The 72,089-nt window shown below is 47.8% G+C and overlaps 2 protein-coding genes across 3 annotated transcripts in view; both read left to right on the top strand.

The window, feature by feature from the left end:
• The first annotated feature begins 32,311 nt into the window (after positions 1-32,311).
• On the top strand, positions 32,312-67,203 carry klhdc3 (kelch domain containing 3). 2 transcript variants are annotated; one of them, XM_084451709.1, is made up of 11 exons: positions 32,312-32,362; positions 34,264-34,512; positions 36,370-36,546; positions 36,985-37,100; positions 37,304-37,375; positions 38,882-39,095; positions 40,733-40,819; positions 42,675-42,783; positions 61,626-61,699; positions 63,167-63,245; positions 64,483-67,203. In XM_084451709.1, exons 2-11 carry the CDS (start codon positions 34,359-34,361, stop codon positions 64,547-64,549), a joined length of 1,149 nt encoding a protein of 382 aa, XP_084307835.1. In that variant the 5' UTR covers positions 32,312-32,362; positions 34,264-34,358; the 3' UTR covers positions 64,550-67,203. The 2 variants fall into 2 exon arrangements, with proteins under 2 accessions (XP_084307835.1, XP_084307836.1); XM_084451710.1 differs by having other exon boundaries at positions 32,326-32,362; positions 34,177-34,512.
• Positions 67,204-71,108: 3,905 nt separating this feature from the next.
• The window catches only part of npas4l (neuronal PAS domain protein 4 like), a gene marked incomplete at both ends in the record, with an annotated part of 5,829 nt that continues 4,848 nt past the window's right edge, over positions 71,109-72,089 (top strand). The window contains one exon of the mRNA XM_084453209.1: positions 71,109-71,224. Coding sequence (XP_084309335.1) covers positions 71,109-71,224 — 116 coding nt within the window. The remainder of the gene's footprint in view (positions 71,225-72,089) is intronic.

The following is a 72,089-nucleotide window of genomic DNA, read 5'->3' as shown; positions in this document are numbered from 1 at the left end:
CTCTCCACCTCCTCCATGCGGGCGGGGAGGTGCTCGGCGTGCGGCTGCCCCTGGCCGCTGAGCCTCTCCGCCTCCCGCCGCAGCGTGCGGAGCTCCAGGCCGCGCGCCGCCACCTCCCTCTCCAGCAGGCAGCTCTCCCTCTCGACCGCGCTCATGGTCTCCGGGTCCCCCGACAGGGACGACTCCCTCACAGACAGCTCCACGGACTCCAGCCAGGCCTCCAGGCTGCCCAGAGCCTGCAGCACTTTGACCGCCTGGAGGGGGGGGGGGGTGGAGGAGAGTGAATATAAGCCTGGCAGAAGTACTATTTGATGATTTAGGGGTTTTCCCTGCTGCGAGTGATTTAGTGCACTCCTAAACAAAAACAAAAAAAGCACAGGAGATGATGTAGTGTAGAAAAGAAGCCAGCGATGGAACAAACTGGCGCGGCTGAACGCTGGCCCGCCGGAGGCTCTGGAGGTAGAGCAACGCTGACCCACGTCTTCTGTCATAAAACGTTGTGTTCGGTTCTGGTCGGTCACCACTGGCTATGTTCGCTTTCCATTTCACAATCGAATGTCATGGCAGTACATTTTTATTTTTACTCTTTGGATTAGCCTTTGTGAACGGCCGGATTGGGCGGATGCACCTCACAGACCTCGCCGCTTAATCTGGCGGAGGGAGCCGAACTCTCCGGTGACAACATGGAGGAGAACGAGACAGCTGGCTAGCTCTCTGGGGGAGAGGGGGGGTTCTTACTCTGAAGCCCAGCTCCTCGGAGGCCTGCAGGGCGGCGGCGTTCCTCTGGTGCCTCCTCCTCAGCTCGTCCCACAGCACCTCCAGCTGGCTCAGGAACTCCTGGATCCTGGCGCTGCCGGGGTGCTGGGCGCGCACCAGCCCGCGACCCTCCTGCAAGGTCGGCGGCGGCGGAGGTGAAGGGAACAGACAGGGGGGGTATTAGAGCCTCCGTGTGTCCAACTGTCATTTTGTGCTGCGTGTCACCGACGAGATGTCGGGTGTCTAGGAACATTAGTTTGGCTCCGCGAACACCCAATCTATTACAGTGCACTCTCACAAAATGGTACCAGCTGTCATGAGAAATGATGGCGGGCTAAACGGCGTTTCCCTCATGACGTAACCTGGCACACAGTTATAAGTATGGAGCCATTAATTCTGGAGTCTGGCCGGCCGTCTGTGTTTACCTTCTTGACCACCTCGATCCTGGCTCTGTTGGTGAGGATCTCCTGCTCCAGGATGTTCTGACACCTCCTGGCTGCCTCCAGGCCCTCCACACCCGTCATGGAGCACACCTGCGTCGCCATGGCTACGTTGTCCTTCAGCCAGGACAAGGTCTGTGGTGAGATGGGATGGGAAGATGTGTGGTTAGGGTTAAGATAGAGGCGTGGAGGTTGAGAGAGTAGAGCAGAATTGAAGCAGAAGAGAATAGACTTTACCTCTATCTCAGATTCTCTACCTCTATCTCAGATTCTCTACCTCTATCTCAGACTCTACCTCTATCTCAGACTCTCTACCCCTATCTCAGACTCTCTACCTCTATCTCAGATTCTCTACCTCTATCTCAGACTCTCTACCTCTATCTCAGACTCTACCTCTATCTCAGATTCTCTACCTCTATCTCAGACTCTCTACCTCTATCTCAGACTCTCTACCTCTATCTCAGACTCTCTACCTCTATCTCAGATTCTCTACCTCTATCTCAGACTCTCTACCTCTATCTCAGACTCTCTACCTCTATCTCAGACTCTCTACCTCTATCTCAGATTCTCTACCTCTATCTCAGACTCTCTACCTCTATCTCAGACTCTCTACCTCTATCTCAGACTCTCTACCTCTATCTCAGACTCTCTACCTCTATCTCAGACTCTCTACCTCTATCTCAGATTCTCTACCTCTATCTCAGACTCTCTACCTCTATCTCAGACTCTCTACCTCTATCTCAGACTCTCTACCTCTATCTCAGACTCTACCTCTATCTCAGACTCTCTACCTCTATCTCAGACTCTGTCTCTATCTCAGACTTTCTACCTCTATCTCAGATTCTATACCTCTATCTCAGACTCTATACCTCTATCTCAGACTCTCTACCTCTATCTCAGATTATATACCTCTATCTCAGATTCTGTACCTCTATCTCAGACTTTCTACCTCTATCTCAGATTCTATACCTCTATCTCAGACTCTATACCTCTATCTCAGACTCTATACCTCTAACTTAGACTGAATCTAGACTACATCTCTCCCAGGCCACTGGCAAGACACTCAGGACAATTCCTGGAAATCAGACAGTTAGGGAGTGTGAGCCAAATCTTCCAAGCACACACACGCATGCACGCACACACACAGACACACACACACACACACAAACTGCCAACAGGACAGTCAGATAATTTGTGTAATATGAGTGGTATGATAATAGTCACATAATTAATAGATTACAGAGCTGTTGCGTAATATTCAGGCAATACAGAAGTACTTGTGTTTGAGGAATAACAAGAATAGCTCTTAATTGGATGCTTTATTAACAGAGTAATAATAACTAAGTTATAACCTCCAATGGGAAAGGTGACTGGCTTTTATAACAATTGTGTGAAACTGCCTGTTAAAAATGAGAAAGCCTTGGCCAAGTTGGTGTAGATGATGTTTAGTCAGCCAGAGAGCTGGGGGTTCATGTGTGCCTTGCAGGGGTCGGAGGTCATGGAGGGTACCTTGTCTGCAGACACGGTGAACTTCTGGAGCTGCATGCTGAGCGGTGGGTGGCCTCGCGGCCCCGCTGCAGACCTGGGCTCCGCCCTCTGCTTCCTGCTGCAGAGTAAACGCAGACATGCGACTCCAATTAGCACTTACATAAGGAGAGAGAGGGAGACAGAGAGAAGGAGCAGCCAGGCCCCGGCCCAAATGTCACCTTTCCCCCTCCGACTGACGTCTGGCGCTGACATCACCGCCCTCGCAGGCCGGGCCGTCTCCATGGGGGGAGGAGGGGGCGTGGCTCGCCGAGCGCCGATCCTCCGCGCCTTGGCTGCTTGGAGTTTTCCTATCGCCGGCGGTCTCACGGTCTCCAGCGCTCTGCGGAGGTGAGGGAGAGAGGGAGGGAGGGAGAGAGGGAGAGAGGGAGGGAGAGAGGGAGAGAGGGAGGGAGGGAGGGAGAGAGGGAGAGAGGGAGGGAGAGAGGGAGGGAGGGAGGGAGGGAGAGAGGGAGGGAGAGACTCTTAAGACACCTTAAGCACGGCGAGAGGCTGAGAAACGGGCGGCCTTTCCCGACAGCGGGACGGCGGCCAATAGGAGCCGACCTGAAACATAAACATGTCATCGCGCCCGGGTAGGACGCGGTGAGAATCCGGACGACGCAACCCCTTCCACAACGCGGCGTTGCCATAGCCACCCCCCTCGAATGTCACAATGAGGCAGGAGACCGGACAGCATGGAGAGGCGCCCGAAGCGGAGCTCAGCTTTTCCTCTAAATTACACTAGAATCATCCCACCCACAGAGCCGTGCCAGACCCACTGACAGAGACTGGCGAAGACCACAACAGAGACGCAGGCTGCTGATCATTCTCTTGTTCAGCGGGAGAGAGCAATAACAACATGCACTGTAGTGTGAGCTGATCTAGAGCTGAAACGTGAGCCGCTAGAACACACTACAAACACATTACTCATTTTAATGTCACCACGTGCTATACCACTTTGAAGAGGAGTAATTACAGTTTTAATCTGTAGCTGTAAATCACTGAGCTCCCTCAACCCCCCCCCCAACCCCCCCAACCCCCCCGTCTCATTAAAGGGGTCTTACATCCCTTTCCACTCCCAGCATGCCTTGTTCTCTCTGGAGAGGGACTCGGAGGGTTGGGGTTCAGTGGTGTTGCTATAGACCCTGTCTGTGTCAAGAATATATTAAGAGTCGTCAACAGGCACTTCTAGGCTGTTTAACGACCACTCAGGTGCTGGCGGGGTTGGCCAAAGTCCCCCTGCTCCGCTGTTGCCGGTGTTCCAGTGCCTGTGGGGCGGAGGGGGAGGTCTGAGCTAAGAGGAGAGGGTCTGGCCAGGTCCAGGGGTCTGGGAGAGGGTCTGGGAGGAGGGCCTGAGGCTGGGAAGTCCGGGGGTCTGGGAGGAGGGCCTGAGGCTCGGAAGTCCAGGGGTCTGGGAGAGGGTCTGGGAGGAGGGCCTGAGGCTCGGAAGTCCAGGGGTCTGGGAGAGGGTCTGGGAGGAGGGCCTGAGGCTCGGAGGTCCAGGGGTCTGGGAGAGGGTCTGGGAGGAGGGCCTGAGGCTCGGAAGTCCAGGGGTCTGGGAGAGGGGCTGTAACGTCTGCCATCTGTCTCTGAGGGCGTCTCACACCTGGTACCAGAGACCAGAACTCCACCGCTCAAGACTGAACTACGTGAAAATATCAGAACCCAATAGATGTATAAATCTCTTTATATCTAAGTGTTGACATATGGGCACTAGCCGTGTAAGTGACATTAATATTGTATTGCGCTGTATAAACAGCATCCTGTACCAGTCGCCTTACACAACATAACTGCTTCCCCAGCTGGCAGTGGTAATGCCCTGGCAGAGGGGAGCTCTCAGGGACGACGAGGAAATGCCAGTCAGTGTTTTCAGATTCAAATATCAGGAACGCCGAAAATAATGCATCAGCCGACCAGCACAAAGCTGCTATTAATAATGATGTTTTATGGAGCTCTGTTAATTTACCCGTGGCGTTTTCTGACTGGGTTTGCAGAAGGAGTGAGTCACCAGACCTGGATATGAAGCACCGTCTCCAGAGTTCTCGCAGGAGAAAGGCAGTTAATCCAAGGGGTCCAGAATAATTTACAAACATGCCAGTCATTTAACAGGCCAGCCCGAATTACACAGAGGCACGTTATCAGCCTATTTGTATATTCAAACAGCTAAAATAACAAGCAGATCTAACTGGGTTGACGGGACTGATAACCATCGCTGACGTCCACTCCCCAGATATTTGCTTCTGTCCCTCATGTCTCCCTCTAGTGTAAACAACTCCAGCTGAAACGTTAAACCCAGTGCCCCTCTACAGCAAAGTATTATGTCACCGCGGGCAAAATATAGCCTCTTTTGGCTGTTCCCTTTGCCCTTTTTTTGTTGCATGTTCTCGAACAACCGTCCTTTTCTGGCTTGTTTTTCAGTCGCCCTCTCTCAGTCATCTCCTCTCACACCAGACTTCTAACTCCTTCCCTTCTTCCATGTCTTCTCTCTCCTGGTCCCTCTCTCCTTCCTCTCCTCCTCCTCTCCTATTCCCTCCTCTCCTCCTCTCCCCTCCTCTCCTCTCCTCATCTCCCCTCCTCCCCTCTCCTCTCCTCTCCCCTCCTCTCCTCCTCCTCTCCTCTCCCTTCCTCTCCTCTCCTCTCCTCTCCTCCCCTCTCCTCTCCTCTCCCCTCCTCTCCTCCTCTCCTCCTCTCCTCTGTCTCTGAGCAGTGTGCCGGGGAGTGATGTCAGCCAAGAAGTATCGCTTGTGAGCTCCGTGCCCATCTGGTGTGCAGCTCCAGCATCTGGGTGTGATCAGCCAGAGAAACAGACCCGGGCCGTGTTTACCTCTAGCAACCAAACAAGAGGGCAGGCTGCTGCTGACACAGCCGCGCCGCTCACATGATCACACACACACACACACACGCACACAGACAGACGCACATACACGCACACAGACACACATGCTCACAGACACACATGCATGTAGTAGACAAGACACACAATATCAGCACTGAAGTGCTAAAGTGTACTGTAGGTACTAGTGTGTGTGTGGTGTGTGTGTGTGTGTGTGTGTGTGTGCGTGTGTGTGTGTGTGTGTGAGTGTGAATGTGTGTGTGTGTGTGTGTGTGTGTGTGTGTGTGAGTGTGAATGTGTGTGTGTGCGCTTGAGTACGAGTACGAGTGTACGCATGTTAATGTGTGATTACCGGCCCACAAGTCCTTTTGCAGCTGCATCCGGCACATCCAATCCTTAATAAACTGTAATCAATTCAGCACTCCCCAGAGCGGGAGTAAAGTGTTGCGAAACTGTGAGACAAATTACTTTTACCGTTCGACTGGTGGCTGTACCTGGCAACGAAGCTCGGGTTACCAGGGTTACCTGGCACTGAGGCCCGGCCTTCGGGCCTGCCTGTTTCTGTTCTGAGCCTCTCATTAAACCTCCTATAAAGAGTAATGAGTGTGGCTCCCACAGATAGTGCTCCCGGGTAACCCCGGCTGCCAGACAAGCAGCCATTGTTGTGAGGAAGGAGGCGAGGGTCAGAGCGGCCCTGCCAGCCCAGCGGTGAGAGAAACACCTGAGCACAGGCTCCCTCCCTCCACAGGGCCCGGCCCGGCCCAGCCGCCACCCTGGTGTCACAGTTGGCAGGACGGTGGGACTGGTGAAAGCCAGGCAGCGCCGGGAGAGAGACCAGACCAGAGAAACAACAGAAAGCAGGAGTGGAAAGAGTGAGGCTATCGCCAGCAGACCAGACCGAACCAGACCAGACCAGACCGGACCGGACCAGACCAGACCAGACTGGACCGGACCGGACCGGACCAGACCGGACCGGACCAGACCAGACCGGACCGGACCGGACCGGACCGGACCGGACCGGACCGGAGCAGACCAGACCAGACCAGACCAGACCAGACCGGGGGGGGGGGGGGGAGGCCGGACGGAGGCCTCGCCAGAGTCTGGGGTCGATCGGAGGAGCACGGCATCCTGGGATAAAGCTGGAGGCCGGACACGCCCAGGCACCGTGCGCTAAAGAGCGAACACGCATGACTAAATATGAACATCAGGACTGGATTATGAAACACACTTTGGTCAAGTTCAGTTACTGAATCCCTGTATTCCATAAGACAGCAAACATTGCCCGCTGTAGGTTTACGGTTTATGGGGCGTGGGGCACCAGAGAGTCTTCAATAAAGTGTGGGATGAGGAATGTTGTACTTGACGAACACACATACTCTGCAGACTCCCGGCTCTCCCGGTACTAATGGCCAATAAACTAGTGTCTATTAATATTGTATTAATCCAATGCGGGCGTACTTTCGTTGCGCCGGTTAAAAGCCCACAGATGTTATTCTAACCGTAATGTCAAAGGATATGAAAACTATTAAGATTCAAGGATGGAGGGAGACTTATTTGCTCTGGATCACCATTTGGACGAGCGGCACAATCATGGCTTGACATTTCTCATGGAAACTTATGGATTTTCTTGCGCCAGAGTAAACAACACCTCTTAAAGTTCTTCCTGTGAGTATTTATAACGTAGACGGCCTGAGCCTCTTGTCGGGAGATAGCGAAGAGTGTAATAAAAGTGAGCTAAAGCAGGGCTGTGCAAAGTTACTGTATTCCGTTTCCTCTCCAGTTCTCAGGCCCTCCTGCCCCCCCCTCCCATCCCACCCCCCACAGCCCCTCTCAGTATGACGGTATTTGGACAACCTAGGTAAATAGTCAATCGGGAATTTCCCCAGACCAATGTACAATGTGCGTCACGGTCCACAGAGCCACAAGATACGGCCGTGCGAGGCTGATGTCTCTGGATAGGCCTGGGGCAGAGAAGTGAGAGCTGACTTCATGTACCACTGCGAGAGGCTGGCCCTCCCTAGAGAGATTTGGTCAGTCTGGTTGCGGCGCTGAATACCAAACTACTTACCCCACAGCCCTTCAGACGGTTCTGCTCCTCTTTCACCTCTTTTCCCATGATCCAGTGCGCTGGGATTCCCACAGAGCATTGTGGTTCTCTGGCCGGGGTCAGGGGGTCAGAGTCTTCCCTGGTGAAAGTGGAGGCAGCGGGTCCGGGGGGCAGCGGCACCCTCTCGCTCCTGGAGGGAGAGCAGCATGGTGATCCAAACCTGCCAGCGGGACCACAGAGCACACGCAGCCCACCAGGCAGAGCGCACGCAACCCGCCAGGCAGAGCCCACGCAGCCCGCCAGGCAGAACACACGCAGCCCGCCAGGCAGAGCGCACGCAGCCCGCCAGGCAGAGCCCACGCAGCCCGCCAGGCAGAGCACACGCAGCCCGCCAGGCAGAACACACGCAGCCCGCCAGGCAGAGCGCACGCAGCCAGCCAGGCAGAACACACGCAGCCCACCAGGCAGAACACACGCAGCCCGCCAGGCAGCGGCTCCCAGACCAATTACGGCCCCAAAATATTCTGACAGTGTTTGTTTATGTGGAGTCGAAATATCCATGAAAAACAGCGGAGAGGAGAGCGGAGGGATTTCTTGGTTATAAAGATATCCCACCAACAGGAGAGGATCGGACTGGGAGACATGTTTGGAGAAACATTGATTAGGGGATGAATAATATTTGAAATCTGTGGCTTACTGCTAGGTTGTATTTATGAATATGCGAAAAAAGATTTTTTTGTTTGTTAGTTAAATACTACTACTACTAAATGCTACTAATACTTAATACTACTACATCTAGTACAATACCCCCTCCCACCACTCCCTACTCCAGGAAAACGGACTGGCTAATATGCCTCCGCCATTACTGGACAACACTGTCACATGCATACACTTACACACACACACACATACACGCATGTACACGCAAATACACACACACACACACACACACACACACACACACACACACACACACACACACACACACACACAAGCACTATGCCCTGTATGCACTATTATTTACTTATCCTTAGCGTTATATTTTAATCTGTTAATGTAATGGAGAATAGATGTATCCTGTATTTTCTGTGTTATTTGTTATATCATGTGTTATATTATGTCTTCCACTCCACAAAAGAAGTTGCTCGCAGAAAATGATATGACGTATTTTTGAATTTGAATTTGAAAACAATACCAAATCACTGGAGGACGAAATAGTCCTAACTGTTTTACTGATGTTTTCTGCAGTCATTTTCTGAAGTCAATTGATTAACAATCAACAACCTACAGTAAGCATAGTTTGGCACGCCTAACCAAAAACATTCTGAACTTTAGCTTTGGAAACATAACTGCATGTAATATCTTGGCCAATAACTTTTTATTTCTTCTATAAAATGTTTCAAAGATTTAGGACATTATTCCAGTGACTAGGCACACTGGGCCTGTTTCTCATGCTGAATATTAGAAATATAGAGAACACAAAATAATCCAGATGTCATCTACAATTTCCTCTACTTCTGCCCACTTTTCCTGTCTAAACACTGTAAGTTTCCATCACAATTAAGCAAAAGTCAAAAAATCAGCCAAGTATATATTATCTTACCATTAGATTTGCCATGAAGTAAATGTCTTGATGCTTGTGGCAAGTCAACTTATAGATAGTTAGCTGAAGCAATAAATTTAGCTAATTTTTCTTGTAAACATGTTTCATCTTAAATTCGGCAGATGGTTTGAGGCCATGGCCAGGATTTAAGAGTAAGCACACTGTTTGCTAAACAAACCTAGCTTGATTCAGTCACTGGAAAGAGTGTTCTCATGGACTCAATAATCAAATTAAAGGTGAAGGTTTCAAGTGGAGCGGAAAACTAATTCAAAAACTAAAAAGAGAGTCTGTGCCATTAGCTTTCTGCTAAGAGCCTCCATTTTACTACAAATCACAGAGCTTTATTATTTTTCATTGAATTGAACCAAAACCAAACACAAAGCTAATCAGGGCAGAAAGAATCAGTAGTTGCACTTTATAGACAGCTAATTATTATTTGGAGACGGTCTCCTTGGTGTTGCCAGTGTGCTTGGTTTACGAAGGGTACAAACAATAACAGAAAAAGGGAACCCACTTCCAGCTCAGAGGAAACTTGTGGTGTTCACATTAAGGACTGGATGGCTTGTGTCCTAGCAGGGACACCGTAGGGGCCTGTAGTAACCCCGGTGGGGGTACTGTACCATACCATACATTAAAAACCCTATTTTTGTATCCCAGATGCCTCCTCATTTTTAACAGTGTGCGGGCCGCTCCTCATTTTGATTTTGCACCTCTGTACCGTACCTGACAGCCTTCTGGAGGACGGCCCAGCAGTCTTTCACCTCCCCCTGCTTGAGAGTGAGGCGGGCGGCCAGGGTGGGGTGGAGGTTCGACAGCTGGGAGACGGTCACGTCCAGCATCTGCCACCGAGCGGTTCAGGGGTTAGAGAACATGCAGGAGGGGAGGGGGCTATCATAATGTCTCAGGGTTGGTCAAAGTGTTGTGGATGCAGGACTACGGGGTTCAGTTCCTCACCATGATTTGGCTGGCTATATCCCGGATCTCTCTGTCTCCATTGCTCTCCATGTCTTTGGATAAAGATATACTTTTCCTCTGAATGAGCCAAACAGAGCAGAGAGAAAGAGACACGGCACATGAGGATGTTTTACATGTCAATACATACGGTCGTAACACATAGATCTCAAATTCTGTCAACATACCATGGTCTTAATGGAAAACAGTGTGTTTTCTGCCTGTTGATAAAAGGATGAAACCTCCAAGGCCAACTGGAGATTTTCATGATAGTCTTTCAGGTGAGACTGGACCTTAAGCCACCTGCACAAACAAAACACAAAGTTGAGGCTTCTACAAGAATGGGGTTTGCAGGGTTCTACAACCTAGGGGTCAACAGGTCAGCACACATACATCTTGTTGATGTGTTTCCTCCGGGTGGAGATGTTCTTGCCCTCCGTCTTGCCCTGTTTCTCCAGTTTCAGGGCCAGGTGGTTGATCTCCTCATGAAGGTTCCTGTACAGCTGCTCGTCCTGAGGGAGAGACAGTAGATATCGTCGGACTCCAGCGGCGTTTACCGTCCGCTCTCTGGGGGGCGCCATAGAGACTCGTCTGGCTGTCTCCAACGGACACGACTCTGCGAACGATCAAAGCATTTCCCCCCCCTTTTTATTTGATTTTATATTTTTCATGACAATGCTCACCTGTTTCAAATCTAAGATTCTCCTCGTCAGCTGCATCTTGTCGATGCTCTCTCCCAGGACCCCCGCCAGCGACTGCTCCTCTTCTTGCTGACACACAAAGAAGTCAATGCTTTACAGACCAACTGTTGGTTTAAAACCAAACCATCATTTCTTTTTCAGCGGCACTAAATGCTGTTCTACCACCGAGGAGAGAAGAACAAGACTGAGAGCTTCCAGCTGATGGACAGGAGCTTGATAGTGATCCATAGCGAAAAAGGAGGCTATTTGCTGTAAAGCAGAACTAGGCATGCTCCCCGGAGATGGATATAAAGTGGAATTGTAAATAAGCTCGTAGCACAATCCTCAGTTTAATACCCTACCGCTCTATAACCTGAGCTCAATCTCCTTGAGTTCAACACTTTTCATCTGGTTAGAGGTTTCTGCTCAGCGGTTCCGACACCCAAGAGAGGCTGATGTTAAATAAGCCATGAGAACATAAGTCTACCTGTTGGATGACGCTCAGGGAAGTGAAACGAGACAGAAACACAGGGCAGTAAACCCTATCTGGAAGATGTTTGTTTAGATTTTGAGCGGCAGAGAGGTAAATACAGGAGAACATAAAGCACACACAGGCGCTAAGGAGGAGAGGGAGGAAGGAGGAGAGGGAGAGGAAGGAGGAGAGGGAGAGGAAGGAGAGAGGGAGAGGAAGGAGAGAGGGAGAGGAAGGAGAGGGAGAGGAAGGAGGAGAGGGAAGATTAGATATCTTACGTCTTACATAATAAGCTACTCTCTGTTGGCCTGTCTGTCTGTCTGTCTGTCTGTCTGTCTGTCTGTCTGTCCGGACATTACTCGGACACCGTTGGCCTGACAGCGTTCATATTTGAGCGGTTGCACGGGTATCTACAGGGGTCCCAGGCAGACCATGATCGAAAAACTGATTTTTTCATATGAATGTACGTTTTGGCTAATTGTAATTAAATACTGATCCGAGCCCCCCAACAATAGAAACACTGCTCGGAATAGAACCCCGCCTCCAGCGTTCTAGCTGCCTAAAGTGGACTAAATGGCCAGTTACTGATTGGTCCAGCAGTTAGAGATGGAAGAGTGACAGTAAGATACAGCTGAGGGGGAAGCAGTATTTGTCACACGGTGGAATACCTTCTCTTTTATCCAGGTCTCCAGCTTGTCCACTTTCTTGTTGAACTCCTGCAGGTTCCTGGCCCCGCCTAAAGCCCTGGTTTGATTGGCTGCTGTCTGTTTGAGCGTCTGCCATTGGTCCCGGAGTTGGCCGAGTTGCTTCCTCACCAGGTCAGACGTGGGGTTCAGCTTGCAGATCAGCTGCTCGCCCATCTTTACAACAGAGGAACGTCAGAGCTGGAGTAGCATAGATGAACTACAGTATGTTGAACCAAACACTCGCGTGTGTGCGCACACACACACACACACACACACATATGAGGCGCAGAGACCTTCAGATTCATAGCTTATTGGTATGAGCAGGCTAGCTAGACACGTTTTGGATCACAGCCACTCATTTCAAATGTGCCTGGATCAAACCTCTCAGAAATCTCCCAGTTCCGGCATTAGCCCCCCCTCCCCTGAGCCCCCCCCCTAGGCCCCTGTGTGTCAGGGAAGGTTAATTATCAGCAATGTACCATTTCCAAACATTCTCTCCAGAGGGAGAAAGTATAAACTGAGCTGACAGTGGGCCATGAGAAAGTGCCTGCGTCTCTCTCCGGGTGAGTGAACATGGTTGTGGGACAGCTGTGTGATCCCAGAAAAAGCTGAACTTTTTTTATACAAAGCTACAGAGGGTGATCGGTACAGTAGTAAATAACTCACTGGTTTAATCTTTTATGTTTACAATTTGGGTCTGAACTTTTGGTCCCTACGCAGTAATGTATTTCAATGTGACTGATGATAAGATAAGACAACATACAATCTATTGTCCTAGGTCTAATTAGATAGATAGATAGATCATCATCATTTCACAATCAACATTGAAAATATCTTATGTTCTAGCTGTGTGCCTCTGTGGCATCAGGTTTACTGCACCTGGTTGAGCTGAATGAGGGTGTTTTCAAAGTCTTTGAGGTCCCTCTGGAGCGTCTGCGATACCTCCTCCCAGTCCCGTAGGGGGCAGCGCTGCACATTACACCCGTCCCTCACATCCTGAAGCTTCTCTTTGATCCACGCCTCCGCCTGCCAGGGACAAGACAGCCAAACATATAGACCAAACATTAGCTAGGTGTGTGTGTGTGTGTGGGGTGTGTGTGTGTGTGTGTGTATGTGTGTGCGTGTGTGTGTGTGTAGGGGCATGTGTGGGAGGGACAGATAGACATAACAGTCCACACGCCAGGCCAACAATAACCTTCAAACATGCTATGCATCACATCCTGTAACATATGTCAATGAGATGCTTAGTTGCTCAGTAAAAACATTACACCAACAAATGGGAGTGAGTAATCTGATTTACATCCAACATGTACATTCTGTGAGACAGGTGTTGAGAGACAGAAAACACCTTCTTCTCCAGCTTTGATATCTGATCTGGATACGGGAGCTTTTCACAACTTTGCAGAATCTGTCAGAGTTCCATTATACTTGAACATCCAAACCAACGTCTGTGTAAATGCTTGGTCAGGTATCGTGCTCCTTTGTCTGAGGTTAAACTCACACAAGTTCCTCCCGGAGGTGGCAGTCTAGGCGCTAGACAGCATTGTTATTGCTCCTGCTCTGGAGACCTACAGTAAACCCAGGAACACTTCAGAAACCTCATCAAGAAGCAGGCCTCTGTTCTCTCATGTCATGTTATGCTGAGCACAAGTTTATTTTGGCAAATGCACAGACGCCGTTGCATAAGCTCTTGTCTTTGTGAACTGCCGTGCCTGGCTGCGTTTATGTGGACATGGCTCTCCTGACCAGGTGGCCGGGCTCAAAAAACGCATGGAATGGACGTGTTTATTTGGTGCGAGCGCCGCGTATGGCCGTCCGGGGTTGGTTGAAGCCCACCCAAGTCACAATGAGCAGGTCAATCAAGTAATCATTTTAGTTAATGGCCCATATCTAACACTGACCTTGGGGGGGGGATTATTGCAGCCAATACATAGTCTGGGAACAGTCCTACAACACTAGAGATGATGAGAGATATGATAGCTGTTTTTTTGCATACTGGAATGGCATCCTCCACTGATGCTCTCAAATGACAGCGATGCTCACAACCACACTTGTGTCACCAGAGGTTGTTTTACTGTGAGGCTTAAGATTCACTCTGACTGAAGGACTCTACTGTACTCTACTTCTTTGACTGAAGGACTCTAATGTACTCTACTTTTTTGACTGAAGGACTACTGTACTCTACTTCTTTGACTGAAGGACTCTTATGTACTCTACTTCTTTGACTGAAGGACTCTAATGTACTCTACTTCTTTGACTGAAGGATTCTACTGTACTCTACTTCTTTGACTGAAATAATCTACTGTACTCTACTTTGACTAAAGGACTACTGTACTCTACTTCTTTGACTGAAGGACTCTGATGTACTCTACTTCTTTGACTGAAGGACTCTAATGTACTCTACTTCTTTGACTGAAGGACTCTAATGCACTCCACTTCTTTTGAGTCAACAAACCATGAGAATGCACATCACTTGGCAACCACACACCCCTATTTGCAAGACAGAAATATGATGTCACCTCTCCTCAGAGAGAAAAGTCATTACGTTTAAGAGGTCCCTGGGGGCCGTAGAGTATTTCTGTGTGAAACAGAGGGGAAAGAGCTTGACTACACACGCCTGCTCCTATCTCCCCACATCGCCTCCCATGGCATTACTGGCCCAATACAATGACCTCATACAGGAAGTCTATGATGCCTTTGTTTCTTCCTGTTCCCTCAAACAATGGCGTGTTTATGGCCAAATGTACAGCCAACAGCTTTAGTACTATGTGTAATGGGAAGCCGACATGTACAGTCCACATGTAATTGATGTATCTGTTTTTTTTTACCCATATGCAGTGCTGTAGAGGCCTTATGTCTCTGAGGACTAATGTATTACTACAATAGCTGCAGAACATGTTTACATAATATTCCTACTGGAACACTTTCAAGAGCGCACAGTAAATTGGCTGTAACAAAGATTCCATTATGCTGATGACAGATTTCTAAAAGGAAATGCAATTTCCGTTATTAGCTTAAAAAATATATAGATATATAACTACCATATAGGGCATTACATAACAAAATGAAGTATTATAGCATGAGCATGCTAGGCTATAAATAAAGGCACATACAGTAGGGCTATTATGATGATCACAACGGCACATACCACCTCACTGATGTAAGCGATCATAAAAACAAGCCGGATCCTCCGGTTTCAATTCTGTAGCATTCGCCTCAAGATTCACAGTGTTCCTACACAGCAGTGTGTTCCTCTGGTGGAGGTGAGCTGTGGCAGACTGAGGTGTTTTACCGAGCAGCCAGGGAGACAGACAGGCTCACGAGCAGCCAGGGAGACAGACAGGCTCAAACCCGTGTGTCTGCCTGCATTGGCCTCTCGCTCTCCTTACTCAAAACATTCAGGTTGTTTTTGGACAGCTCACTTCTACTTCCACTGAGGTGTAATGATGTAAAAACACATTTTCATCAGTGCTATCAGCCGACCAAATTGCTGTAAAGAAAGTAGGTCCTCAGCTAGAAGGTCGCCACTGGTTTGAAGTCTATACAAAATAAATAAGTTATTGGGGAGGGGGGCAATTCTCCCTAAAAACAACAGATCAGCAGCAGGGTTCTCTTGAAGAGCACATGGCCTAGTTAGTAAAAATGATGTGTGGTGGAACCATTCTCAGCGCATGCAGCATATTTTATTCCTTTGATACATGTACTATATGTCCAAAATTAATCTCTCCCCCTATTATCATAACTCAATGAGCTCTTACTCGCTCCATTTAAAAACAGGCCTAATGACCAGCCAGGCTGCCTTGGGTCTTTTGTGTCCCCAGGCCGAACTTGTTGAAATATGTCCCTGTATGTGGGAGCCGGGGCTCGGTGATGAGATAACCCAAAGCGGTTGTGCTGCTTGGGCTGGTCTCTCTGGGCCATAGGCGTGAAGAGATGGAGCCAAACAATGATCTCATCCCCAAATAATTGCTTCTCTTGTGGCTGTTTCCCCCTCCCTCCCCTCTCCCTACCCTCACACAGCTCATACGCATTCAGGATGGAATCATATCTTCTACGCGGAGGGATATGGGACAGAGAAAGGCCTCTCTTCCTGTTTATCTGCAAAAGCCAAACCACCCTGTCACATCAGATTCAGACATACCTGCACCACAGACAACTGGATGGGGACCTTGGCCATTTATTGTGGAGGCACTGATGAATCCCACAATATTATATACAGTAAAATGTATTGTGTACTCAGTATCTATATTAACTACAGTTATGCACCAGTTACCGAATAGTTGTTTATGTTTATGATGTACACACTGTACTGTACCTGGAGGATCTCTCTGTTGAAGAGGGAGTTGCGCTGGGTAAAGCAGTCATTCTGGGATTCGGCCACTGTAGAGCCATCTCTGTGTGTATACGGTGGACTCTCTCTCCTCTGCTGGTCTTTTCTGGGCGAGCGAGCTCTGGGCCCTGACGTCTATGTGAACACACAAAGAGACTGGATTTTAGATATCGGAAACAGAATGTCAGCGATGGTCACAGTAGCTAAGTATGTAGGCTACTGAGCACCCCCACTTTAAAAGAAGAGTCAGTGTGCTGCCTGGAACCGTATTCTCCTCTTTGAGTGACGCCTACCTCTGGGTGAGAGTGATATGAGCCCCTGGTCCTCGACCGTAATCACCTCACAGGGAGGGGAATGTTAAACTGGCCATTTAAACTGTTTATTACACCTTTTAAATGATCTGGAGACATTGCAAACACGTGTCAGACGAACCCCGCTGGCCTTTTCTTAACAAAAACCTACTGTCAGCACCCTGCAAGATAAAATGAGCGAGACTGGCACAGCTTCCTCTGCGCACTAATGCCCCTGCCCTTCTCTAGTCCGGAAACATCTGGGCAAATAGGAGGAAAGCGGACGGACAAGTCCTTAGATGTTTCGGAGTAGTTATTCTGTTACCCTCACACAGAAATATGTAAACACATTCTGAGAAAAAAAAAAAAAAGGATAGCTGATTTTCTCTGCTTTCCTCCTGTTCACCCCAGCAGGTGAATTCCTTTATGCGGTGATCCCATTCTTCTAGTGTCTGGTTAGGTACTATTAATAATGAATGAGAATAAACAAGCCTTATTTTCCTCACGGTAACAGGATGAAGTACTTTCCAGGGAGGTTTTCTAGTAGGAAACGGAGGCAGTGCAGCGTTCGTTTAGTATCACCGGCCCTCTGAGGACCTCTCCATGTCTTGTCCTTCACTGACGTCTTCCCTGACCTCATGTTTTCCACATGTCGGAAAGCCCTGTGTCTGTGTGTAGGGTCTGATGTAGCTCAACACCCGCCTAAGAGGTTAATGATGACTCAAGCCTTGGACTCAGGACGGCGCTGACTACAGTCACCGGGTTCACTTCCCTTCCACAGTCGCCATATATAGACTACAGTTACAGTACATTAAAAATATTCTACCCTGTTAAATTACCATCACACACAGGTGTTCAAATCAGACGGGCGGGATACGAAGACATTCTGGTTTCAAAACATGTTATCCCCAGAACTATAAAACATATTTCACAGCCTGTCCCTCTGTGTAACCCTGCTCAGAACCTAAAAGAATGAGTCGGCTAGGCTTGGTGACTACACTATAGCCATGACATCACTTCCTTCATTCCAAGAGACCATTATCATACAGTATCATGCCCCTCACAATGGCTGAGTGCTCCTCAGGAATAGAAAGATTCAAAACAAAAAGAGAGAGAGAGAGAGAGAGGGGGGGGGGGTGCTGTTACTTCTGTCTTACCTGTTGGCTGGATTTGTCTCTGTTCAATTGCAGTAAGGTTGATCTTTGAGCTGTATTGGCCTGCTGTTCATCGTTACCGTCTTTTCTGAGCAAAACCTGTAGGTGGTAACACAAAAATGTACATAATATCCTGTTTTTTCTTAAATATATCGCACATCAATAATTATACTGTATTACATATCAAACGAAATAATTATGCTGTAATTATGACAAGTCTGCTTTTGTATGACTCAGGACCCCTATTTTAAAAGTATCCTATATCAAAGGTTGTTGTTTTATCTGTCACTGAACATAACACGAAGACCTAATTACACAGCATTACAAGCTCAAAGCATAATGACTGTTGTAACTAAATGAACGAAGATCTGGATGAAGTCATGCTCCTACGCTGAGTAGTTGTAATGCGGTAATGCATATCAAATGTGGCTTTGTGTTACATAAAACAAGCGAAACAATGATCTCATCTCAATTACTGTAATATGAATACCGCTAAATTAAATTCTAAGAAGTAGCCTAGCCTACTTTTTTTCATGGTTGAAAGCCAAGAAGTTGTTTTGCCTCTGATAAACAGGCAATCTTTGAAGAGAATGCTTTTCAGGCAAGGTTTAAACTAAAGTTGATGTCAGAAATATCTGGTTGTCTAAACTAAAGCTTGAAAAAATAAGTAGGCTACAGAAACATGGTGTACCCTGCGCTATAATTAGGCTGAATGTCCAAATGCTTCAGACTTGTTTCTTTGCCATGTTCATTCGTCAACAGCTTATGTAAAAGCGAAGACTGGAGGGGCAGCTGCACACTCTGCCAAATATTTAAAAAACAGCATCCTGTTGGTCCAGTAACCAATTTAACCAACCAGGTAGTCCTAGAAACCTACCAATAGCCTAAACTTATTTGGGAAAACAGCATGTTCACACGTGAACGTCCTGACACAAAAACTTCATAGCGATAGGCTTAGCCCGGGACCGCCACCTGCCAAAGGCAGCCTGTATATACAGCACAGAGGTTTCTTAAACGATAGTTTTGCGTAGGCTAAATATTTTAAGACAAAATAAATTTTTAAAGTAGTAAACAAAACAGACATTTTTAAAGTAGGCTATGTTTATAATCCAATATCACAAAGTATGTCTCAAAGGGCTGTAGGACTAGGCCTACATCAGAATAAAACAATAATGAGCAATATAGCAAATAGTAGGTAGCCTACAAGCTAGCCTACATGTAAAAAAAAAAAGTTTTACATGAAAAATGAAATATTTTAAATGAGATCAAATGTAGCACAAATAGGCTAAACAATTTCCTATCGTTCAGTTTTCGCTATAATCTTTGTCATTAGCTCATTAGGCTATTCCCTGTGTTCAGTGGAAGAAATATTTGGCTTAAAGTAGCCTAAAAGTTAGGCTTAAGGCTATAATTCTGAACATGACTTTCATGACTTCATCTAATGAAAACACTGCAAACGTGTTTTACCTTGAAATGAGAACTGGGCTTATTCTCACAACTCACACCCACAATCCTGGGCAGTTGGGAGTCGGAGCTGCTGATGTTATTGTTGTTGTTGTTGATGTTTTCTGATTTGGGAGACGCTGTGATGAGGGGCCGCACCGATCCCACAGCTGCCCTGCTCCCGCCAGAAGCCTCTCTGTTCCCAGAGATGGTGATCTTCCTGATGGATCTGGACACCGCGTTTGGAGAGACCGCGTTCCGGTTCAGGTGGTCCTCGGCGTCTGCCATGTCCTCGTGCTGCCGGTGTCTGACCGGGATGACCCGCTGCTTGGCCGGGGGCGCCTGGGAGCGGCTGAGGTAGAGCGTCACGCGGTCATTCAGGTTGTGTTGCTGCAGCGCGCAGTTATCCAGACTCTGGCTCTGCAAGTAGCTCTGCGTAAAATCTGGACATTTTGGCACGGCAGGGACTGACAGCCTAGTCCCTATGGTGAAGGGCTGGACCTTCCTCACAATACTCTCAGACATGGCCAGTGTTCCGATTTGAAGACAAAAAGTGCCTCAGCCCAAATGACTGATAATAAAAGTCTGAAACCTCCCCTCCCGTTCTCTCCCCTCCTTCCCTCTCTCTCTCGCCCTCCCTCCCTCTCTCTAACCCAGCTACAGTAACAAGTAAATGATGAAAAGGAAAGTGGAGGGAGCCCCCTTAGTTCTCCACCTTCTTGTGCATGTTGAGAATGCACAGCACACAGGACAGGATGGCTTCCCGGGACTCCTGGGATCGGATGCGGTCCCAGACGTGGCGCAGAGCCGTGCCAAGGTGGGCAGCGCCCGTCGAGAGGATCCTCCTCAGGAACTGTGCCACCGAGCCCGCTAATCTGCTACCGAGGAGCCTGATAACCAGGGACCGGAGCAAGAGGAGAACTGGCATGCTGCCTGGCTGCGCCGAGCGGAGAAAAAATAAAAGACTAGAAAAAAACTGCACTTGAGAGGAGGGGAAGGGGTGGTGGTTTTGTGAAAGAGGGAATGAAGTCACCACTTCCCTCTCTCTCTCTCTCTCTCTCTCTCTCTCAGAGCAATGTAGACAGAGGGAAGAGAGGAGGCTGTAAAGTCTGGCTGTCAAAACTTCCTCTCTGAACCAGAGCAGAAAAGCAGCACAGATAAGAGAGACAGAGTAATGGAGTTAGAGGGAGACCTCTGTCTGACCCCTTCAATCACAGCTTCACTATGAGGTAATGCCCTTAACTTAAACACGCACACACACACACACACACACACCCCTCCTACCGTAGGTCTGCCTTCAATGTAAAGGAATGAGACCTGATGTTTTCTGGCCCCAGCTCAAAAGCTCAAGCTCAGAATCAGAACTCGGTAGGTGGAATATAGTAGCCTATCTTCTCTGTTGGTTCTGTAAAAAAAAAACCCCCAAAAAAACAGGCTTTAGATGTCCAGTTATGAAACAGTGTCCACTCAGAGCAAAAGGCTTTGGCCTAAAGGAGGCATGTGTTCAAACGCTGTCTATCCAGGACTGAGCGTGCTGTCCTCAGCTCTGTGTCTCCTCTCTCCCCCAGCTGTGAGGGTCCTGCTCAAGGAACAGTTGTCTTGGAGCCTGGAACAGTGTTGCTCTTTCACGATAGGCTCCCTTAAACCCAGAGACTGCTGGCTTGACAAATGTGGGGGGCAAACCTCTATGAATGATATGACCCTTTAAAACCTCCCACCCTACCGTACCCCCCTCCCTCCACAACCTCTTGGCTCGTTGGTGGCACCCAAGTCACCCTTGGTGGAGCACATGTCAGGCTGACTGATGGGAATGACAGGAGGGTGGTGTGTGTTTATGGGGGGGGGGGGGTCTATTGAGTCTGGGAGACAGCAGAGAAAATATTTACAGGGGGGTTAGGGGAGGATCTGCTGCCCCTGGTTAAAGCATTTCCAAAAAAGGAACTTTCACTCTTCACCTTTGTCCTTTGACTCCAATTTACTGTAACACCTGGTGCACTGACTCTCACCCTGTCCAGGTCTTCAAACAGCTCCCTCCCTATTGCCTGCACCGCGATGTGATCTAAAAAGAGTACAAGTAATTACAAATTACACAAGGTTGTGTTGTAGGACATTTTCTGTAGACAAATCAACTCATTGATGAACACTTAACAATGTACTGTATGTACAGTAGGTAGACAATCCACCACCATCTATTCTGTCACATGAAGTAGTTTCACAGGACTTCAAGAGTTCTGCGTTAAAGAGCATTTGAGGGTGCGGAGTTTGACATGTAGTGCCTGGGACAGTTACTGGTTGGTAGATCAGTCACTCAGCAGTGCACCACATGGCTGGGGCAGCCTTGGCTTATACATGGTTAATGATACTCTTAAAAAGAGCTCTGGTTTTGTGATGAGGTCACCCAAGGAAGAGTTTTAATGTGTTGCAGCTTGAAATTAGAGAAACGCTGGGCAGTCAGGGTGGCTTTCGGGGGGGAGGGCGGATGGGTGGAGTCCAAGGGGTTTGGCCTGTAAAATGCTCCTCACTTCGTAGGTTAAGTGGCCTGGAAACTGTTGGAGTGACGATGGTTGTATGTGTACCACAAGACCTTTAAAACCGGCCATTTTGGTCTCATAGACTCAGGCCTATAAGAGATGGTATGAGTGATACAACTACAGACTGTATAGATAGATAGATAGATAGATAGATAGATAGATAGATAGATAGATAGATAGATAGATAGATAGATAGATAGATAGATAGATAGATAGATAGATAGATAGATAGATAGATACTGTAGATAGATAGATAGATAGATAGATAGATAGATAGATAGATAGATAGATAGATAGATAGATAGATAGATAGATAGATAGATAGATAGATAGAAACTTTAATAATCCCTGTAGGAGGAAATTTGGCGTTTCAGCAGTGAGAAATTACAGCAAAGGTTGGAAATGCAGAAAATACATAGTAGCGAATAAACATAATAAAGACACAAGGAATATGTATATCCAGCATGTGCAAAATATATAGTATATACATACATTCATACATACATACATACATAGCCTACCTGCAGTACATACAGACTGTATACTCCGTATACTCTGTATCCATATACTACTGTATATCCACACAGAATATGCAGTCAATTAGACTGATGCTGTTCACAATTATTTCATTACAGTTGTGCATTAATTGTTAATTAGCTCTGTAAGGACAGATTGGCTTACTACACAGTGTGTAAACATTTAGAGAAGAACAACTGTTGTTTGCTTGCGGAGTCACTCTGTGGCACTAGATCTGAACCAGGTGTTCCACCTCTGGGCTGCTGTAAGGCCTTCCTCATGTATCTCTCCTATCTCCCCTCCATGGTATTCATCCAATGGGGCGCTGTCACCGTGCAGGACTGATGACCCGAATCAGGGTTGTGATCTGACTGGCCTCTCTGTCAGTGCCATCCTCTCACTGTTAGCAGCGGTGAGGATGCTGGTTAAGACAAACTGTTTTTGGCATGGGTGATATCATGCCCTCCCATGATGATAATAAAAACATGACTCTCTCTCTCTCTCTCTCTCTTCTCTCTCCCTTCTCTCTCTCCCTCTTTCTCTCTCTCTCTCTCTCTCCCCAGGCCTGGTTGGCAGCAGGCCCTCTTAGATGAAGTCCACTTTATTAGAGTCAGTGAATACAACATGGGAGACAGTTTACACGCATGATGTCATCAAGAACACCCGCATGAAGGAGTTTGATGGTGGTGGTGGTGGTGGTGGAGAGGAGTGTAGCCATGGGCCCACCATACAGGGGATGGGCAGAGTGATCAGTGAAGAAGCCCTGTTTGTTTAATGAAAAGGGTGGAAGTGAAAAATGCATGTACTGTATATACTGTAGCAACATGTATTTCCTTGCTTTGGCCTGAGCCCTGTACAAATAAACCACCAAGAGCTTTGGTCGGATTCGGCTGCTCTTTACGTTGTTTGAATGGCGTGGATCTGACAGTACTGTGTAAGTGGTGTCTGGTACCAGCAAGCGCTAACACAACATTAAGGAGAGGTTGTTTGCCTTGTCAGGCTCCTGAATTGTGTAGTCAGTGAAAGTTTGTAAAAACAGGTTAAAGCAAACTGAAAAACAGAGGAACATGTTGCCAACGACATGAAGTCATAAATTTGTCCTAAAGCGAGTATCTTGTGGATCTAGGCAGTCATGAATTCCTATGTTCTTAGCTCCAGCGCTTGCGTCCACATCTTGACAACAAGCTCGGCCCTCAGATGGGCAGCCTTTCGGGACTTTGTTTTTGTACTTGAGCCCCTGATGAAATGCTCCCTGAGGACAGCGCTTGAGCCGTGATATAATGATTATTTCGAATAGAGCAACATGATTAACTCTGTGTAAGGCCAAAAGCGGAATTACAAACACATTATGGTTCTTCTCCCAGGGCTCCCTCTAGGATGCCCACGTGTGAGTGCTACTTGTCAGGGTTTCAAGTCTACCAACCCCCACCCAAACCTCTACCATTAAAAGCATTGTAAATCTAAGAAGTAGTAGGCCTACTTGTTGGCCCTCATGGGTACATGGTCATTTTAGCATTTGTCTAATACTCTCAGAAAGTGCTTATGAAACAGTTGTAGGATGTGACCTCTAAATAAACCAGGGGGAAAGTAAGAAATGTGACACAGAGAGAGGAGAGGTGCAGCATGCCTGTGAGCTGACGTCTTCACACACCTGCGGTGCCCCGACCAGGGAGTGTGGTTTCACACCTCCCCCTGAGCCTCTCCAGCCCTTATCACAACCAGCTCCACCAAGCATTCACATGACCTCACACACCATCAAATCCCACCAGTCACTCAGTTATGCAGTCAGCACTTATTCAGAGACAGCTTTAAAGAATATGAAACACCTGGTCTAATGATTATAAAGTGTCTTTTACCTTTTAAGGTTTAAAAGATTCATCCCAAAATGTGTATTATCAGCAAAAAAACATACTGTAGGAGAGGCTACCTGCATAATCTCATGATTTTTAACATTGTGGCAGCAACAGTTTTCATAGGTTGCATGTTTTCCATATCTTATGCACCATGAAATGCGTTTTATCATGTTTTTAAAATGCCTGTTTGCTCATTTTATCTTGTCTTTCTTTGTCCTCTCATGTAGTTGGCTGTAACTACTTCGTTGTTTTTAAACACCTGTTTTATAGCACTTTGAGATTTTTTTTCTAAATGTAAAGTGCTAAACAAATAAAATGTATTATTATTATTAATATTATTATTATTGTTATTATTAACAGTTATGAGTTTCTCAAATATTTGACATGATTTAATGATCTAACACTATTCACACAGATCCGGGCATGTAGATCTATGAATGATGAAAGCTAAACACATCACACACAGTGGAGTCACATGTGAAAGTGCAATAATCACAACCACCTGGTACATGTTCTTGCCCTTGCATCATCCTCTGTGCCGATGTTACTCTATCAGACCTTGTGTATAAGGCCTACCTTTCGTACCAACCCCTGAACAGTAGCCTTACTAAAATCAGCGTGGGTACTGAGGCCTGTCACAGGTCAGCTGACAGTGGAGAAAGCACCAGAAATGTGGGAGCATGGACTCCCCTGCAGCACAGGACCATAGTGAGAGGCCATAGTAAGACCCTGCACAGGACCATAGTGGAGAGGCCCCATGAGACCCTGCACAGGACCATAGTGGAGAGGCCCCATGAGACCCTGCACTTGAAGTCAGCAGAAGGCGTTCAACATGTTTGCAGCAGGATTGATCTATGTGAAGGCTAGACAGGCTTAGCTGCACCGAGAGGGGAGTTGTTTTAGTGAAGCATAGACCACCAAAGAGGATTAGTGCTTTGTCCTGTCTCATCACTTTGCGCCAAAATATTTGAGAAAACACACATTTTGGCCAGAGAGAAGGAAAGAGAGTAATTTGAGGAAATGAGGAAAAGTAAAAATATATACTTTGGGGAATTTTAACCATATCCATACACTATATGTACCATTACTTATGAACTCTATCAATAATGCTTTGACAAATAAGTCTGGGATCTCCCACTGAATGTGATCTTGTGTGAAGATATAAGCCAAAAAAACACTTAAATATCCATTTTGCTGGAAATGTGAACTTGTTGGAAAGTACAGATCAGTATGACCAAAACGATGGAAAATAGCTGTTAAGAGCTTTTGAAAATCAATCAGTGGTGTTTACCATTCTGTAATTGAGGCTTAGGAACTCGAGGCGGACCTCTTCCAGTCATAGTAATAGACAGCGTCAGTGTCTTGAACAGGCTTTGGTCCATCTACTGTATGACAGAAACCAAGAATCCAGTGGGGCACAGTGAGGATTATGCTGTCAGGAAAGTCTATAGTTGACATCCAAGTGAACAGAGCTCAGTGTTGAAGATGTCTGACAGTGTGGTAAAGCATCAGCCAGACCCATGCATTGCGAAACGTTTTCTTTCTAACGGGTTTATAGAAATGACTGGATGTACTGAACACAGAGTGAGTGCTTTCAACTGAATCACTGTAGATTTAAGTGAAAATCTTCCCAGGATGGTCAGACTGCAACAGCTATAAACTGATTAAATAATGACATACAGTATTAAAAGTGATCCCATCCCTGTCCTGTTCATATGGAAAAAGAATGAAAAGACCATAGTAAGCAGGGGCACAGAATATCAAACACCTTTACTGTACAGAGAGTTCCCTCTGATCGGAAGCCAGCCTCAGGTGGCAATCAGGCCAAGAGGAAGCCTGCTGGGATGAGGTCACTTCATCATGTGACATCATGGGTTCACATGGCAACCGCGTTCCAGCGGCAGGGAGCAATTTCCCCATATCAAAGGTTGAGGGCCTGCTAGAACTAACGGGGAAAAGCTGGACCTTATTTTCTCCCTTTCCCAAAATATCAATCACTTTGAGAGGGGGTTTAACATTTGACCTGTGATGTCATGCTAGCAGCAGGTTGGGTGCCTCGGACCCTTATTAAGATCCTGTAGTCGTGAATTTATTAGCAACATATAGAGATTTTAATTCTTGCTGTATAGTATTTTGCTAGTCCAGCATGTGTGTTTGACATCTGTTGCAGCAAGTGTTAAATAATGAGAACTCCCTTTCACGATTTCCTCAGTTTGCATTTAAATCTGCACAGAATTGTACAGTGTCAAACTGAATGTGTGCTGCTTTTCTCTTTTTGCTATTAATTGTGTAGCACTTTTCTTTGATGGGGAATATGAACAGGGGATCTATTCAGGAACAGTTATTACCTTAGCATAGTAAGCAACTGTTCAGTTGACAGAGTGAAGCTTAAGCCACGCCAAAGCACATCTTGAGTCATGTTTGAACACCACTTTTACTGTAGCAAATTGGTTTAATATGTTGGTTGAGGCAAATTTCAGCTAGATTCTAATTGGAGGTAAACAACCAATTACAAATAAATAAGCAGAGAACCTGCAAAGCTTTCACAGATGTTCTTTCCCCCACCTCCACAACTGTTGCGTTATCAGTCTTGCTGGCAGGTCGGATATTACAAGCATCACTTATGCCATCGCTCAGTCATGTTTCACCCCAACGAGTCTGGGTTGAATAGAGGGAAGGAGAAAAAAAAGTTTGGTCTTTTGTTTAGACATGCAAGGTGGCCTGGAGTGCTTTACATAAGAAATTGGAGCGGTTTGAAAGCGCTGTGTGCCTCCCTCATGTCGCCTCACGCCTGTGGAATGGATGAGCTCAGTGCTGACACTCATCTGAAACTATTAATGACTGTTGACGCTTGAGGTCAGCTGGTACTTCAATGAGCATAGCATGTAATACAATAATGAAAATAAAATGTATTTTATGTTAGTTTAGAAAGATGGCGCATGAGAGGAACGCACGCAGAGAGAGGTGAAAGCCACAGACATTGAAAACATTGGTTTCTCATGTACAAAACAACAACAATACAACATGTAGGCTAACAGTATATAAAGTAGAAGCCATGCCTGCCAGGGTTGGGTGCCCAGCCCCAACAAAGGACGCATTCATGGCGGGGTATAGTTGTGGATAGGATGATGGGAATGGGGAGTGTTAGAGCTATTCTGATATCTTTGTAGAAGAAGTGTGGGGTTGAGAGGAACAGATGTGTGTGTTTTGGGGGATTGGGGTGTGGGACAACATAGTTCGAGACAGGTGGGGTATGAAGGCTTGCAGCCTCCTTGGACAACTGTCCCTATAGTGTCTCATGAATTAAAAATAGAAAGTGTGTCAGAACGAGAGGCTCTGGATGTTGATCTGCTGATGTCGACAGTTGTCTCTCTCAGTTGCTCCATCCCATCCCACAGTCTGCAATAAACCATCCAAAAGACTCCTAAAGACTTCTGGTATCAGGGTCGATCATTGTAGTCTATGGCCTGCTCACCAAAACAAATGAAACAACAGCCCATGGTGATCGGGTGTCAATGCCGAAACACACACACACACACACACACACACAGTGTCCACTGATTACATTTGAATCTGCTCTTAACCCATCACATCCAACTTCCTCCAAGGGCAGCCGGGAGCAGACAGTAGGCACGGGGACCAACCAAATACTCCTGTCCATCTTCGTCAGGGATGGACAGAGTTAGCGATCTGTTGTTCTGTTCATGTTTTTCATTTTGGGTTCTTAGGGAGGAAACCCTTGTGAACACGGGGAGAACATGAAAACTCCGCACAGAAAGGCCCAACGACCTTCTTGCTGTGAGGAAACAGTACTAGGTACTGCGCCAGTGTGCTTGCTCAAGGACACTTCGGCACACTCTGGAAGCTGGGATCGAACCGGGGACCTTGCAATCCCCAGCCGGCCGCTCAACCTCCTGACCTACGTGCCGCTCTCGTACCAGTCCTCCAAGCATTTCTTCACGTAAGTCTACAGAATGCTGTCGTTCATTTTACTCATTTAACTGTGCATTAAGCAATTAAGCAATAAAGTATCATGCGCGCCATCCGTCAGCTATATAATTGATGAGGGGCATATGACTGCTCATGCTGTTTCTCTGTCCCATCCTCCTGGAGACTACTCTGGGTTTGGTCATGGCATTCTAGTGAGGAACATACCGGCCCTCCTCCACGCGGAACTCACAGAGAGGAGCTCTGTTCCTCTAATAGCCCCAAATTAAAGGAACATGTATGATTCAGTCATCTTGCCGTACAATTAGATCATGTTCTATGACATCATCTTGGATTGCTTCATACCCTTGACCTAATCCGGTTAGCGGAAGTCGGATCACGAACATCCAGGGGACGTCTCAGTGCTGAGCGTTCTGACCCTGTGGCTGAAACCATGCACACTGTTCTGCAGCGAGGTTCGGGTCATTAGCAGCCATGACAGCAGTGGGTTATGAAAACCAGCGGAGTGCCAGTTGATGAGGCAATGACCACAGCTACAGCGTGACCACAGGCAGGCCAGTAAGAAGCATGACTGCAGCACAGCCTGTCCTTCTATCTGCATTTGGGCCTGTGTCATGGAAACATGGTGGGTAATCCAAACACATCTAATACACACAGAGAACATGGTGGGTAATCCAAACACATCTAATACACACAGAGAACATGGTGGGTAATCCAAACACATCTAATACACACAGAGAACATGGTGGGTAATCCAAACACATCTAATACACACAGAGCCTGCAGGGATCTGAGCCTCGGTGCCCGACTCCTGCATGACAGGTGTGCACAGGATGTTTAAACAAAAGTTTGAGTCCAGGGAAGAACAAAAATGCCAATTGTCAAAAAATATCATTAGATAAAAAAAATGTGTTGTCTGCCCAGGCAGGAATTTGTTGTAGCCTACACCAGCATTGGCCCATAAATGCAAAATGTAGCCTATGTGCTCTGTGACAGACAAACACATGACATATCTTTCTAGAATTGTTGTTGCTTTCAGAAAAAAACATAATAAACAGGCAGTAGGAAATCCTTTTTCCCTTCCCTTTTATGAATGTGTTTGTTTTCTTGTGAGCTGCATTTACTGTTCATTGTGGCAAAAACGCTCTGGATTTTTATACTCATTGGGCAAGGGAAAGGTTAACCAGATTGACCATACGCAAGGAAGGCTATATATTCTTCTCTGCCACAAAGCATTGCAAAGCTCTTCCATCACTGGGCATGGCCTGCCCAAGCATCCAGAACAACTGTTGGGTTTTGCAGTTGTTATTGACTTGCATAGTTATGCTGCAGTTGGACAACTCCTGTTCCCTGTGTCAGGCCCTGGGGCAGGCAGACACACACCACATGTGTTGGCTTTAAACTGGGTAAAACACACCACTAAGCAAATGTGTCAAAGTATGTCTCAGCAGTGTCTGGCGGTGACGCAATGTGTGCAAATGCTGACAGGTGGTGTTGAATGCCTGACTTTTTAGACCAATCAGAAGTGATGGTGCCAACCAGTCAGTGATGGTCAACAACTGTGCTCCCATGCCTGGGGCCGAGCCCTCTTCTTTGTGCTTTTCCAGTAATGTGAAAATTATAAACTTGGATAAGCCTCTGTCTGATAACATTCAAAAACCTCCATAGGGAGTGTTGTTGGCATGTTAGACATCGGTCGAGGTCGGAGGGCATTCTGGAGAAAATGCTACTGACCCTCAGGACAAGCAGCAAAACGGACTTTTGCAGGACTTTTTTTCCTTTTATTTTGGTAATGATCATTTTGAAATGATGGTCAGTTATCATATCAATGATGGTCATTATCTTTATACTGCAAAACATTATATCCACAATGTGATTTACATGGTCTTGTATTAGCACTGTCCTGTCTCGTCTCTGCCCCGTCGTCTCAATGCTATGCATCTCGCCCGAAAGCAAATTCCTAGAACGTTGTAAAACTACATGGCAATAAACGATTCTCATTCTGATAAAACAATTAACACTTAACACTCAGGTTGCCCTAATGAAGGGTTTACGGTTTATAGATACAACAGGTGAAGTGTGTGACTGTCATGTCCCCTGGCAGCCAAAAGGTGACCTTGAAGATTCTGTATGAATCGTACAGCTTCCTTTTCAGAGAGATCCTTCTTCGTGGTCCTGGACTGAAGAACAGGGAACTGCTGGGAGGGTGCTCCGAGGGGCAGTCATAGGGCAGCTGTCGTTTGGGTAGTCAGGACCAACACAATCTAGCCATTGTGCATGCCCTGCAGCTGGCACACAGAGATGGAATGCCTCCACACAGTGAATCAATCAAAGCCTCTCCTAAGTGAACCCGACCTGGACGGATCCTATACAGGCAGATCCAGGGACAGCTGCTGCAAGGCTTGAACGTCAGCTGCTCCACTCAGGACGCACTCTCCCTCAATCTCACGCCCATGGCCTCCTAACCTGCTTGTAAACCGCACCATCAACAGGGCCAGTATTTACACAACCAGCAGTGATATAGACATGCGGAACACTTAACCCCCCCGATATCCTCATATTTACAATACCCCCCCCCCCCCCTCCTCCCTTCACCCCAGCAATTTAAACCTTCAGAATGTGAAAATTGTTACCCAAGTTTATGAGCAGGTGCTTTATTTTTATTTGTTGACTACTTAAATATCCATTTAAATAAAACACCGCCTCCTTTATGCATCGGAATAGGGTACATATTGCGCAACTACGGAAATATATGCAAATCACCATAAAATGCCACTGATTGACCTAAATGACGATCAGTGGAAAGATCCAAAATCATTAACCCATTAAGGGCTGGATGTGATTAAGTGTGAGTAAGTGTTCCCTTAATTTTTTGAGCAGTATATATATACTAATGTATATACATATAGTAGCATATACTATATACATATGTAGTATATGCTTAGTGTTTTAATAGTTTTCTATTATTGGTGCCAGCTGGGTAAACATACAATTAACAAGATTAAATGTTTTTAATGGGCCTACACATATTGTATAACATCGGCTGTTTTACTATAGCTACATAAGAACTATCATTTGTATGCCCACTGCTCCTGGCTGCCCAGGGGGGAAGACAGCTTGGACGGGAAAATTCAGAGGACAAATTCCACCGGTGACCCCTGATTGCATGTGTGTGTGTGTTGTGTGATGTGTCGCCGTTCACGCATGTAGGCTTGTGTGTCACTTGCCGTAATGATTAAAGACCTCTCGAGGTCCTGTAAGGGTAAGAGTTTTTGTAAATAAAGAACTGTTATCATGTGTTCTTTACTGATTCTCTGATGAGCCAAAGAAAATCCTTCTAAATGTTTCAAATTGCGTTTGCTTTTCCTGGGGTCAAATAGACCGCAAAGAACACCAATGCGTACAAATGTGTAGCCTACAGGACATTGAAAACATGCCATCATGTTAATTTTATGTTTACCCAGTTGTCCCCATTAGGAAAAATCATTAAATATGAAGCCAACAAAAAGTATGTCAATTATTTATTTAAACATTAAATGGGGTCAAAATGATCCCAATGATAATAGGAGGGTTGGCAATAGTAGGTCTACACTTAAGAAAACAAGATGGCCCAAACTATCAGAAAATGGTTGAAAACCCAAGCTGGATGACATGAATGATGGTTTGTTACTTTGAATGGTTTCTGGTTTTAGTATAGGCTACCAACCTACCAATAGTGCTCCTCTCAAGTAATACGGGGTTCGCTTTAATTGTCTATCAAGAGAGAATTAAATGAAACTAGACAGTTTCTGCGGTAGGCATAACCTGACACTACTATCTCTACACGCGTGTGTAGATTTCTCGTTTGATCTGACCACGATTTACTGATGTAGTGGTGCTGAGCAGACAGAGGTAGTTTAACAAGCTTACATTGAAACAGTTTAACAAGCTTACATTGAAACATGCTGCCCTCTTCTGGCCGTTCTACAGAACTCCTTCGGGCAATCGCCAGCGTACAAAACGTGTGGACCCTACAGACCGCTCAATAAGTTATTTAAACGATCTTGCCTGGCGTGTAATTCTGTCATGAACAAAGTTGCTGTGATATACATACATTTGCGTTTGATATTAAAAAAGATACGAATATGTATTCATCATAATTACCGTAGTTTATGTTTGCACAGTCGATTTTTGTCCATTGGTGTTTTTGTTTGCCAGAACGTGGATGTTTGTAAACTCTCGCCGTTCATCGTAAACAATACGTCACGAGGGCCGCGAAGGGAGTGGATCGCGCAGTCTCGCTTGATTTGTCTCGCTTCCAAGGTAACGCTGTTGTTTTTGAGTAAATGAAGGCTCTTGTGGATATTGATAAGAAAAGGTGTGATATAGCTACTTAGTGTTGGTTGTCATCTAACGACGATTGCTAGCTCGCATTAATTTAGCCGTTAGCCAGCTTGTTCACATATCTGGCACATATGGTTAACTCGTTTAGGGTGACCTGGTACCCGTCGGTTCATTGGGTGACTGATCGGTTTAATCTTAATCTGCAAACATTTTATTTGAAGGTCATAACTTGTGCTCTTGAAAGAAGTAGGAGCTAGATGCATCATGAGTGTTTATTTTCACCATTACCAAACGTTAGATGCGACGTACTGCTGTATGGTTGTAATCGAGCTACCCTCTCCGCCCGTATTGGATTTGCAAGTCATGTGACCTGACTTCGTTACGGTGAACGTAAACCGAGGTATGCACTACTACCTTGCTAGCGTAAACTAGCTGGCTAGCTATCGAGCTGGCTACTGACTAGCTAGGTGGGTTTCTGGCAACCAAATGATTCTGTAGCTCTCCGAATAAGTCCGCTAGAGCTAGCCTAGCTAGCTAAGAGCAGCATGTTGACAAGCTCCTCCAGTGAATGAAATCAGAGCATTGGGTTGAGAACCAGACAGGCAGGGCGGACATACAAATGAGCTAGCTAGCCCCTGTAGTTACCTAGCTTGCTAGCCAGCTAGCCTGGTATCCTGCTTTGGCAGATACTTACAGGTAGCTAGCGAGCTCTTGTGTTAATGATGTGCGGAAGGCTGTGTGTGCTTTAAATAGAGGGGTCTGCATAAGTCCTCCGAGGGTTTATTTTTAAGAGCAAACTGAAGGTCGGAGGTCTCTGTAACAGCTAGCTAGCACTAGCACAGAGGAGTTTATCTTTGGTATTTGTCTGTGGTAGCAAGCTAGCCTCGCTAGCTAGCCTATACCTGTGGGCTGTCAGGTCCCCATTAGAACATGACAGCTTTATTAAAGTCATTTTATTTAGCTACATGTTGTCTTTTGAACTAGCCTGCCTGCTAGCTACATATTTTGCGAATGTAGCTACATATGTAGCGAAACACGACCATAACCCATTTCTTCAAATGTCATTAGGATATCAAGTTATCTAAGTACCCTACACTTTATGTGGTCAGTTTTTTAAAACTCCTATCTATAAGAGCAGGGAGCTGCTAGTGTTCGGAGGGGAGTTGCTTCTCTCAGCCTGGGTAGATTTGTCTTACAATACGGCAGGAAACTATGCAAAATATCTGAGAGAAGTAGCCTATATCTTTTGATTTCCTCCCCACTTTGGTAGGATGAAGGAAAATGCATATGTTCTTGGTTCAAGGAGTGAAAATCCCTCTCCTCTCCAGGTCCCTGGTCCGATTTGCAATCTTCATTGCATATTGTAGATTGTATTTCATCCCCATCAAGCAACCAAGGAACAGTTCTGACAGATAGCGATCATCAGTGACCACGGAACTTGAGGACCTTTTGAAATTTGAAACTTTTTTCACACTGAGAAACTAGCCTGCAACAAGCTAGGCCTTCACTGTTCTCTTTCATTGTAGGATCTCTAACCCTGTTTATTTTTTATAAAGTTCTAGGTTTATGTTTTTCATGTGACACTATTTTTAGGGATGTTGTAACAAGGGAAGGGGGCAGGGATAAGGTAGAATGGGAAGCCAAAGAGGGGTATAGTAGGTGTAGACCAAGCTTGGGAGCCTCTTAAAATACCCTCCCAGCTCAGATAATGCAGCTGGGTTTTAAGAGCTGTCAACAAGTCGAGGGCAGAGTTGACCCGAGCCACAGTGGACTAACCGTGCCCCCCTCTGCAGACATCCTATCTCTCAGATGCCCTTCTAGCCGCTCTCCCTCCACACGGCTGATCTGACCTCCGCTCCTAACCCGCTTTCGGGTCCCAGGTCTCGGTGGTGGCGTCGCCTGGATGGGGTCCGAGCCGACGACGCGGGAGTGATGGTCTAGAGACGGACTGCTGGGGGAGGTGCTTGCGCGGGGAATGTTGCGCTGGACGGTGCACCTGGAAGGAGGGCCGCGGAGAGTCAACCATGCAGCGGTGGCCGTGGGCCACAAGGTGTACTCCTTCGGGGGCTACTGCTCCGGGGAGGACTACGAGACGCTGCGGCAGATCGACGTGCACGTCTTCAACACAGGTGAGTGGGATTCTCTCTCTCTCTCTCTCTCTCTCGGCCGTCCTCGGACCAACCCTCCGTCGGCGCTTCCGGTCACCCCCGATCCTCCGCACGTCCGGCTAGCTCTCCAGTAGGAACGATAGGGAATGATGCGGTCGAAAGAGATCACGGGAGATCTCTGATATGTCTGTGCGTTAAGAAAGCATCGTGGTGTCTGTATGTTTTTTTTATGTATGTACACATTGTGTTCTCTGTATTTTGTCCAGTACTCAGTTGTTATAGCACTGCCTTTCATACAGTTTAAGACCTCTCTCAAAAGGTCTGTGTTCAGGGCGAACGCTTATAGCCCCATCATACCCCCTGTCACGATGACATTGAATGTTGTAAAGCATGATCGGATCAGCCAGAAGAAAAGGCAGTTTAACCTCCACCACATTGAACACGTCTCGGCCATCTGTTCTAACCTCGCTCTGCCACTCTCCCAGGTGTTTTTGGAGCACAGGTGTTCAGGCTAGGCGTGGTCCGCCTCCTTGAAGAGGCAGATATGCCGTTTGTTTTGTAACACTAACCTGTTTTTCACCTCGGTGTGACGGAAGGCCACACAGCTTCGTCTCAGGAAGTTATTTTTTTCTGTCTTTTTATTGCTTCCAGTTCCTTCAGCAGCTCAAGCCTGCCATCTCAACGCTGGGTATCTGGAAATGGAATATTTGTCATATTGGGAGCTCAGGAATGGGAACATCTGGATATGCAGTGTGTTAGGACAACGTATATTGATGATATTCAGAACATACAAATACACCGAGTCCTAACGCACTGCATACTGATATGTTCCCATTCCTGAGTTCAGATATGCTCCGGATATGACAAATATCCAATTTGGATATTCCTGGATACAGACCCTTTTCGCCCAGTGCAACGGTGTCATGATACTGCTGTGTCTATGGAGACCTGTAGCCGGAAGCTCCCTGTTTAGAGTCTGCCCTGAAAGAGTCTGTAGTCTGGCGTGGTGTGGTGGAGATGCTGTTCCTTGGTTGTAATGCAATAGCCTTAGCTGAGCTCCTTTTATGCCAATTGGTTAAATGAGCCTGCTCACTGATGTCTGTGCAGTGTGTTCATATGAAAGGACCTTGATGATTCATTCATTCTTTATCCAGGAAGTCTCATTGAGATTAAAATCTCTTTTGCAAAAGAGACCTGGGATGAGAGGATGATGATGGTGGTGGTGGTGGTGGTGGTTGTGTGTGTTTGTGTGTGTGTGTGTGTGTGTGTGTCTGTGTGTGTGTTTTTTTCTTCCTTCAACACTCTCCTCCGACTCACACATTCAGTATGCCTCTAATAAAGCTCTTTGTGATGTGTTTGGTCATAGACCTTATAGACCTTAAGAGACTCCATGTGCTGATTTTGAATCTCGAAGCAATTTAGCCAGCATTGTTTACATACTATTTTATTATTCTCTTTGCTGTTGACGGGTTTTCCATTACTCCAGTAATGAGTCTGGTCCCAGCATGCGCTACCAGGTTATCTGACTGCTTTCTATGTGACAGAAGAGGCCAGGCCTGCTGGGCTTCCTCCCAGGCTGCTTGTGTAGGCTGATGTCACTCACATCCTCATACGAAAGCCTATAGCCTTTTTATTGCTGGTTTATTAGGGTTAAATGTGTGTCTGAAATGTGATTTATTTTGCTCGGCGAGCACGAATTAAACATTATCTTTCCACACACAGGCTTGCATTTTGCGGGCTAATGAAATGCTGCTTACATTAACGAGTCTGTTTATTATTTCCCATAAATTATATGATGAAACTTTAATATGAGGCTTTTGACTTTGAAAGTCTTAAATGTGTCCCCCTCCACTCCCTCTACCTTTTCCCCACCCTCAGTGTCTCTGCGCTGGATGAAGCTGCCTCCGGTGAGGACGGGAGGGAGGGAGCACGCGCGGGAGGTGCCCTACATGCGCTACGGACACACGGCCGTGCTGCTGGAAGACACCATATACATCTGGGGGGGCCGCAATGACACGGAGGGGGCCTGCAATGTGCTTTATGCCTTTGACGTCAGTGAGTCCACCCGCCCCCCACCCCCCCCACCCCTCCCATGCATCTAGTGCATTTTTGGTTTCTCTGCTCTGCTTTTTGGTCGGGCGCTTCGTTTCGCAGCTGGAGGTGCGCGCAGTGCTCACCGCACCCGTTCGCGGCGCCCTGCGAGACGAAACCTTGACAGCAACCGCCGCGTACGGCCGGGGTGCTCCTCTTCCCATAGCTGTGGTCACACCAGAGCTCTTCTCTTTCCATGCAAGAGCATGCTCAACCTTCACACTCGGGAGACCAGTAACGACTCTCTGAGTCCTTTAAGCATCAAACAGCGATGGCGCCCTCTGTTGCTTCCTCATGCTGCGTTAAAGCTCTTCATGCTTAACGACGATACGACACAGGAAGTCTAGCGAGCGCCGTGGCGACAGCGTCCCTGTGTTTTGACGTGCACTCTCGTCCCCTCAGGCAGCCACCGGTGGTTCACGCCCAAGGTCTCGGGGACAGTCCCGGGGGCCAGGGACGGCCACTCCGCCTGCGTCCTGGGGAAGGCCATGTACATCTTTGGGGGATATGAGCAGCTGGTGAGTCCAGGCGAAGCTACCCTAACGCCACATATCCGTAAAATAGTCACGGTTTATACAGCCCCAATAAAACGGTGCTGGGTGAAAGATTTGAATAAAGAAAGATGATTATGTTCTCCATATTGTAGGTCCCCTAACCATCATTAGTAGTCATGTGACTCCCAACCGTGGTCTGATGAGATCTCCTCTCTCCCACCTTCCAGGCTGACTGCTTCTCCAACGACATCCACAAGCTTGACACCACCACCATGGCCTGGTCGCTAGTCAATGCCAGAGTGAGTTGTGACTGTCGTTAACACATTATTTGAAGGGGTGTGCAAAAGACCGACATAACACTGTCGTGACACTGTCATAACCCTGACATGACGCATGAAGAGATTTTATAATATGGAAAATACGTCATTGTGAACGTGCACCTAAAACAACCTTAATCATCACGCAAATGCGACCAAGTTCAATTTTAACTTGCACGCTCAAAAAATAATGGGCGCATATGCATTCATTTTGGCTGAAGGAAAGATGAGAGGATAAGATTGAAAGACCGGGGTGTTACAGTATGTTGCAGTGCAGTGTTGGGAGTGATTGGAGGTGATGTTAGTGTCCTTTGGGCTCGTTGGCATCACAAGGTAAGAGCAGTGCACAGTGGGCGTACCAGAGAGGCACTTCACCCTCTGTTAATGCAGTTCTCTGGGCCGCAGCCAAGCGCTAAGAGCCTTGGTGGGGGGGGTTAATGCCTTACCCTGTGACTTTGCAGTTCGCCCTATGATATTCTACACTACTGCGTCCACTGGGCAGGTTTTCTGTAGAGGAATGTAGTAGGGTCATAGTGTAGGAGTATAGTGTACATAAATAGGATTTATTTCTGTGTTATTTGCGATGCAGCCACAGACAGTGGGGGCTCGCCTCAGTGGTCCAGAGCTTTTTTAGTTCCCCATCGTCCAGAGGCAGCAGATTACCATGGCGATTGGCTGTTGTTTGGGCGGATTTAACTGTGCACGTGAGTGGACTGCGTAACAGCTATGCTGTTTTTTGTTTTGTACTGGAGTGACGCTCCCCTGATACAGTCTGCTCTTCAGAACAGGTGCGGCAGGGTAGGTTTGCTTGAGGAACCTGTTCCTGGGTTTCCTCATTGGAGCAGTGGAAACTGTTTGGAATCCAGTCTGAGCTGTTGAGTCATTCCAGTGGGCCACTCACTTTAAGAGCACACTAGAGAACTTTACCAGGGCCACCTAAATGTGCTGATAACTGGGTCTTCAAAGTCCCGGTGCACTGTTCTGTACCCTTGTTGTTTTCAGTTTGCAGCATTTCATCCTGCGTAGCATGGCTTGCGTTTGGCTCCACTAGAGGGCGCTGTGTACCTGTAGGATGCCACCACTGGCTGACAGACTAGGCCTTGGCCAGCTATTTTTCAGTTTGCTGCTGAATATAACTATATAATATATAACAATATAATAAGCAGTCTTATGCAATAAAGTCTCGTAAGGCAAACAGTCCTTTACCCACATGTTTATACACACTCAATGTTATGGATTTAGTTGAGGGATTATTTAGTGGCTTTGGCTGAGCGGTGTACCGATACATATTAGGCTCAGGAGATTGAGCAGTTTGTGTGGATTTATTTGGCCATTGCTGCTCTGGTGGTGGTGGTGGGGGGGGGGGGGTTGTGGGGGCACAGAGGGGGTCAAGCTGGGCTCAGAGTTTTCTGTGTGGAAATGTGCTAGCATGTTAGCCTGTGTTAGCCCACAGAGTTTCTCATGTCTGTGTGTTCGCTCTCCGCCCAGGGTACCCCGGCCCGCTGGAGGGACTTTCACTCAGCCACCATCATCGGGACGAAGATGTTTGTATTCGGGGGGCGAGCCGACCGCTTCGGACCCTTCCACTCCAACAACGAGATCTACTGCAACAAGATCAAAGTGTTTGATACCGAGACCAACTGCTGGCTCAACACCCCCACCGCACAGCTACAGCCGGATGGGCGCCGGAGTCACTCCGCCTGTGAGGGACACACACACACACACACACACACACACACACACACACACACACACACGCGCTATTGCTATTTCATGCTCACTTAAGCTTTTTTGCTCTCTGACTGAGCTTGGCAGAGAGAGCCCATTGCATTTCTCACCCTTTTAATTTTCTCTGTTGTCTAATGGGATAGTTTAGCTTTTTTGGCTGTAGACTGGCCACTTATTCAGAGGAAGCTTTAATAGATTCATTCGTAAGAGGAGAAACAGTCTCTCCTGTCTGAATTTCCAGCTTTCTTACTTTCATCATGCAATTACATATAGCAGTATAGCGTGACCTTTCGATTTCCTTCAGACATGTGGCATGTTTATGTGCGTGTGGCATGTTTCCGTGGCGTGTTTCCGTGCGTGTTGAGCCCCCGGAGGTCGTGAACCCATGGAGGATTTTTAAAGGACCATACCGGTCTAAATATGATTTGATCTCTTAAAACTATCACTCAACGTATATCACATTACCACAATCCATTTTCCAAAGTAAAGCTCATGTTAAAAGATTTTACTTACTTTTCAAAATGTACGCAATGTGATGGCTTCAAAACCCATTTTTAAATCCTGTAGCTCCCTCGTTGCGCTGACAATCTCGCCCCGTTTAGTTTCAAATAACTTTCAGTAGTTATTAGTTATGTACATGCACTATATATATATATATATATATATATATATATATATATATATATATATATGGCTAGATTCTGGGGCGGGGTGGGGGAGCATGGGTGTGTTATGTACAGTGTTGGGCTCGTTACTCAAAAAATGTAATATATTACTTATTACTCATTACCCTTTTAAAAAGTAATATCGTTACTTTACTTATTACTCCCAGCCAAAAGTAACTAGTTACTTATGTAATATATTACTTTCCATATTGACTACCTTTTGCAGCGTGCTCATCACGATCCGGTTCTCTTTCCACCAACTTCATGTTGCTGTGTTGGCGTAGCAAATGTTTCAGGAGATTTGAGGTGGTGTTTCTGGCACAAGAAAGAGTCTTAGTAGAACTTACACACAGTTTACACTTGACAACATTCTTGTTGTCTTTCAGTTCCAGGAAATCGAAATAGTGTGCGTATTTCCAGCCATGGAATGTTAACGTCGTCATGTTCAAATAGCTCCGCTCGCTCGCTGCTTGCCTGGTAATGTGACGGGACATGATATGAGCGGAACGTTCTTCAATCTGAAATCAAAACTTTATTTCACCCTTTGTAAAACGAAAATAAATAAACAGAGCAGGCCTATGACAAAAGTAATGCAGTAGCGAGCTTTCTGGGGGCAAGTAACTGTAATATTATTACTGAAATGTGATTAGTAACTCGCTACACCCCTCGTTACTGGAAAAAGTAATATTATTACTGTAGCGCGTTACTAATAACGCGTTACTGCCCAACACTGGTTATGTACACCCTATAATAAATAATCCCGGTGGTGAGATATACTGTCATCTGCATTTATAGAGATATATTGAGATATATTGTCTTCTGCATAGTTGGTTTACTGTAGGTCACAGGGAAACAGTGCCATTATCTGCTCCCGAGGACTTGATTATGGATTTATAAAACGTATAAAAGAGTTTTTGATATAGTTCTCTTTATTTCTCTCTCTCAGTTTCCTACAATGGAGAGTTGTACATATTTGGAGGCTACAATGCCCGTCTGGACCGCCACTTCAACGACCTCTGGAAGTTCAACCCAGGTGATTCACCAGCACCTCTCACTGGCACGCCTCCCAGGGGGACAGCCCCCCCCGCTGGGGTCTCAACACAGCTGAGCACAGGGAACACAGCCAGCACCTCTCACTGGCACGCCTCCCAGGGGGACAGCCCCCCCGCTGGGGTCTCAACAAAGCTGAGCACAGGGAACACAGCCAGCACCTCTCACTGGCACGCCTCCCAGGGGGACAGCCCCCCCGCTGGGGTCTCAACACAGCTGAGCACAGGGAACACAGCCAGCCTCCTCTGACTGGCGGAAGTTGCTTGTTTGTCGGTTGTTTGTTTGGTGCATCTTATTTTGCCGTCTCGGCCCAGTTTCTGTGGCTCTCCTGGGAAGAGAGACCTGCAGACTAACCCCCCCCCCCCCCAAAGCAGTAGCGCCTGTCATGGCGCTCATAACTCTGACTGACTGCTCTGTGTGGCTGGGCCGGGGATGGGCTGCAGATGTCTTGAAGCCGATATTCTCCATGGGATCTTCCCCACCTACCTAGTGCAAAGTCACAACGCTGACTCCTAAGCAACCTAATATACTGTAGCCTACATTTTTACATTACATTGCAGTCATTTAGCAGCCGCTTTCATCCAAAGCGACTTACAATAATTGCACTCAACGTAGGAAGTCAGTGTACTACTACTCGCCAGAACTCACAAGTGCATCTCCTTTCTAAAACAAGTGACTAAGAGCATAATCTGGCGCTAAAGCCAACGTGCAGAGAGTAGCAAAGTTCCATGTCCTCCTTCCAAATCCTCTCCTGTGTTTTCCACAGTAAGACCTGTGGTGATGTGGAAGGCGATGAGACGATGGTAGAACCGATAGACTATGGTTCTGTTCTCAGCCCCTCACTAGAACGCTGCTCTGGAAACAAGCACGGTGTGGAGGAGGATGTGTAGGGAGAACCAGCCTATGAACAGTGCTTCAGCTTGAGAAGCCCAGGAACCCTCAGGTTGAGGAGATGGTAGTTTTTTTTTTTTTTAAACTTCTGCACTCTCAAAGCTGGCCACTAGATGGCTGCCTCCTAGTCATCTTTCATGCCTGTCTTATGTCCCTGCAAGGATTGAATGGTCCGTTGCCATGGAGACACAGCGATGCCGTGGGTGAATGCGTGGGGCACTGTATTGCGTCCATATATGGATGGATGGATGGAGCGAACGTCGACGCGCTCGAAGTGCAAAGTTTTGTTTTTTTGCCTACAGCTCTCCTTCCCTCCCTCTTTCTCTCTCTCTCTCTCCCTCTCTCTCGCCCTCTCTCTCGCCCTCTCTCTCTCTCTCTCTCTCTCTCTCTCCCTCCCTCCCTCCACTCCTCTCCCAGTGCATTTGTGTCTGCACTAAATATAGAGAGGATCTGAATGGAACAGAAACACAATGTAGAGGGGAGCAGGTTTACGTAACGCTAACTGGCCGGGGAGATTCTGCAGCGATGACACAGCTGGCCAGCTTGGCCAGGAGATGTAACATTACGTTGGCTTAAATGGAGGCTATTTACAGGCTAGGGGCCACTACAAGTTTTATTTATAGACACTTCTTACCGAGGAGAAGTGTTGTGTTTGTGCCCTGAGAGAACGGTCTGTCTCTGACGAGCCAGCATACCATTACTTGCTGTGTTACTTTTGTCCCTGTTTAGATAAATATTGATTGGTTGTCTACTGTTAAACATGCCTGTACGCTCTCATTATGTTAATGTAGGTTTCTGTGTGTGCGTGCGCGTGTGTGCGTGTGTGTGTGTGCGCGTGTGTGCGCGTGCGTGTGCGTGCGTGTGCGCGTGTGTGTGCACGTGTTTGTGTGTGTGTGTGTGTTTGTGTGTGTGTGTGTGCGTGTGCGTGCGTGTGTGTGTGTACACAGAGGCGTTCTCCTGGAGGAAGGTGGAGCCACGCGGTAAAGGGCCGTGTCCGAGGCGGAGACAGTGCTGTTGCATGGTGGGGGATCGCATCATCCTTTTTGGGGGAACCAGGTAAGATCGTACCAGTGTAAAAAAAAGAAAGAAATAAAACAAAAGAGAAATTTATTTGATTATCACCTATATTGATGTTCAAAGTGCAACATTTCTTGTAAGCGTAAGAGTCATGTGTAAATTGTGGGTAGCATGCAAGCCTGTGTATTGATATCTGAAGTGCCTGCCTTCAAGACAGACAAAGTGCTTAAACAAGCGGAGTCTCCCAGTGGCTTAAACTCCTAAATTGAGACTAATAAGACTAGGCTGTTATCTGTGGTTATTGGTCCGCTGGGGGCCGTGTGATAGCCCCCTCCTGGCTGGCTGGCTGGTGCTGGCGGGGGGGTTGGGGGGGGGGTCTATTGACTACTGATAGACCAGTAGCTGGTAGCTGGTAGGCAGTGTAACGAGGGGCCTAACAGCGTTGGCATGGGCCCGGGGTGGCTCCAGGGACCTGGTGCGGTCTTATCTGGAGCAGGGCCGTGCTATCAGCCCAACCCCACTGGGACAGCCTGATAGCAGCGCAGGGGACGGGAGGGAGGCAGGAGGCTGGGGATAAGAGTCTCTGGGAGCCCCACTGCGTCTTCGGGACCCCCCCCCCCCCCCCCTGAGGTCCCCCGGTACCCCTGGCTGTTGGATTAGACCAGCTGTCTAGCGCTCCGCTGCCCACTGCTACATACAGTAGCAAGCAAGGTGCAACACACCCTAATAAACACAACGCAATGTACCCTCATCTTAAATTTCCTACGGTAGGAGGAGTATTTATGTATCGAATCAAACTTTATTTATATAGCTCATACCTATCTATCCTTACACACACACACACACACACACACACACACACACACACACACACACACACACACACACACACACACACACACACACACACACACACACAACCAGTGGAGCTGCTCTGTACAGCCACATCGCCCCAGCGGAACACATTACAGAGATGATAGTTTACTGTTTGTGAATTCTGCGAGTTTGCTTCTTTTAGGAGCTTCTTTCTTTCACGGGAGGTGTAAAACTAAAGAGTGAAGTAGGACATAAGGTGTGCATCCGGAAAGTATTCACACCCCTTCAGCTTTTCCAAATTTTGTTATGTTACACCCTTATTCCAAAATGGATTAAATTAACTTTTTTCTCATCAATCTACGCACAATACCCAATAATGACAAAGTGAAAAAAGTAGGAATTTTTGCACATGTATTAAAAATAAAAAGACTGAAACATCACGTACATAAGTATTCACACCCTTTATTTAGTACTTTGTTGAGGCTCCTTTGGCAGTGAGTACAGCCTCAAGCCTTCTTAGGTATGATGCTACTTTGCACACCTGTATTTTGGGTATTTTTCCCATTCTTCTCTGCAGATCCTCACAAGCTCTGTCAGGTTAGATGGGGAGAATAGCTGTACAGCTATTTTCTGGTCTTTCCTGAGATGTTTAATCAGGTTCAAGTCTGCGCTCTGGCTGGGCCGCTCAAGGACATTCACAGACTTGTCCCAAAGCCACTCCTTTCTTATCTTGACTGTGTGCTTCGGGTCGTTGTCATGTTGGAAGGTGAATCTTTGCCCCAGTCTGAAGTCCAGAGCGCTCTGGAGCAGGTTTTTTATCAAGGATCTCTCTGTACATTGCTGCATTCATCTTTCCCTTTATCTGGACTAGTCGCCCAGTTTCTGCTGCTGAAAAACATCCACACAGCATGATGCTGCTACCACCATGCTTCACCGTAGGGATGGTATTAGCCAGGTGATGAACGGTACCTGGTTTCCTCCAGACGTGACGCTTGGCATTCAGGAGTTCAATCTTGGTTTCAACAGACCAGAGAATTTTGTTTCTCATGGTCTTGAGAGTCATGTAGGTGCCTTTTGGCAAACTCCTAGCAGGCTGTCATGTGTCTTTTACTGAGGAGAGGCTTCCATCTGGCCACTCTACCATAAAGGCCTGATTGGTGGAGTGCTGCAGAGATGGTTGTTCTTCTGGAAGGTTCTTCCATCCTCACAGAGGAACACTGGGGCTCTGTCAGAGTGACCATCGGGTTCTTGGTCACCTCCCTGACCAAGGCCCTTCTCCTTGTCCTGGTGGTTCCAAACATCTTCCATTTACGAATGATGGAGACCACCGAGCTCTTCAGGACCTTCAATGCTGCAGAAATATTTGCTCTTTTGATCTGTGTCTTGATACAATGCTGTCTTGGAGGTAAACAGACAATTCCTTTGATTGCATGGCTTGGTTTCTGCTCTGACAGACTCAACTGTGGGACCTTATATACAGACCTGCAAACTTGTCACCTTTTGGCTACAGTCACCTTTTTTATGTTAACCATGGTAGTTTCAGTGAATCTAGAGGGTTTAAGTTTTGTATGTCGTCACCTTTTTCACTACTCCAGAGTTTGCAGGTCTGTATATAGATATGTCTGTGCCTTTCAAAATCATGTCCAATCAATTGAATTTGCCACAAGTGGTCTAAGTTGTAGAAACATCTCAAGGATGATCAGTGGAAACAGGATGCACCTGAGCTCAATTTTGAGTGTCATAGCAAATGGAGTGAATACTTATGTATGTGATATTTTAGTTTGTAATTTTTAATACATTCGCAAAAAAAATCCTCAAAAGGTTTTTTCCACTGTCATTATGGGGTATTGTGTGTAGAGTGATGAGGGGGAAAAAATAATGTAATCCATTTTGGAATAAGGCTGTATACAGTACATAACATGCTGTATCTGTACATAACAAAATGTGGAAAAAGTGAAAAAGGGGGTGTGAATACTTTCCGGATGCACTGTAGATTGGTCGGAGACCGGTGTCGGAGTCGAGGACAGGTTTGTTTGTAGAAGCGGAGAGCAAAGCGGTGTGCTTATGTAATGAAAAAAGGGCTACGCCATGTTTGGACTTCCCCCTGGGATTAGGCCAGGATTCTCTTTCAGGAGTCCTGATTTCCTGTGCCAGGGGAGATCGGGCGGGGAGGCGAGCGTCTTAGGATGGAGGAAATAGAACCCCCCCATCCCCCCATCTCAGTCATGATGACCTGGGTGGTAGAGAGGGGCTATTTCTCTCTCTCTCACACACACACACACACACACACACACACACACACACACACACACCGGCATAGGAGAATGGCTGGGTTTGATTGGTGTGTGTGTGTGTGTGTGTGGGTGTGTGGGTGTGTGGGGCGGTCGTGTCCAGCGGTGCGTCCGTCGCTGGGCGGCCCTGTGCGCCGGCCTGTTGGGCGGTTGTTTCCAGTTACTGTACAAATTGGAGCATGATCCCCACAAGCCCCCAGCGAGGCGGCCACACAGACACTCCGTGGGCCGGGACCAGCCTGGTTCTGCTTTCTGTTGACATGGGGGTCAGTTAAGCCCCGCGCAAACAGGAACTCCCATAAACACACAAACATAAACACACACACACACAAACATACACGCGCACACACACACACACAGCCTGGGCCAAGGACCTTGTCAACACATGGGTTTATTTACTTTCTTACCCTCTTATTTGGACAGAGAGAAGTGAAAGTGTGGCCTGAGTCCTTCCTGTATCTGTACATTAGATTTCTCTGGTACTGAGAGTAGTCGAGTAGTCTTCCTCCCTAAATCGGAGCACATCATAAAGTGCACAAGGGGTGTTTTTCTTGACGCCAGCGTTTCTATCCACGCGTTTGGATTGCCACCTCCGGCTGTAGCCAATCAGAGCTCGCTCCCCTGGTGTTTGTTTTCCTACGGCTTAACGACTTAGAGAGTAATTAACAAGGCTAAGGAGTTATTTGTATCCGTCTCAATGAAATTGACAAACGTCTGCGGAGGCTATCATGAATTACTCGGCAGCGGACACCTTGCTTGTGTTTTTTGTGCGTGTCCTCGTTCAGGGGGGATGGACGGGTGTTTCCTCATTCGGGGGGGTCGGAAACAACGTCCAGATTTACGACCCGCCCCGTGTTTTAGTTTTTTTCCCCGGACGGGTTTTTCGGACTGATCCAAAACAGAACCCCTCCGCTGATATTTATTCCCACTTTATGATATTTACTTAAACCGCAGGAATTTGTTGAGCAATAATTTATTGCTTTAGTGAAGCACAATAAAACTATCAAGGTCCTGGGCCCGCTGTGTTCAAAGGGGTCATAGTTGGGAGTGGACTGAGCACGACGTGGGGTGGGAAAACTCACACTCAATATGAACATTACTGCAATAGAGGCGCAATGGCATTACATTCTCTCTCTCTCTCTCTCTCTCTCTCTCTCTCTCTGTCTCTCTCTCTCTCTCTGTCTCTCTCTCTCTCTCTCTCTGTCTGTCTCTCTCTCTCTCTCTCTGTCTCTCTCTCTGTCTCTGTCTGTCTCTCTCTCTGTCTCTCTCTGTCTGTCTCTCTCTCTCTGTCTCTCTCTATCTTTCTCTCTCTCTCTCTCTCTGTCTCTCTCTCTGTCTCTCTCTATCTTTCTCTCTCTCTCTCTCGCTCTCTCTCTCTCACATCTCTAACCCTAAACCCATTCAGACATAGGATTCCCATTAAATTCCTGGGAATTTACCTGTTAGGGGACATGTATTAACGGGATTTCGCAGGAAATCGGCACAGCCAATTTCTTGTGTCGAGACCTAGTATAATTCCTTGGAATCTGTCAGGAAGGGTGTGTTGTGAACAGAAGCCGTTACATTACCGGGTAGGTCAGTCTGGCGAAAAACACAAAACACTGGATTTCAGGCGCCACTAGAAGTTTCAAAATTCACCCAAAGGAAAATTTATATTTTCATCATTTTAACTTGAGTGAAATAGTTAGGGCTGTCAAAAACTAAAGAAAATGCTGGTCAACTGACAGCCTACAACATTCTTTTCCGACCGAAGGTTTTGGGCATCTTGTCAACTTTTGTTATTGTTTAACTTAACTTTTGTTATTCGGCATGAATGGCATTAATTATTCATTCTATTATTTTATTAGGATACATTAATTTAGTATTTTTTTATGTAGGCCTAGGCCCACTAGGCTGGTTCCACTCCGATCTAAAGTTTGCCTATACCCTGAAAATGAAGCCCTTTTCAGGCCGATCCATCCATCCAAATGATGATTTAATTGCATGCATTGTCCATTAGGTACACAATTTAATTTGATAATAATAACTGTCTTTATTGTGGGCCTAGTACGTAATAATCCAAATTTAAAAAAAGCATTTATGCACCTGATAAGGGCAAATACGCTCGGCATTTATCCCTCTCCGCATTGCAAAATGTAGCCTTTTAAGGTCTTGATCTTAAAAAGCAACAAAAACAAAATTGTAAGAATAATAATAGCCTATGGATTTTTTCTTCGACTGACTTGGTTCATCTGGGTGTCTGTCGCTGGACGGTGCCTTGCATGTTCTCTCTCGGGATTGGCATGTTTGAAAAGACGCAACACTGGAATGTCGTGGCATTTTCATATGTATGAATGGATAAAATCAGTTGTGGCCCCAGGTATGATTTCACAGTAATGTACAGGGAACTATGTGTGTAAGGGCTACTATATCTGTCTGTCTCTCTCTCTCTCCCCCTCTCTCTGTCTTTCTCTATCTGAAAGAGTGTGTAAGAATGTATTGGATATTTTATAATGCTGGACATTTAAGTAGTTGTTCACTATCTTTGATGCAAACGTTTGAAACACCAGTATGTAAGTGGTCTGATTATGCCATGATTTAGTGCAGGAGTTTATCTGGTGGGTGTGTGCGCGTGTGTGCGCGTGTGTGTGTGCGCGCGTGTGCGCGTGTGTGCGCGTGTGTGTGTGTGTGTGTGAGAGAGAGACAGACTGGGTGTTGGTGGCAGTCTATTCAACACCACTTACACCAGTGTAAACAGGCCTGAGAGGCGCAAAATTCAGAGAGGCGGAGAGGCGCAAAATTCTGTCACTTCTCTGATTTATGACCTACGGGAGGGACTCCTCTCACGGACCAGCGACACCCGATCTGCCACACCGACCCCCCCCCCCACCCTCTGCTACATTCATCTACCACACTGACCCCCCCCCCCCCCCCCACCCTCTGCTACATTCATCTACCACACCGACCCCCTGCACCCTCTGCTACATTCATCTGCTCGCTGGGCCACGACCAGGCTTCACTGGCCAGCTCTGACCCGCCACCCCGGACACCCCCCAACATCCACTGACCAGCAGAGACCCCCGGACACCCCCCAACATCCACTGACCAGCAGCGACCCCAGACACCCCCCAACATCCACTGACCAGCAGAGACCCCCAGACCACCCCCAACATCCACTGACCAGCAGAGACCCCCGGACACCCCTCAACATCCACTGACCAGCAGAGACCCCCAGACACCCCCCAACATCCACTGACCAGCAGAGACCCCCAGACACCCCCCAACATCCACTGACCAGCAGAGACCCCCGGACACCCCTCAACATCCACTGACCAGCAGAGACCCCCAGACACCCCCCAACATCCACTGACCAGCAGAGCCCCTTTTCACCACCCAGCATTACATTAGCCATTTAGCAGACGCTTTTATCCAAAGCGATTTATAATAATTGTATTTAATGTAGGAAGTCAGTGTACTCCTCAGTGCCAGAACTCACAAGTTTGTTTTGTCAGTGAGGAAAGGGTGAATCCTCCTGATGTTGTAGAGCAGGAATCTGCAAGAGCGTGTAACGGATGTGATATGTGCGGAGAACGACAGTTGGTCATCCAGGGTCACCGCCAAGATTCCTCGCAGTCCGCGTCGGCATCACCACTGTGTCTTCAATGGTGATGGCCAGGTCCCGGTGTGGGCAGCCCTTCCCCAGGAGGAGCAGCAGCTCAGTCTTGTCCAGGTTGAGCTTGAGGTGATGTGTCACCATCCACTCCGAGATGTCAGCCAAGCACCCGGCTATGCGTGCCTCCACTGACCGGCAGAGACCACGGACACACCAGCCAACATTCACTGACCAGAGGAGATAGCGCTCCTCTCACACTGACCGGTCCCCAGTTGCTGCGCTCTCCAGCATCGCTACCGTCTGACTCCACGCCACCACCACCACCACCACCACCACCACCACCATCATCATCACCACCACCACCATCATCACCACCACCATCATCATCACCACCACCATCATCATCACCACCACCACCACCACCATCATCACTACCATCATCATCACCATCACCACTACCATCATCATCACCATCATCATCACCACCACCACCACCACCATCATCACTACCATCATCATCACCATCACCACCGCCATCATCTTCACCACCGCCACCACCATCACTACCATCATCACCACCACCACCATCATCATCATCATCATCACCACCACCACCACCGTCATCATCACCACCACCACCATCACCACCATCACCATCATCATCACCATTATCACCACCACCACCATCATCACCACCACCACCGCCACCACCACCATCATCACCACCGCCACCACCATCATCATCACCACCCCCACCATCATCATCACCATCATCATCACCACCACCACCATCATCATCATCACCACCACCACCATCATCATCACCATCATCACCACCACCATCATCATCATCACCACCACCACCACCACCATCATCGCCACCACCACCATCACCATCATCGCCACCACCACCACCACCATCATCATCACCACCACCACCATCATCATCATCACCATCATCGCCACCACCATCATCATCGCCATCACCATCACCACCACCATCTTCATCATCACCACCACCACCATCATCATCACCATCATCACCGCCACCACCATCACCGCCACCACCATCACCACCACCACCACCATCATCACCATCACCATCATCGCCACCACCACCATCATCATCACCACCACCACCATCACCACCACCCTCACCATCATCGCCACCACCACCATCACCACCGTCGTCATCATCATCACCACCACCATCATCGCCACCACCACCATCTTCACCACCACCACCATCTTCACCACCACCACCATCACCACCCCTCACTGCTGGCCCTGTCCAGTACCTGCTGTACCTGTGAAGCACCACCCTGACACCAGGCGTGCATGTGCGTGCGTGTAAGTGTGTGTGTGAGAGAGTGAGTCACCAGTCCAGGCAGACCGCAGGGGGGTCCCGCTTTTGGCAGCTGCCGGCGTCTGTGTACGGCCGTGTGCACACCGGTCAGGGACCCCACGTCGGGATAAACCTGGAAGCGTCCCAAGGTTGGGAACAGGCCTTCCTCTGAGGGACAGGATGTGACCAAGAAGGTGACAGATTGGCATGCTGGGTGAGGACAGCTTGGATTCAGCGATCGGCCGATTAAAAAGTGCCTTGCTCTGTTGTGTGTGTTTGCGCGCAGTTATTTAATTATTTACGTTACTACTACTTCCTCTCGTCTCCTCTCTTTGACGGTTGGTTGCCATGACAACCGGCAAAGGTGATGTCAGTCACAGAGGTCCTCTGGTCTGAGCCAACCGGGTCATGTGTTCTGCTGTATTAAACCTAACCTGGTTTCAGACATCAAATGGTGAAGCCACACTGTGTGCTACAGTATATTATCACTGGCTAACACATTACATAACACATTATGTAGCACTGCTGCATAGTGAATTGAATTTATCTCTGCTTGTCTACCCATGTTGGCTGCTCCCAGATTGCTGAAATAAAACGGTTGTCAGTTCAAGATAGAATCAGTCATGTGAAGTTGGGTCTTTCCAAGTATTTTTTTTATTAAATAATGTTCAACTTGTCAGGGAGACTCATGGTTATGCCACTAGAGCCAGTGGAAGAGATATGGTCCCCAGTAGTTTTAAGAATGCAAAAAACACCTTTTTGTACTCAGCAGCTATAGAATGGAACTGCTTACCGTCCCATATTAAAGACATTGTCACGACTAGCCATTTCAAATGAACAGTGATGGGATGACTGCTGAGCAGCTCAACCATGTAGTAAGGGAAGCAGTATCCTTTGTATTGTAGGTTGCTGTGTCATACTGTGTGTCGTTAGTGTCATACGTGTTTACATGGGAATGTATGAATTCTGTGTGCTATGACAGACGAGGACCACAATGGAAATACCCGTAAATCACAGACTTTATTGCGTATAATTTATTGAGGTAATACTTGATGCTTGTGGCAAAATAGGCTTTTAAACCTGTGTTATTTCAACGTCTGCGAAATAAATAAATCCATTCATTCACTCCTTTGAGGTGGCGACGTGAAACACAGAAACCTGAGTGTTAAGCACTCGAGTGGCACAACAGCAGGGGGGAAGCTGACGCATGGCCCTGGATCCCCTCCCCCCCCCCCCCCCCCCCCCCCTCTCTCTCTCTCTCTCTGTCTCTGTCTCTCTGTCTCTCGTGCTCTCTCTGTCTCTCGCTCTCTGTCTCTCTCTCTCTTTCTGTCTCTGTCTCTCTCTCTCTCTCTCTCTCTCTCTGTCTGTCTCTCTCTCTCTCTCTGAGTGTGCTGATTCATCGCCAGATGCAGAGGGCCCTTCACTGGGCTTCCATTGCCTCATGTGCTGTTAGTTAGCTATGCTAAAGTGACCTTTAGGTCTGAATGAGGGCCTCTTTGATGTACAGTAGTCTCTCTGGGGCCCAGATGTAACCAGATGAGGGCTTCATCTAGCTGATTGCATTGTCAGGGCAAAAATGGAGTCTTTGGAGCTTCATTCTCTGGCATTACGCAGAGGTTTTGAACAACCTAAAATAGGACGACATGACAATGAATCACTTCCCTCACACATGGCATTCACTGCTGTCATTCACTGCTGTCATTGTGTTTAGCCTGATGGGAGCAGACTGGCAGAGTATGAATGGAGCTGTGTGTGTGTGTGTGTCAGTGTCAGGTGTGTGAATGTGTGTGTGTTGTGTGTCAGTGTCAGGTGTGTGAATGTGTGTGTGTTGTGTGTCAGTGTCAGGTGTGTGAATGTGTGTGTGTGTGTGTTAGTGCAAACGCCTTGCAAAGTCCTGTTCTGTCTCTGCTGTCATAGACAGCCCTCATATACAGTATGGAGGAGATGCCGCTACTTGTACCATTGAAGAATGTGTGTAATAAACCTATACCACTGGTCCATGACCCTGTGAATGTATATTAAATGCACCTTCAGTATTTGTGTACCTGTGTATTTTTCCTCTGTGTGGACATGTGCGTGTGTGTATGCATGGGTACTTGTGTGTGTGGCTGTGTGTGAGACTTATGACTCATTGCCCCTCCCATTGAGCTGACGTCAGTATAGCACACATGCTGGATCTGGCCTCTCCACCCGGCACTATGCGTCCCTTATCGGCGGAGGCTCGGATTATAGTTCACTTATGGGTTTTATTCAGCCTAGTTGCCCCTATGGCTCAAAAAGCATGGTTGCTCAGGGGGCATTGTCGCTTTATGATTATTTTTGGAGTCTTATGCTTCGGGGTTCTGTTCACATCTAAAATTGTGGGGGGGAATTATACAAGTCGAGCTTCTCTTTCAGCCATTTGAACTAAATAGGTGTATGCATATATCGGACAGAGAGAAATATAAATGATGTGATTACATGTGAAGTGTCAGATCTTGTCTGTGTAAGGCCTTACCTCCCGGAGAGAGGTTTACTGAATGAGGGGAGGATTTGGGGGATGACGAGGGGGAGAAGACGAGGGATTGGAGGGGGTATAGACTCAAGAGTTCAGCCGAGGACCACAGAGGAAGTAATCTCCCAGGTAGCCAAAACATCCCAGCCGTGGGCCCTCCCCTCCCTGTGTAATCCCCAGTACCGCAGCAGCAGATCGGCGTGATGTTGAGTCAGAGTGGAGCCTCACCCCTCTGACCGGCAGGCACGCCTGGCATCCAGATACAGGACGGCCCCCCGCGGAGCCCGGGGCCGGGTTAGCGGATCAGGGAGGTCACGGTGTGTTGGTGCCTCCATATCACCGACCCGGCTCTGCGCCGCCTTATCAGTGGCCAGTAGGCCTCGTGTCAGGGGCCCAGCTGGGCAGAGCGCGGCCCCATTATCCCTGTGTTTAACACGGGGGTTCAGAGGCCAGACTAAACCCGTCACACAGACACAACTATGTCGTCTACCTGTAGTTGCTAATGCTTGTTTTCAAATGTCTGTGTCAAACGCCAGCCTTGCCTGGCTGTTAAGCTCGGTCATTTGTCTGGCCTTGTCGTGGAGGAGAATGCATTTTTAATGACACACACACACACACACACACACACACACACACACACACACACACACACACACTGTCAGTCGTCCACAAGGGTCAGAGGGCAGCCTGCAGAAGTTTCCTTGTATGCGTGTGTGTGTGTGTGTGTGTGTTGGGGAGGGCCTGAGGAATAACCCTGTCAAACAGCAGAGATGACCCTGACAGGACGCGGGGCATCCCGCACGTGGCGGTCCGATAACTCACGGCAGCGCAGACAGACACTCTGATTTACTCTTCAGACTCCTGATAGTATTTCAGCTGCATCCTAACCCTCCTTAACCCACCAACAGGTTTGTATACATGAAGTGTCGTAAGGGCTGAGTGTTACGGACGCTTAAATAAACAGCTGCGTTCTGGTGGTGACACTGTGATACCGTTGTCCACTGTGCTGGCTGACATGTCCACATATATGAGGCTAGTTTTCTTGCCCCGTTCGATTTACCCCTCAGCAACCAGAGCACTGATGAAAGTGAGATTGTCGGCTCTAGCGTATGTCGTCTCTAGTGTGTCGTCTCTAGCGTGTGTCCGTTTGACAGGTTTGAGACCCCTCTCGGACCTTCTTCCCTAGAACAGGGAGAGGCCATGACGCTAGGAAATGTGCGTTAATTACCGACGACCCGCACATGCCGGCCGCAGTGGACGCTCCAGAGGAGCGCAGGGGGCGCGTGGTAGAGGCGCAGGCATGGTTCAAACCAAGTATACCCTGGGCTTTAGACTGATGGACCCAAGGGACTGGGGAAGTGGAGCTTTTTTTTGCGACTACTCTACAAAAATAAACAGGCCGCAAATGAGAACTGTGGGTGACTTGAAAGATCATGGCCAATAAAACGGATCCTGAATCTTATGATCTTGAATAGAGCCGGGCTTCCTAACCAGCCCCTTGCGCGAGTGGAGGTTGTGAGGAGACGTGAGGAGATCGTATGTCAGGTGGGAAGGACTGGCGGAGGGCAGAGAGGAGTAGCATACCTTCAAGATGGAGGCTGCGGCCTACTCGACCGGCACACAGGCTGGGTATCCACTGAATATGGAAAGCCCATGTCTGACAAGTGGAAAGTGTTTGACTCCAGGTTCTTTTGTGTCCGTTTCCTGCTGCGCGGCCGACCTTGGAGCTCGTCGTAAGAGCTACAGATGAACGGCGGAGCTGCATGTGGAGGAAGTGGATTTTTTTTTTTCGCAGTGATGTTGCTGCTGGCCAAGAGGGAGCATTTGAAAAACACTTTCTGTGTGTTCCCCAATATGGCCCAGCTGTGTTCAAGGCCCTGAAAACAAAAACAGATTTAATCACCACTTCCTCGCTTTTAAGCGTGTAGCAGTGGGCAGCTGGCCAGATAACAGCCCTCGCTGAGAAGAAAGGACACTCATTCGTGTTCTGCAGGTGTAGTTTTTAAAATTCGTTTTTTAATTGTGTTTCTTGGTTGACTGAATTCTCTGTCCACGGGAGTCGTCATTTGAGACCGATATCGTTAGCGGCGGCCATTTTGCTCCTCTTATCTGGAGGCTGCTGGTCGTCTGTGTGGGAGCGTCTCTGCCTCTACCTGGGGCTTAGCCCTCCTCAACCAGCGTTAGACCTTCATCAACAGGCCAGCCTGAGCCCAGGAGGGGGCACAGATAGTTAACAAGGACGGCTTCATGCTGCCTGAGATTAGAGCAGGGGAAATTAATCCTGCGGAGGAATGTAGCCAGGGATCGCCCCTTAATTACATGACACCTTCATGAACACCTTTATGAACCTCCCATTACTTAAGCGTTGATGGGTGTATCTTTGCCCAGTTGGCCTATAAGTTTACTCCATGCTCTAAAACAACGATGGTCTTCTCTACGAGCTATCAGTTTGCTCAGGCTGAGATTGGCGTCTGTGATTGTTGGGGTGTTCCAGCTCTACCGGTCTACCAGTTTGTCTCATCTGACCGTGGTGCATCTGGCCCTCCTGATAAGGACTCCTACAGGAAGTCATATTGCGGGATGAGTTCCTCTGTGCCTCTGAGTGTGTGTTTTTTTTTTGAAGGAGCACAGCTCATCAGGAAGTGGGCGAGGGAGGAAGAGGATGCAGAACGAATCCCTCCAAGAATGAGGATATGGTTGATAAAAGTCTCAGAGGGCCTGATCGGGGCAGGACAGCCTGCGGCTAGATCCCCACTCAATGGCCTTTGTGCCTTGGCATGTGACCTTTGAGCCCCCCCAAAAAAGGCCAAATGGCCTTGCCCCTTAAATGACGAAATTCCTACCCTGCCCACTACCACCGACGTTGGCTTTGAAAAGCAGGCGTGAAAGTGTGAGTGCCTGGAACCTGCTCCTCCTTTCATTGTCACGCATGAGAAGGTTGCTTTCTAGAGTTGGTGGAATTTCTAACGCGCCGTTTTTCTCGAGCGGTTTATAGTTTTAGGGCCGTGCCCGCTCCGGTCACATCAGGGTTTTGGAGGCCTAGGTGTGGAAGAAGGTGAGGCAAGGGGAGGGGGGGGGCTGGTGGGGAGCTGGGGGCATTGCTGGAAAACACCCAGCAATTGGAGGGGCCCCCAATTAGACGCCCTTGGTGAGTGTTGTTTGAAACAGCAAGCAGTGTTTGTGTTGGGGGTGGGGGCTCTCTGAGAGATGGGAACCTGGGCTGCCCCGGGAGGAGGAGCACTCTCACCCCTAATGATACTTTGCTGATCGTGTAACAAAACGACCCATCAAACACCAGGACGCCACATAAACTCATCACCCTTCCCCACTCTCCCGCTTTAGACTGGCCTCCCTGGCTAACACCATCCTACAACTCTCTTCTTTCTCTCTTCCTCTCCAGTCTTTCCTCTCTCTCTCCCTCCCTCCCTCTCTCTCTCCCTCCCTCTCTTCCTCTCTTTCCCTCTCTCTCCCTCCCTTTCTCTCCCTCCCGCTCTCTCTCCCTCTCTCTCTCCCTCTGTCTCTCTTTCCCTCTCTCTCTCTTTCTCGCTCTCTCACTCCCTCCCTCCCTTTCTCTCCCACTCTCTTCCCCTCTCTCTCTCTCTCTCTTGGGTGACCAGCCCAGTGTGACGTTAGCCTAACGTTCTGCTCAATTTCCGATCTGACTGTGTCTTTATAGAGTGCCTAAGCGGAAGCAGGAAGAGCCATCCCATGGGACCTTAAATCGGAAAAAAATATTTACAGTAGTCAATCGCGATAAACAAATAATTTCTTGATCCTGTTTGAATTGTGCCATGACAATACACATATGATGTTTATAAATTTAAAAGATAATTTTGTCCGGAAAGTCACAGTTTGTCATAATACTGTAAAGCAGTTATTCCATATGTAAAGAGGTGAAATCACTATTAGTCTGGCCATGTTGAGAGCTGCAGGAATGCAAAAGAAGAGTTACTCAGTTCTGTAAGAGCTGGCATGCCAGATCGGCTTTACAAGGTTTTGGCGAGTGTTAAACGAGTGTCATGTCGCCTAGCTATTAGCTAACTTGCGATTTAACCGAGATTAGTAAAACATTCTGTTTTAAATTGACAAACATCATATGGTCATGGCACAATTGGGTTCAATTAAATTATTTTTCTCTCACCGTTCACTAACATTCATATTTTTTCATATTTAAGGTCCCATGGCATGGATTTAAGGTCCCTCCTCCACCTCCACTGTTTATCACTGCACTGCTATCCGCTGCTCGCCTTCAGGCATCAGCCTCGCAGCACAGAGGCCCTCTACCTACAGGGGTGGCTGTAGCTCAGTTGGTAGAGCGGGTCGTTCAATGATCGAAGGGTCAGCGGTTCGAATCCCAGCTCCGACTGTCCACATGTCGAAGTGTCCTTGAGCAAGACACCCAACTCCAAATTGCTCCCAATGAGCAGGTTAGCACCTTGCATGGCAGCTACCGCCATAGGTGTGTGAGTGTGTGTGTGAATGGGTGAATGAGAGGCCATTGTAAAGCGCTTTGAGTGCCGCTAAGGTGGAAAAGCCCTATATAAGTGCAGTCCATTTACCATTTACCTACTGTGTGTGTGTGTGTGTGTGTGTGTGTGTGTGTGTGTGTGTGTGTGTGTGTGTGTGTGTGTGTGTGTGTGTGTGTGTATGTGTGTGTGCGACTGCATGGTAATCAGGAGCTACTGATAGAGTTAGCTTCTGTTAGCCCAGAGGCTTGGGCTGATATGATGACTGATCCTAGCCCAGCTACGGCGGCCTCCGAGCATTAGAATGTGTTTGGGACCTCAGTTCCCTTCACAGGGAGATGCTGTACCTCAGTTCCCTTCACAGGGAGATGCTGTACCTCAGTTCCCTTCACAGGGAGATGCTGTACCTCAGTTCCCTTCACAGGGAGATGCTGTACCTCAGTTCCCTTCACAGGGAGATGCTGTACCTCAGTTCCCTTCACAGGGAGATGCTGTACCTCAGTTCCCTTCACAGGGAGATGCTGTACCTCAGTTCCCTTCACAGGGAGATGCTGTACTTGGTGCCAAACACCATTTTCCAGATTGAAATGAGGATAAGCAGCAAAGGGACGACACAGAATACTGGATCAGTTCTGATGTGCTCTGCTTATCTGACTCCCCTCTCATTCAGACCAACAACAACACATTCCAGTTCAGTGTCCTCCCTCTCTCTCTCTCTCTCTCTCTTAATCTCTATCTCTCTCAATCTCTCTCTCCGTCTCTCTCAATTCAATACAATGAGGCTTTATTAGCATGACTATACAAAATGCAGTAAAGCACACAGCACAAGATTCCTTGATTTGTCACGTGTAATGTGACAAAGTACAGTCACAGTGAAATGTTTGAAAAGTGTCCAAGATTATGCTTGATACAGATGGATTTTAATACTCTATGTACAAGTTACAAATTACGAAAATTACAAAGTTTGCAAATGAACACTAAGGTAGTGTAATTGTGTAACACAATTAAATAATAAAATTTATGATATTAAAAATAAATAATGATAAACAACATATAGTACAACAGAAGAATTGATGAACAAAACAATAGCAATACATTATCAATAGTAATCACAATTGGGTGGGGGGGGGGGGCATTCTCAGGATTGTGTGTGTGTGTATGTGGTAATATGTTGTGTGTGTATATATATGTACATATATGAATATATTCGCTGGGGAGGTGTGTGTGTGTGGGGGGGTCTCTCTCTTTCTCTATCTGTGTGTTTGTGAGTCTTTGTTGTCCTAACAGAACGGCGCTGCTCTTAAAAGGGCATCACCCGGGTTCAAAGGTCACGTTCGATCAACACTGCGGCGCGGCCCGTCCAATAAACATAAATAAATGTGTGAGTGTGCGTGTGAGTGCTAATGTAACGGCCAGCTACGGGCGGGCAGCCGGCCGACCGGCCAGGCGCGATGGGCAGGGAGACAGAGTAGCCAGTCCCAGGGTGGCGGAGCTGGAGGGGGCGGTGGTGGGGGTCTGATAAAGGCTCCTGCTGTAAGCCAGGGTGGGTGACCTCCTGGGGGGCAGGGGCGGGGGGGCGTAATGAGTTCCCCAGCTGGCCCCCCCGGGGGCCCGGCGCTCGTGCTCCTCGCCTCTCCTGCCTGCTTTAAACCGACTGGCCTGTTTGTTTAGGCAAGATTAGCAACGTAAAACCCTTACAACATCCTGGACACGCAGCGAGAGGAGAGCAGAGGAGGGGGGGCGAGCGAGAGAGAGATAGAGATTGATGGAGGTGGAGGGAGCGGAAGCATTAGATGGAGGGAGAGAGAGAGAGAGAACAAACGATAGGAACAGAGGGATGGAGAAAGGAAAATGAACACTTTTAAATACAGGAGGTAATTCAAAATAAAGCTGTTATTGTATGGCGGTCCTAAATCTTCGGTTAAGCAACACTTGTCCCCCCCACCTGTACCATATGCAGCAGCTATCCGCGCACGGCAGGTTCAGGTCCTGCCATTCCTTACGGGGCCCTGCCTGCATACCTGGCTGTCTGAGTCATTCATTAATTAGCCCGCACAGCGGCAGTTATGATGGTCTGTTACGGGTCAGGGTCACCTGTCTGCGGTCTTGTGTGCTGCGTCACGCCGCCCCGGCCCATCAATACGCCCTCCGACGCGGACCGCTCTACTTGGCCGACGGCCTGCTGTCCTGGAGATGGAGAATGGATAAAAGTTCTCAGATGCGACTTCTTGATTAGGCTGCACTCTGTGCCTGCTGTGATGGATTTTGGCAGGGTTGTAGCTCCACACTAATGGGTATGGGAGTGTGTGTGGGGTGGGCGGGGGGAGGGGGTAGAGATTTAGTAACCTGGCAATCCATACCACTAAATCACTCCAACCTCCTCTGTCATCGTTCTCCGTGGAGTTAGAATATTAAGAGCGAACCACAGTGCGGCCCAATAAAATTCGGGACGGGTCGCTGGGTGAGCGAGGTGAGCGAGGTGCATCATTTATTAATCTGTAGAGAGTGAGCTGGGGTAGGGCTATCGGTGGAGAGACTACACGGGTCTCTCTCTGCCCCTGGGCCTGCAGGAAGCACAGGTGTGTGTGCGTGTGAGGGGGGGGTAGGGGGGTTGTGTGTGTGTGTGCGTGTGTGTGTGTGTGTGCTTGTGTGTGCTTGTGTGTGGGGGTGGGTGGGTGTATGTGTCTGTGTGTGTATGTGTGTGGGGGGGGGGGGGGTGAGGTGTGTGTGTGTGTGTGTGTGTGTGTGTATGTGCATGCGTGTATGTGTGTGTGGTAGCAGCTAGATCCGCTCCACACTCCGGGCAGGAAACAGATGTGTTATGATGGGACCTAGCTCTGGCTGCAAAGGGCCGAGAGGGGGGCGGGGCGGGGGGAGGGAGGGAGGGGGGTGTTGGGATTGGGGGGGGGGTTGCTATCAGCACGACCAGCCTGCTGTCTGACCAGCGGCCCACAGCCATCCACTTCCTGTGGGGCCTAATGAGTGCCGGGCCCTGATAAGCGGCCAGGGGTGCAGGATCATCCAGGATCAGCACAGAGTGTGTGAGGGGACGCTCCTCAGCTCTTTTTGCCTGTCTCACTGTCTGCCTGTCCCTCTGGCTGCCTGTCTGTCTGTCTCTCACTCACTGTCTGCCTGCCTGTCCTGTCTGTCTCTCTGTCTGCCTGTCTGTCTGTGTCTGCCTGCCTGCCTTTTTTGTCTCTCTGTCTGCTTGCCTGCCTGCCTTGTCTGTCTGTCTGTTTTTTTGTCTGCCTTGGCTGTCTGTCTGTCTGTTTGCCAGTGGCTTGCTCTTGACTTTTTACCTGGGTGATAAAAGCTTGTTGGGCTTAGGAGACGGGGCTGTGTGTCTGTGTGTGAGTGTGTAGGGGAGACAGTATCAGTACCCCCCCATACAGAGCATTCCAGCAATGAATAGTCCTGATTGGGATGCTGCCACTGTTCAACCAGTGACCATCCCTCTTAAAACATCCTCCTCACATGCCTGTTCCATCACCCTTCGATCCAGGCTCATGATGCCTTCAGAGCAGGGTCACTCCAGGGAAGTCAGTCAGTCATGCTGGGACAGGAAGTAGGGGTTAATGGACTTCCTGTATGTTTGTATGGGAAGCCGTGGCAGACTCTCTCCCCCTCTACTTCCTGTGTACCTAGGGGTCCGTGCGTTTTGTGGCCCCCATTTGGTCGGATGGTGTTTTGGGTTTTACAGATTGATGTTGTATAGTATCTTGCTCTCAACTGAATCATTCTTTTTTGTCTGTCAGGTTTAAGCAAAAGGAGGATCTGTAGATTTTGGTCCAGTTTCTGGCGGCGCTGCAGAAAAGACAAAAAAAAAGTGTAACTGACTAGTTGTTTTGTCTTTTTGCTTTTGTCTTTCTCTCTCTAGCCCCTGTCCGGAGCAAGGGATGGGAGATGAATTCAACCTCATGGATCACTCAGACCTGTACATCTTAGACTTCAGTGAGTAGGACTCCCTGTCCAAACCTCCCTCACCCCCACCTCGCTAACCACGCCCCCCCCCCCCCTCCTCCTGCCTCCTCCTCCTCCTCTTGCCCGCCACTTCCTGTTTGGCGCCGGGGCGGTCTATGGCGTTCCTAGTCAGGGTCCTGGGCTGTGTGGGCTTGAAATAGAGGCAGAGGGAAGGTGTGTGTGTATGTGTGTGTGTGTGTGTATGTGTGTGTGTGTGTGTGTGTGTATGTGTATGTGTGTGTGTGTGTGTGTGTGTGTGTGTGTGTATGTGTGTGTGTGTGTGTGTGTGTATGTGTGTGTGTGTGTGTGTGTGTATGTGTGTGTGTGTGTGTGTGTGTCTGTGTGTGTGTGTGTGTGTGGACTGGCAGTGCCTGCTCTCCCGTCTGCCCCGCGGCACGCCTCTGATCTGCCAGGCAAGGCACACGTGTTCCCCGTCCCGCGCCAAGCACCGCCGGCCCCGCCCGCCATCCATATGGCGGTTATGCATGACGCGGTAGCGTTGGAGCGGAAGCGGAAGTCTGTGGCTTCTCTATTGGTTGGCAGGGGGGGAGGATTGTGTGTGTGTCTGTGTGTGTGGGCGTGTTTAGAATGACATTGTTTCCTGTAGTAAACACATGCGTCATGAGTGTTCGGTTTTCCGTGCACGGGGGATCGGGAGACAGAGCGGGTCGTCCAATACTGCTTATGTACAGTATGAAATGAAAAAGATTAAAACTAAAGACATTTTCTCTATAATTATAGTTTATTTTAGTTAGTTTTGTAAACACATAAAACTGTTTAAGTCTCAACTCAACTCAAACTGTTTATAGAGCACGTTTAAAACGACCAAGATCGACCAAAGGGCTGTACAGTTAAGTTATGGCTAGTTAAGTTAGTTATTGTTTTTTTTGTAAAGCCTTATTTTTATTTTTATTTCAGTTAACTAAAATGTTTTTTCACACCTAGTTTTTGTTTTTTAGTTAGTTTTCATTAACTATAATAACCTTGCCACAGGGTCGACGGTTCGAATCCCGGCTCCTCCTCATCTCTCTAGATGTCAAAGTATTCATGGGCAAGACACAGAACCCCAAATTGCTCCCAATGAGCAGGCTAGAGCCTTGCATAGCAGCTGCCGACATTGGTGTGTGAATGTGTGTGTGAATGGGTGAATGGGAGGCCATTGTAAAGCGCTTTGGGTAAAAAAAGCTATATAAGTGCCGTCCATTTACCATTGACCATCCTGTGGACGCATGGTAGAAGGTAGTCAACAAGCTGACCTCACCCCTCAGGCAGACGCAAACTCAGCGGGAGGTGGGGGGGTGTCCCAGGTTCTGACCACGCTGCCTGGCCCTCCGAGTCCCCATTTAGAAACCTTCAGCCCCCGGAATAGACCGACTTTGTCTGCGTCTTTGTCTGAATGATGAGAGTCGGCTACTGTGATTCATGACTTCTACTCTGTTTACTTCCTCCGCTTTACAGGGCCCAATTTGAAGACGTTATGCAAGATAGCTGTTATTCAGTACAGTCTGGAACCGTCTGGACTCCCACATGACATCAGGTTAGACCAGCCATCCTCGGTCCCCCTCCTTCTCCACCTCCTCCTCCTCCTCTTCCTCTCCAAGATCAGCCTGTACTCTGTCGACTTAATTTTGTCAGTTTGTTCATTTCTTTTCACCTTCTTCTTTACTTTTCCTAACCCCCCTCTGTTAAACGTCTCACGGTCTCATAAGGTCAGGCCCTTGACATGTCATTGTTCTAAGGATTCATTTCTCATGTTGGGGTAATGATGAAGGAACCTGATACTAATTTCACCCCTAAAGACCCCCCTTCAACCACACACACACACACAAACACACACGTACACACTTTCAACCACTTTCGTGTTGGCAGTTGTGTTCCTAACCCTAAGAGGCTTTTAGGTGGGGTCAGGAGGGCCCCGTTGACTCCCATTGCCCCTCATGGGGACCTGCAACCCATGCCAATACCCTCCACTACATACACACACGCACACACACACACACACTTGCACGTACCTAACACACCCAGAGCGAGCGAGAGGGAGTGAGTGTGAAACCAGAGCCAGTGATAACAATCTGAGGCTCAACCTCTAACCTGTCATCAGGTCAGCAGCGGGCTGGCCGTCAGGCCCTGCTCCTGGGTCTCAGGTTACAGCAGGCCCACAGAGGCCCTGGCCTCACTGCCTGAAACATGCATGTGGGTTATCCTGTGTACCTTATACTTAGGCACATTACTGGCCACCTGTCCCTGATTAAAATGTAAAGTCAGTGTTTAAGATGGCCTTCAAATGAACTCGTACCTGAAGATGGTAGGGGTGTGTCTAGCTCCCTTCTCCCTCTGCTGCCATCTCTACATTTGCCTCTAATTCACTATCCCCATCTCAGCCTCTATCTCTAACTCTGCCTCTATCTCTAACTCAGCCTCTATCTCTAACTCTGCCTCTATCTCTAACTCTGCCTCTATCTCTAACTCTGCCTCTATCTCTAACTCTGCCTCTATCTCTAACTCAGCCTCTATCTCTAACTCTGCCTCTATCTCTAACTCTGCCTCTATCTCTAACTCTGCCTCTATCTCTAACTCAGCCTCTATCTCTAACTCTGCCTCTATCTCGAACTTGGCCTCTATCTCTAACTCGGCCTCTATCTCGGTCTCTTACTCTGCCTCTCTCTCTAACTCAGCCTCTATCTCGGTCTCAGCCTCTATCTCTGACTCATCTTCTATCCCTGTTTTAGCCTCTATCTCGGCCTCTGACTCTGCCTCTCTCTCCTGTCCTGCAGATGGGAGCTGGCGGCCATGACCACCAACAGCAACATCAGCCGCCCTATCTTCTCGTCCCACGGCTGAGGCCACCGAGGTCCTGCAGAACCGGAACCTTCTCTCAACACTGTTTCAGGAACCTGGGCTTTTTTTTACTCAGCTGGATCTAGAAGGACCTTTTGTACAGTTTGGTTCTGGGTTTTGAGTATCCCTCTGTCTTGGGTGTTGCTATCTCCAAGTAAAACAACAACAACTAAACCCTCCTAGTTCAATATGTCTGCTTCATATGACTTCAGTGGACTCTGGGTTTCAAATGTTTATGAAATCAGTTTTTTTTGTTTCATAATACAGAACTCAATGAAACTCACATTGACTCTAACAGTATTACGGACAGAAATATTAATTCAACACCGATTTTATCTTATTTTTTGAAAGTTGCAAAAGACATTTTAAGTTCTCTACTCACTGCCCCGATGAACATGAAATGTCTGCCCCTATGAACATGAAACGGAATAGCATTGCTCTCTTCTGCCTAGCCTCTCAAGAAATCCAATCAGCCTATGATAATCATGGATTTTAAATCTAAGCACAGGATTGGAGGACTAGACTAGAGCCTGCGTTCCTGATTGGTTGCTCCTCTGTCCTGTGGAGGCGCAGAATGTCTCCACTATGTCTCTGCAAGCGAGCCTGCAGCCCTTCCTGAGGGAACGAAGGACACGTCTTCTGTCACAACCTGCCTAGTCTCGCATAGTCAGACCTGTCTCCACACTTTCACACTGAGTCAACGCTGGCGAAGGGTCTAGCTGCGAACCCTTATTCTTCTGGAATAGGTGGGGGGAGAGGTGTATTTCTTAAAACCAGTCAGAATCGTCTTGAGCGGTGTTGAGCGTGTTTTTCTTTCCACGGTGCCCTCACAAAATAGTGTCTCTGGATTGAATTTAAACGAGGTGCTTATTCAAAAAAACCTACATCCTGTGAGCCAGACTACAACCTTCCCAGTACACGCCAAGCGTGGGAAGACTGTGGTTGTTGGTCGTTGTGCTAACACGTTCTGTCTCTGGTACTTTACAAAGTTGCCTCCATCTCCAGTTCTTGAAGCCGCCTGTCTGGCGAACTTACTTACGGTGCAAACTTACCAGTGGATGCAAGGTCATTGAATATAGGCAGTACTACAGCATCTGTTCCCTGTCTCCGTGTTACAGTTGATACCAGGCGTCTTCCTTCTCGCGCTCCGCTTGGACCTGGTCTACCGCAGCCTGGCCAACAAGCTGCCCCTCCTGCGCAGGTGGTCGACGACAGGGGTCCTTTCCAGTGATCTAAGATGTCTGCCTTGTGGAGTGATCCAGCCCTTCTAACTTCCTCTCTGGCTTCGGTATCACTCCCCCTTATATGAGTTCTCTAAAGGGCAAACATACATCAGACACACCATTTTTAGTACAACAATAATCTATTATGTGAAAGACAGAACATTTATTCTTCCAAAACATGCTCAGCACCATTTGTTAGGGAGCTCTCCACACCCTCTTGCTCTACTGTGTTTACCCCCCCCCCCAGTGCCAAATGTACATGTAGGTTGGGATCAGGATGCGAGAGGTAGGAGGTATACTGGGCAGACGCGGAGACCCAGGCCAAGCAGAGGACAGTGACCCACCCCAGCCTCCCTTCTCCGGCCAGAGGAGATCACGACTGGTGTGCATATGTAGCCCCCCATACACGGTCCTTCTGGATCAGTGTCACATTAACCAGTCATGAACTCCACGTGTGACGGCTATATTTGTAGCGCCTCTCTGTATTGCAGAGACTGCTGCACACCAGTGATGAGGCGAACACTGCTGTGAGTATGGTGGCTGGATAAGGGCTGCTGTTAGGTAGTAGTGTTGTTATTGGTTATTATCAGCCAGTGATCAAGGCTCATTTCATGTCTGAAATGTTTGAATCATAGGAATCAAATGGTCCTTTGCTAAATAAATTACAGTTTCAGCCTTTGATTTAAGAGGTTATGATAAGATAAGTCCCCAAAGGGCCAAGAGAATGAGAATGACGGGAATAATGGGATTATTGGCACCTCCATTTGATATTGAACTAAAATAGCAGATGATGGTCTGTGCGTGCAGAATAGCTCAGATGAAGAGAGCAGCGATGCCAGAAGCGGTGAAATCCTGGCTCAATTGGAAGGACGTACCTGCACACTAAAGCTCTGCACTAAAGCTGTTCTTATGTTCTTGCCTGTTCAGGCCTTACTAAAAGAGGGGTTAATGCTGCTTTTTTGCCTAAAAATCACTAGAGCTCCTGATGGCACGATAAAAGTCAGAGAAATCAACATTTGTATGAAGGCGTATTTACAGACCAGCAGTGCCAATGTGACTCACTGAGTCTGATACCTTCACTACTGCGAGGACATCAGGACGAGCCTCCCCACCCCAATCGCCTGTCCTGCTTCCCATATGAGCTACAATCAGCTGTCCACCCGACACAGAGGGACAACGCCTGCTCGTTTGACACCAAAATAAACAAGATGTGGAAAGATGTGATTTCATTATATTTTTTTTTAAAGTTGTGGCCCATTTTGTGGGGTTGGATGTGGACTTTTTGTGGGTACAACTTGTAGGTGAACGAAGGTGTATTTGGGGTGCATGGTTGAATAAAGTCAACAGGAGGGAATGACTAAAAGATAAAATGGTTTCTTGAGTGTTTGCATTCAGTGCATTCAGGTCAAGGCTGTGCGTCCCATCCCATTGAGGTTATTCTTTTTCTTTTTTTTTAATGTTTATATCAGGGGAAGATAATCTGCCAAGGTAAATCTAGGTTTACTGTCCAATATGCTATATACAGTACTTGTTTGGAATAATAAAATGAATGAGATTTTATTTGATTTACTTTGAGTTTTCTTCCTGTGATCACAGTTTTATTGCATTTGTGTTCATTGTATGATTCAAAACTCGAGTTTTTACTCATTGTTAAACACAATTGTTGAAGGATTTTTTTTCTAAAGGATTCCTCTCTCTGGCAGTGTAAATAAGTGTGTATTTGACCAACCTTAATGAGGCCACGTTGACCACTGTTGGTGACTGCAGTTGGTCTCTCGACTGCAGCCTGTGCTGTGCTGTGGTCAAGGTTGAGTTTGGCCAAAGGTTAAGTGGCAGCATCACTTCTGGTGATGGACTCCGTCTGTGGCCGCTCTTTGGTTTCCCCACGTGTTCATACTAATGGCCCAAGTGTGTGTGTGTGTGTGTGTGCGTGTGTGTGTGTGTGTGCGTGTGTGTGTGTGTGTGTGTGTGTGTCATTCTACCCTCAGGGAAGGATACTTAGCCTTTCTGAATCTAAATAAGTTGTGTGAATGAGCTGAGGGTTGTTATGACTTGAAATTCCCATAGCAGGGCTCCCAGAAGTCAAAACCATTTTGGAAGGATTGTGAATTAGTGAACTTGAAAGTTGTGATTGATTATCTCAAGACACATAATCCTTGCGTTCTGGCCAGTCGTCTGATAGCAGGATCTTTCCCTAATTAACAATGAATCACACAAAAATATTTAATGTGTTGCTTTGTCTTGCCTTTTTGATCTTCAAGGTTTTCCATTCCTTTCCTGGCTTCCATTCACACATATTGTATTATTGATGCCTTGTCTCAAACATGCCACCTTGGAGCTGTGCGACGCTGGCAGGTCCCCCCCAGACCACTGTCATCTGTGGCCCCTGAGGCTTCATGACTGCAGGGTCCTGCTAACATCCAGCGGCTGCCCCCCCCCCCTTGCTCCAGTCAGCCCGTCTGGCTTGCCCCGCTCAGATCACTCAAACTGGCACTATTAACTAAATGCTGCTCTGGGATGTTCCCATTATGAGGGGGTCCCAGACCCCCCACCACCTCCCCTCCATCCCGAGTCAGACCGATTGGACTGGGCCCTGTGCTGCTGGTTTGGTCCCATCATGTGGGGACGTCTGACCTTCACCCCCCCCCCCCCCCCTCTCGTACTCTGGGACTGTGCCCCCCCCCCCCCTCTCGGGACCCGTACTCTGGGACTGTGCCCCCCCCCTCTCGGGACCCGTACTCTGGGACTGTGCCCCCCCCCCCCTCTCGGGACCCGTACTCTGGGACTGTGCCCCCCCCCCCCCTCTCGGGACCCGTACTCTGGGACTGTGCCCCCCCCGTCTCAGGACCCGTACTCTGGGACTGTGCCCCCCCCCCCTCGGGACCCGTACTCTGGGACTGTGGCCTGGCAGTCTGCTCCTGTCTGTCAGCGGCCTGCTGCTATAAAGCCAGTGTTATCTGCTGTGTTAAGTGCAGGCCACAGACGGCAGGTCAGCCCAGAGCGGAGCGGCAGAGACACCCTGTCCCGCCTGGCCACGCTGCACACAGGAAGTGGGGCTGGAGCTGGGGCCCGGTCTGGGGCCGAGGCTGGATCCTTGGCCTCCGTCTGGCCTCAGACTCTGGGCACGGCCCAGGCGCTGATGCAGGGGGACACTCAGTCAGATTGCTCTCTGATGTCCCGCTAGGTCTCAAACAAGCCCTGCCAGTCCTTGAGGTTCAGACAGAATCTGCTCAGACTGAGGAGATGTTTGGTCTGTCCTCCTATTCCTCATTTCATTTGCTAATTTATCACTCAAGTTCTAGTTTCTTCTCTCTCACACACACACACACACACACACACACACACAATGTTTAGTTTGAATCCTGTTGAATGGGATTTAAGGGTAGATCGGCAAGGCTAATAATTGGAAGTGCAGTATTTTATTCCTTATTTATCTTTCATCCATTGCTCCATAAACAGCTGCCAAGACAAGGCAATACTAATGCACCATGTTCTACTCTGTGTGCCACTGAAGAGCAGAGGCAGAAACACTGGGCTGAAATTGGCTGAAACTATTAAAAAAGACTGACTTAACTTCCGAATGATACAGAATGGAGATATGCAGGTAGGTCCCAGATGTTGGCTAGTCCAAGGCTCTTCCAGTGCTCCTCACCCTCTCTGATCCACTCCTGCGTGTCATCCTCCTCCGCTGACGGAGCGCAGACCCCTGACAGCGCAGAGTGGATGTTACCGGGACCGGGCTGCACGTCGCCAGACTTGACTTGACCAGCCTGCCCTCTGTCAGGGCCACCATACAGACAGACTTGACAGTGAGTGTGGCCCTGTCGCCACCCCGGGTTCCCCAGACACCCCCCCACACACACACATGCACACACACACACACACATATACACACGCACGCATACACACATACGCACACACAAACACGCACACACATAAACACATATACACACGCACGCATACACACATACGCACACACAAACACGCACACACATAAACACATATACACACGCACGCATACACACACACACAAACACGCACACACATACACACACACACATGTACACACGCACGCATACACACGCACATACACACAAACACGCATACACATACACACACGCACACACAATCCTCGGGATCTTGGTATGGGCTGGCGCAACAACTGTGAGGCCAATATGGCAAAGACTGAGACCTACTGTATGTCCCTGGTGGTCTACAGGTCAGCTGCAGGACTGTATGAGTTGAACCCCAAATTGCGCCTTGCACGGCAGCTGCCGCCATTGGTGTGTGAATGGCGCTCCGGGCCAGTGTCACATCTGGATGGGGAGCGCGTTAAAAATGCAGTACCTATACCTATACTCTGCTCTACCCTAGGAATAAATCACACGAATTGCCTGTATAAAGGCTAAAGGTAGGCTATAGCGTATAAAGCTAGCCAGGCAAGCTTATTTTATTACTTTATAGTGACACTGTCCTTTCCTCATAGTGGGCTTCGAGAAACTAAAGGTGCAGACCAGTTCTGCAAGAAATTCATGACATTTTAAACTATATATTATTTATCACGGTGGTTTATTAAATCGTCCAATATCCATTCCTCCGATAAAGATTTTACAGTTCTGTACAGTATAGGCTAAGGTGGTGAGCTGTTTCATACGAGATATAGTTGCTCAAACTGTTTTGCTGTTTTTGCTAAATAAGATTTATTGTATGGGGTATTTAGAACATTTAATCTACAGAGGAAACATTTCCTAATTTATCTTTTTTCTTATTGTAGTCTCTGCCGCGTAATGCATTTCTCCAGCCCACCGCTCGGGTCTGACGGGTTATTTTTAGAGCCCGCGTAACTAAATATATCCCATCACCGTCATTGCGTCACAACAAGTAACACTACCCGTTTTTTTCTTCTCCCCATGCCCGAGTTTAAACAAAGCTATCGGGTTAAACCTGAGTTAGGCTATAAAAGGAGGGGGACGCGGAGGCTTCACACACAATCATCTAGACTCCCAGCCTGTGAAGGTAAGCATTTGGGAATTCTAATTAAGCGCATATCTCTCTCTCTCTCTCTCTCTCTCTCTCTCTCTCTCTCTCTCTCTCTCTCTCTCTCTCTCTCGCTCTTTCTTTTACTAGAGTTGTAGTGACGCTCCGCCACTTATTATTCTAAATTAGGCCTACTCTAATAATTTATATTAAAGTGTTATTTAAGTGATATAGCCTACATGCTAATGATTTATTTTATTATTATTGCTTTTATTTTATGGACTATTGTTTTTTGCCCTGAATGCTTTTTTGACGTATTTCTTGATTTCTACAGTTTTAGGGAGGTCTTTACAGTTACCAAAATGACTGTTTGCTGCGAAACCTGCAAAAGTCCCGAGAACGTTAACTGCGGATCATCTCCTTGTTCGTCGCATCCTTTCACTGTGGATACCCGCCGAGAACGCTGCAAAAGATTCAGGTCAGTCAAGCATAGCTGTTGCATATGAGTTCATGTTTGCACCTTTTTAGAGTTTGTGTCTAAACAGTTTTTAGTAGTTTTATTGTTTATTCATTTATTCATTTATCAGGTCCGAGGTAGCCTACTTATTATTATTCTATAGCCTACCTTCATGATCAAATCAAATCAAACTTTATTTGTAGGCCTATAGCGCATTTCATAGACAGAGGCAACACAATGCGCTTTACAGAGAGCAATGATCACCTGTTGCCTAGTTACTGTTTTAGAGAGCTTGACTTGACTATATTAATTCAGGTCACTCAGCTCTCATGCAGAATGTTGCTCATCTTTTATAGGGTAGCCTGCTAAAAAGGCCCAACACTTTTATTAAACTTCAATAATTACATCCCAGTCCAAATTTGTAGTGACAAGAATGCTCCAGGGCACAATCAATGTATCTGAGAGATTCAGAATTTCCCCTCTGCTATGATCGAAAGGGAGAGAGGGAGAGAGAGAGAGAGAGAGAGAGAGAGGTAAGGGTAGAGAAAGAACCTTTTGTGGTTGTATCTAGGGTGTGTGACGTGGGGTCCCCTCAGCTCCATGGACATCCTCTTTATAAGGCAACAGAGAAGCCGAGCACCAGAACAGAAGCCCAGCCTCCCCTGGCGTCCGACGCCCACGCTGCTGCCCTCCGGCCATAAAAGCCACCGGCTCTCCCTCCGCGGGCCCAGACACAGACAGACAGACAGACAGACAGACAGACAGGACACTGATCACAGAGACAAGCGCACCGCCAGCGCCCTCAGCTCTGCCTCTCAGGGATGCCGTTTCCATAGGAACCCCAGCACCTCCAATTCAAGTTCCAATTCAGGTTTCTATTGAGCCT

Source organism: Borostomias antarcticus (assembly GCF_949987555.1).
Source record: "Borostomias antarcticus genome assembly, chromosome: 2".
In the NCBI taxonomy this organism is placed as follows: Eukaryota; Metazoa; Chordata; class Actinopteri; order Stomiiformes; family Stomiidae; genus Borostomias; species Borostomias antarcticus.
This window is presented reverse-complemented; position numbering and strand designations above follow the sequence as displayed.

Bases quoted from the DNA above. Each gene is read 5' to 3' on its own strand.
- klhdc3 (XM_084451709.1), top strand. From the start codon at position 34,359: ATGTTGCGCTGGACGGTGCACCTGGAAGGAGGGCCGCGGAGAGTCAAC. The intron at 37,376-38,881 runs GTGAGTTGTGAC...CTCTCCGCCCAG, and splicing joins GGTCGCTAGTCAATGCCAGA to GGTACCCCGGCCCGCTGGAG. The intron at 39,096-40,732 runs GTGAGGGACACA...TCTCTCTCTCAG, and splicing joins GCGCCGGAGTCACTCCGCCT to TTTCCTACAATGGAGAGTTG.